Source organism: Amblyraja radiata, chromosome 43, assembly GCF_010909765.2.
Source record: "Amblyraja radiata isolate CabotCenter1 chromosome 43, sAmbRad1.1.pri, whole genome shotgun sequence".
Lineage (NCBI taxonomy): Eukaryota > Metazoa > Chordata > Chondrichthyes > Rajiformes > Rajidae > Amblyraja > Amblyraja radiata.
Genome location: NC_045998.1, coordinates 3,132,303 through 3,203,205, shown reverse-complemented (window position 1 = coordinate 3,203,205; position 70,903 = coordinate 3,132,303). Strand labels below are relative to the sequence as shown.

General features: G+C 48.2%; 2 protein-coding genes and 1 pseudogene across 2 annotated transcripts; all 3 read left to right on the top strand.

Moving 5' to 3' along the window:
• The first annotated feature begins 18,849 nt into the window (after window positions 1–18,849).
• On the top strand, window positions 18,850–22,828 carry LOC116968064 (trypsin-like). Its single transcript, XM_033014690.1, has 5 exons — window positions 18,850–18,963; window positions 19,419–19,575; window positions 19,680–19,947; window positions 20,832–20,951; window positions 22,593–22,828. The coding sequence occupies exons 1-5, from the start codon at window positions 18,924–18,926 to the stop codon at window positions 22,740–22,742; spliced, it is 735 nt and encodes a 244-aa protein (XP_032870581.1). The 5' UTR covers window positions 18,850–18,923; the 3' UTR covers window positions 22,743–22,828.
• A 3,649-nt stretch (window positions 22,829–26,477) lies between these two features.
• On the top strand, window positions 26,478–32,314 carry LOC116968001 (trypsin-like). Its single transcript, XM_033014636.1, has 5 exons — window positions 26,478–26,578; window positions 27,029–27,185; window positions 27,281–27,531; window positions 28,745–28,851; window positions 32,109–32,314. The coding sequence occupies exons 1-5, from the start codon at window positions 26,539–26,541 to the stop codon at window positions 32,256–32,258; spliced, it is 705 nt and encodes a 234-aa protein (XP_032870527.1). The 5' UTR covers window positions 26,478–26,538; the 3' UTR covers window positions 32,259–32,314.
• Window positions 32,315–34,977: 2,663 nt separating this feature from the next.
• LOC116968063 lies at window positions 34,978–43,375 on the top strand (annotated as a pseudogene).
• Window positions 43,376–70,903: the final 27,528 nt, after the last annotated feature.

Below are 70,903 nucleotides of genomic sequence, written 5' to 3'. Positions count from 1 at the left end.
AGTTGGGGAAAGGCACGGTGTCATGCGTGCGGTTGTTATGGACATCTCCGTAGGGAATGTCCTAATCACGGGGTCGCTGCCAGAACTTCTAGCGCAGCGGCCCAGGAATGCACTGCTGGCCCATCAGCGGTGGCTCGTCATGCCTCCGAGGGGCGGGGTGGAATCGCTGACCTGGCTGGGGCTGCTGGCTCTGCCTCGGTGATCCGGGGCAGCGGGGATAGCCCTTCTGGGTCTGCAGTTTCCACCTTGGGGACCCGGGGCAGCGAGGGGACCTCACGGCTTGCGGACTCAAAATGCAGCACCGTGGATCAGGAGGCCATTCAAGAGGGGGGAGTTAGAAGAAATGCCGTAGTGATAGGGGATAGTATTATTCGGGGGGTAGATAAGGTTCTCTGCGGCCAGCAGAACATGTCCCGAAGGCTGTGTTGCCTACCCGGTGCTAGGGTTAAGGATATCTCTGCGATGCTGGAGAGAAATTTGCAGAGGGAGGGGGAGGATCCAGTGGTCGTGGTCCATGTGGGGACCAATGACATAGGAAGGACGAGGAAGGAGGATCTGCTGAAGGAGTTTGAGCAGTTAGGGAATAAATTAAAAAGCAGAACCTCGAGGGTACTGATCTCCGGATTGCTACCTGAGCCACGGGCCAAATCGGCGAGGGTACGTAAAATTAAAAGCTAAATGCGTGGCTCAAAGACTGGTGTGGGAATAATGGGTTTGGTTTCTTGGGCCACTGGCACCAGTACTGGGACAGGGGGGATCTGTTCTGTAAGGACGGACTTCACCTGAACGGTGCTGGGACTGGGGTCCTGGCAAATCATATAACTAGGGCAGTAGAGAGGTCTTTAAACTAAGTAGCGGGGGGGAGGTATCAAGGGGGGTAATAACGGCAGGGGTAGAGGAAATAGAGCAGGGTATCAGTGGGGAAGAGGAAATTCAAAATGTGACAGGAGACAGAATTTGTGAAGATAAAGATCTAGATGTAAAAGGGGCAAAAACGGAAAGGAAGGGTAGTAAAAATCATCTGAAAGTGCTTTATCTAAATGCACGGAGTATTCGTAATAAGATAAATGAATTAACGGTGCAATTAAGTATATATAGTTATGATATCGTGGCCATTACGGAGACATGGCTGCAAGGAGATCAGGACTGGGAGTTAAATATAGAGGGGTACTCGACAATTAGGAAAGATAGACAGGAAAGAAAGGGAGGAGGGGTGGCCCTTTTAATAAGGGAGGGAATAACGGCAATAGAGAGGAAGGATATTGCGTTGAAGGATCAGGATAGTGAAACAGCTTGGGTACAGATAGAGAATAATAAGGGGAAAAAAACACTAGTGGGTGTAATTTATAGACCTCCAAATAGCTGTGACGCTGTTAGTCAGAACATAAATCTGCAAATAGTTGACGCATGTAAAAAGGGAACTGCTGCAATTTTCATATTAATTGGGCAAACCAAACTGGGCAGGGTAGACTAGAGGAAGAGTTTATAGAATGTATTAGAGACGGGTTCCTAGAACAGTATGTCACCGAACCGACAAGGGGGGAGGCAATCTTGGATCTGGTCCTGTGTAATGAAGCAGGATTAATTAAAAATGTCATAGTTAGGGACTCGTTGGGAACAAGTGACCACAATATGGTCGAATTCCATATTCAAATAGAAGGGGAGCAGGTTGAAACTCAGGCTAGGGTGCTTAGTCTAAATAAGGGGGATTATGAAGGTATGAGGACTGAGCTGATCAAAGTTGACTGGGATAGCAGACTCAAGAATAAGACGGTACATGAGCAGTGGTGTACGTTTAAGGGTATACTGTATAACCTTCAAGAAAAATTTATTCCTATGAAGAAAAAAAGGGGTAAGGGTAAGAACAGTCAGCCATGGCTCAGTAAAACTATAAAGGATAGTATTCGGCTGAAGGCAAGGGCATATAAGGTAGCCAGAGATAGTGGGAGGGTAGAGGATTGGGAAGCATTTAAAGGTCAGCAAAAAATAACTAAGAGATTAATTAAGACGGGGAAAATAGACTATGAAAGGAATTTAGCGAACAACATAAAAACTAATAGTAAGAGTTTTTATAGCTATATAAAAAGAAAAAGGGTGGCTAAGGTGAACGTTGGTCCATTGGAGGGTGAGACTGGAGAGTTGTTGGTGGGGGAACATGGAAATGGCAAAGGCATTAAACGAGTATTTTGTATCAGTCTTCACCATAGAAGACACAAAAAATATTCCAACGCTGGATAAACAGGGGGCGGTAGGAATGGAGGAGCTAAATACTATTAAGATCACCAAGGAGGTGGTATTAGGGAAATTAATGAGACTGAAGGAGGATAAATCCCCTGGGCCTGATGGATTACATCCAAGGGTCTTGAGGGAGATAGCGGTGGGGATTGTGGATGCATTGGTGATAATTTTCCAAAACTCCCTGGAGGCAGGAACGGTCCCAGTGGATTGGAAAATGGCCAATGTAACACCTATATTTAAAAAAGGAAGTAAACAGAAGGCGGGTAACTATAGACCGGTTAGTCTAACATCGGTGGTGGGTAAAATGTTAGAGACAATTATTAAAGAAACACTAACGGGGCACTTGGATAAACATGACTTCATCGGACAGAACCAGCATGGTTTTGTGAAGGGGAAGTCCTGTTTAACGAATCTGCTCGAATTCTTTGAGGAAGTAACAACCCGTGTGGATAAAGGGGAACCGGTGGATGTGGTATACTTGGACTTCCAAAAGGCTTTTGACAAGGTGCCACATAAGAGACTATTGCTAAAAATAAAAAATTATGGGATTGGGGGTAATATATTAGCATGGGTAGAGGATTGGCTAACAAATAGGAAGCAGAGAGTGGGGATAAATGGTTCATACTCGGGATGGCAACCGGTAACTAGCGGGGTTCCGCAAGGGTCGGTGCTGGGACCCCAGTTGTTCACAATTTATATAAATGATTTGGAGGAGGGAACCAAGTGTAATATATCAAAATTTGCGGACGATACAAAAATGGGAGGAAAAGTAGGGGATGAGGAGGATAGGAAGAGTCTGCAAAAGGATATAGATAAGCTAGGTGAGTGGGCAACAACTTGGCAGATGAAATTTAATACTAATAAATGTGAAGTCATTCACTTTGGGAAAAAAAATGATAGGGCAAGTTATTTTCTAAATGAGGAGGAGCTGCGTTGTAATGCAACGCAAAGGGATCTAGGGGTATTAGTACATGAATCACTAAAAGTTAGTATGCAGGTGCAGCAAGCAATCAGGAAGGCCAATGGAGTTTTGGCCTTTATTGCTAGGGGGATTGAGTATAAAAACACGGAGGTCTTGCTGCAGCTGTACACAGTATTAGTGAGACCACATTTGGAATACTGTGTACAGTTCTGGGGTCCATACTTAAGAAAGGATGTACTAGCCCTGGAGGCAGTGCAGCGAAGGTTTACAAGATTAATTCCTGCAATGAGGGGATTGACATATGAGGAAAGGTTAAGTAGGCTGGAACTCTACTCTTTGGAGTTTAGAAGAATGAGAGGCGATCTCATTGAAACATATAAGATCGTGAGGGGCCTTGATCGGGTGGATGCACCGAGGATGTTCCCAATGATCGGGGAAACTAGAACTAGGGGACATAGTTGCAGAATAAGGGGGGGCTCTTTTAAAACTGAGATGAGGAAGAACTTCTTCACCCAGAGGGTGGTTAATTTATGGAATTCACTGCCCCAGGGAGCAGTGGAAGCAGAAACTTTAAATATATTTAAGACTAAAATAGATGGTTTTTTAGCTGCCAAGGGGATAAGGGGCTACGGGGAGAGGGCAGGGATATGGACCTAGGTATGGTTAGTATAGTAAGACCTGAGTGCTCTCCTGGACAAGTGTCGATCGCCTGGATTGGGGTCGGAGAGGAATTTCCCGGATTTTTTTCCCGAATTGGACCTGGGTTTTTATCCGGTTTTTTGCCTCCCCCAGGAGATCGCGAGGTTCTTGGGGTGGAGAGGGGTGATAGCGGTATAAAGGGGAGGGTAGTGTCTTGTGTTCTGTGTCTTGTGTCTACTGTTTGTGGGTAAGTGTGTCTGTTTAGTGTTCAGCCATGAGCGAATGGCGGTGCGGGCTCGACGGACCTGGTGGTCTACTCTCGCACCTACTTTCTATGTTTCTATGTTTCTATGACTCACTGTTCATTCAGCCACGGCTTGTGCACTGACAGTTCAGTCACTCACGGCTTGTGAACTCACAGTTCACACAGCCACGGCTTGTGGACTCAAACGTCAATCACGCACGGCTTGTAGACTTACAGTGTACCCACATACGGGTTGTGGACTCACAGTTCAGTCACTCACGGCTTGCGGCCTCAGAGTTCAGTCACTAACGGCTTGTGGACTCACAGTTCAGTCACTCACGGCTTGTGGGCTCACAGGTACGTCATTCACGGCTTGTGGGCTCACAGTTCAGTCACTCACGGCTTGTGGACTTACAGTTCAGTCACTCACGGCTTGCGGCGTCAGTCACTCACGGCTTTCCCGCTTATTCCCCTCTCCCCTTCTCGCCCCCTCTACCCCCACTCTCTCCTACTCTCTCCCCCCTCTCTCCCCCTCTCTCCCCCCTCTCTCTGACTCTCTCCTCCTCCCCCCGTCTATTCACCCCTATCCGTGCCCCTCCCTCTCTCTCTCTGCCCCTCTCTCAATCTCTGTCTTTGCCCCTATCTCTGCCCCTCTCTCCCTGTCTCTGCCACCTCTCTCTGTCTCTGCCCCATCGCGTTCTGTCCTCTCTCTCTCTCTACGCCCCCTCCCTCTCCCGCTCTAGACGCGTCTGCGAGTTGGGGGCTATGCGTGAGTGGATAGGGCGGGGATTGGGTAAAAGGAGCGAATGAATAATATTAATATAATATTTAGGGGGTGGTTAGTATGTATGTGTGTCTGTGTGTGTGGGGGGGGGGGGTCGTCAGTGTGTGTGTGTCTGGGGGGGGGGGAGGTTAGTGTGTGTGTGACACCGCCGCCCGCCCCAGCCCGCAACCGGGCGTTGAGTGGACGGGACCCAACGGGTCCCACTTGGTCGAGTACCTATTAAAAGTCAGATCTTGGATATGTATTTATCTGTATGCTTGTGTGTAATCACATCTTCGCAAAAAAACGACGCGGTAACGGTAAAATCTTTATATATTCCGGTAGAGATTTTTCCCGTGGAGTCCAAAATCTACTATGAAAATCTTAGGTTTTATTTCTCGACTTACTACTGAAATTGTTTAAAAACTACCTTGAATTTAAAATGTTTTTTACTTTAAAACCATTCCTCACAGCTTCCAACACACTTTGATACAAATTTGCAAGACAGAAACATTGGCAGCAACACTCTGAACTTTTCAGCTGGGGAGGCTCTCGAGCTAAGATCTTTGCTGAGTAGTGCGCGAAACTTACTTTCGGCAAAGGGTTGAGTTGGAGGACCGTTGGAGGGGCTACGGGTAGGGGACGGGTGCTTTGGGGGAGCAGATCCAACGGGTCTGCACTTGGTCTGGTGACTATTAAAAGCCTTATCTTGGATGTGTATTTATGTGTGTGTGTGTGTGTGTGTGTGTGTTTGTGTGTGTTTGTGTGTTTGTGTGTAATGTCATCTTCCCGAAAAAATGACGCGGTAACGGATTTTTTTTAACATATTCCGATAGACATTTTCCTGTAAATTCCAGAACGCCTTGTCTGAAAATGTCATGCTTTTTTCTCTAGTTATTACAGAAAATGTTCACAAATCTGACAAAAGTTTGAAAAAGTCTTTCGCTGATGACGTCACAGTGGGTCTGCGTGCTGTTCTACCTCGCGCTGCGATTGACGTCACCCCCCCCCCCCCCCCCGAACACTCCCACCCCCTTCCCGTTATTCAAAAGACGAAGAAAAAACGAGTAAGTCGTTTGAACGCCGCTGCCGGCGATGATGTAGCGCCCTGCACTGAAGCCGTGTCCCTCTCTGTGCCTCTCTGACCCTATATGTGCCTCTGTGTCGTTCTCTGTGCCTCTCTGACCCTCTCTGTTCCTCTGTGTCCCTCTCTGTGCCCCTGTGTCCCTCTCTGTTCCTCTGTGTCCCTCTCTGTGCCTCTGTGTCCCCCTCTGTGCCTCTGTGTCCCTCTCTGTGCCTCTGTGTCCACCTCTGTGCCTCTGTGTCCCTCTCTGTGTCTTTGTGCCTCTGTGTCCCGCTCTGTGCCTCTGCCCTCTACCCCTTCCTCTCCAGCCGCGCCTGCGAGTTGGGGGCTATGCGAGAGTGGATAGGGCGGGGATGGGGTAAAATGAGCGAATGAATAATATTAATATGATATCAAGGAGGGTGTTTAGTGTGTGTCTGTGTGACGTCGCAGGCCGCCCCCTCCCCGCAACCGCGCGTTGAAGGGACGGGAGCCAAACTGGCCCCACTTGGTCTAGTATCCACTATACGAAATTAATCTCTAAACTCAAACTACAGACTCGAACTTCAAACTCTAAACTCTAAACTCAGAAGCTAAACTGAACTCTAATCTACAAAGGCAAAAGCAGGAATTGGGGATGATTGGGGATGATCAGCCATGATCACATTGAATGGCGGTGCTGGCACGAAAGGCCGAATGGCCTACTCCTGCACCTGTTTTCTAAATTTCTAAGTAACTATGTTTCAAACTATAAACTCAAACTCTAAACGTTCAACTCTAAACTCTAACTACTAAACTCAAACCATAAATTCAAATTACAAATTCTAAACTCAAAGCATGAACTAAATGTGAAACTAAGCGCGCAGTGATCTCCGGCAGGTTGGAGCCCGGGGGGTGCGGAACCGGAGCGGACACAAACAGAAACCATTCTTCATTGCAACCATTTTATTGATAGTTTCCCAGTTGTAAAGAGAGTGAGAGGCGGGGACTTGGCGCGGCCGCCGGGGGTCACGGACCTACTTGATGCCACGAGTACATACGACCAGCACCTCGACCTGCTACGACCTACATACGCCCTCATACTCGGCAGACGTCGTGAATTAGGTCGTGAAAATGGGACAGGAGAGGATATTCAGCGTGTCGGGGAGAGAGGGGAAGGGTGAGCAGATGGGATGGAGAGGGCACGGATTCCTAAACTCCGCGGCGCTGAGTGCATTTTACAATCAAGAAACGGGCGATATCATCACTTCTTTGAACTGCTGCCTGATCTTAGTCTGGGTGAGGGCGTAAAGAGCCGTGTTTGTGCAGCAGCTCACTATCTGCGGCATGTAGCCTAGTTCGCCGATGGAGAATTCTGGATAGTTCCAGCTGGGAATTAATGCAGTCAGTCTGAACCACACGACATGTATCGGATTGACCGCCCACAATAGGTTGAAATTCCCCGAGATGACCAGCAGTAAAATGAGGGATTTCCTGCGGCTCTCCATCTCCGGGTCTCTGCCACACTCCCCAATGCTGGGACACCGGAGTCTACTGCGGGTTCTGCTCACCACTAACACGTATCTGATGGTCGAAGTGTTAAACACTACAATTAGGACAAATGGGATCACGCGGGTGATGAGATACTGGAGAAACTCCCTGATTCCCCAGACAGACCAGTGACTGTCGAACACCGGGTCTTATCCAACAAAACCAGGGGGAATTAGATAGAAAGTAGTTACCGCTCAACATAAAATACCAGAACATGTTCTTTAAACAGCTCAGCACGGACACTGTCCCCAGAACCACAGCCGCCGTTCTCTCGGTGCAATAGTTTGTTTTCAGCTTCTGGCAACAAATGGCCACAAATCGATCAAAGGTGAAGGTGACGGTGAACCAGACAGAACAGACCGTGCCGGCGTAAACCAAGAAGACGTGGATATTACACACTGGGGCATGAAACAGGAACCTAAATGATATCCAGTAAGCAATTGGAATCTGCCTCAGTATCAGATCGATAATAATGACCGGCCGTTGCCATGGCGATCAGGTAGCGAGTGACACCTGTGGAGAGACCGCACTTTTCCCGGGACAGGACCACAATCGTCAGCGTGTTCACTGTGAGGAGGGAAGTAAACAGAGACATGACAGCGGACAAAGCAAACTCGGCAGATTCATCGAGGGAGGGGCAAATCAAATGCACAATCCTGTTCTGGAATTGTAGAAGATTGTCTAACGAGGCTGTCTACTAGTAACTACTCAAGGAAATAAATTATTAATGGTAAAATAACTGCATCTGCTCGATTAATTAACAGGTGAGAAGCAATAGTTACGACGGTTCGGATAAAGATTCAGATCGGATTCTGACCATTGCTCACTCCGCCATGGGAATTTAGCTCTTTGCTTCACTGTGAATCTGGTTCAATGTGGGCTGGAGAACAGACACTCGTCCTGCTCTTCAATCGCACCTGGGAAGAGGAGGGAAGGCTACATATGTATCGCCAAGCACAGCAGGAGGGTGAATTACAAGAACGGGAATGGAACTTTAACGATTGTTTACCGCATAAATAACATGAGCTGTGGACATTGTAGCAATGTAAAAATAACCGGCACAAAGTGTAAGCAACGCGGTGATAAACAGCGTGAAACCTCTGATCCACACAAACAGGCAGCATCAACACATTACCCATTACTCTGTCGAAGATTGCTTAAAGGGACACCTGAGCTGAAGACCGCCGATAAAAACATCGCGGAGCAGCGGTCTGCGGAGCGGGCAGCTGCGGGCGGCGGCGCTGACTTCAACATCTGGAGCCTGGGATCTCTCGATGAGATCGCCAGTGGTGGAGCTCCAACCGTCGCGGCCTTGTCGGCTTCGGAAACCGCGGTCTCCGGTAAGGAAGCGGCCGTTCCAGGGTTCCCAGGCCGCTGAGAGGACTCTCCCGACGCCGGAGCACCATCTCCCGGCGTGAACGGCCTGGAACATCGGGCCTCCGTAGAGGCAACTGTGGAGGCCTCAATTGGCCCGACTATGGGTGAACTGGGGATGGGGACTGGACATTGTGCCTTCCCCCATAATTGTAACCATTGTGGGGGGATGTTTCTATGTTAAAGATCCTTATTGTTCCGTTTCCAAGATGGCTGCCGGAAGGGAGAGTGAACGCTGGCGCGATTAGCTGCCGCTGCTCTCTCTTTGAATTGTGTCTTTGAATTGTGTATTGTTGATGTCTTTACTATTTATTTATTTTTGTCGTTATTTTTTGTTTTGTTTCATTCCGCTTACATGTTTTGTATTCTTTTTTTTTTTTTATATTTTATTTTATTAGAAGTAAGTACAGTCATATGGCACCAAAGTGCCTAATATATATTTTCATAATACATTTTATGTACAACTTCTTTTTTTTTTTTTTTGTTACACTGAAAAAAGATTAGAATAAGAAAAAGAAGTTAGATAGTAAAGGATAGTAAGATGTGAAATATATAGTGTGTGAAAAAAGAAAACGAGTAAATGAAGAAAGTTGAGAGAGAGAATAGAGAGAAGAAAAGAAAAAAAGAGGAGATCATTATTTATAGTCTTGACCAACCCTCGTCCAGTCCTGAAACAGTTATTTTTTACAATTGTGTTGCACCATATGATTCCAAAAAAACGACGAATGGAGACCAACTCGTTATGAATTGGTCTGATTTATCCATTAGGAGGAATCGCATTTCCTCAAGATGAGCGGTGTCCAACATACTTGCAATCCACATTTTAAGCGTTGGTATTGATGTACCCTTCCAAAATTTAAGAATTAATTTTTTTGCTATTATTAAACCATAGTTAAGGAATAGATTTTGAGATGTGTTCAATTTATTCCCATCTTCCATTACGCCAAATATAATCATTTCAGTATTAGGTTCCATTCTTGTCTTGAATAATTTTGTAAATATTTCAAAAATATCATTCCAAAATCTATAAAGTTTTATGCAGGAGACTAAGGAGTGTGTTATAGTTGCCTTTTGGGCTAGACATTTATCACAAGTGGCGGATATATTTGGATAAAATTTGTTCAATCTTGTTTTTGAGTAATATAATCTATGTACAATTTTAAATTGAATTAAATTATGTCTTACATTAATTGAACATTTGTGAATATATATCAGGTATTTTTCCCATTTAACCTTCGTAATTTTTATCATTAGTTCCCGTTCCCACTCTTCTCTAAGTACCTCTGTCGATGGTAGGTCTATATTTAGAATACTATTATATAAATATGATATTAATTTTTGTGAGTCAGCTTCAATATTCATTGCCTCTTCCAATAAGTCAGGAGTTACTTTTTGATATCCTTGTATATATTTTTTCACGAAATCGCAAATCTGAAGATATTTAAAATATTGGTTGTTTTTCAATTTAAATTTTAATTGTTATTGTTGGAATGATAGTAAGTTTCCCATTTCATACATATCCCCGATCCTTCTAATTCCGAGACTTTCCCATTGGTTATATGTCTTATCAATAAGAGATGGTTTAAATAAAGGGTTATTCGCTATTGGCATTAACAGTGATAGATTTCTTAATTTTAAAGATAATTTTATTTGTTTCCAAATTCTTATTGTACCATATATAATTGGGTTCTTCTTATATATTGTGTTATTCAGTTTTTTTGGGGAGAAGAGGATCGTTCCTATATTACTAGGATGGCAATCCTCCTTCTCCATTTTTATCCATTCTGTCTGTTGGGTAGGACTATCCAACCAATAAATCATATTCTTAATATGCACTGCCCAGTAATAATACATAAAATTCGGAAGTGAAAGTCCCCCGACCTCTTTTGGTTTACATAAGTGTTTTTTTTGTGATTCTATGTGATCTATAGTCCCAAATATAATTAGTAATATTAGAGTCTAATTTTTTTTAAAAGTATTTTGGTATATATACCGGTATAGATTGAAATAGGTATAGTAATTGTGGTAGGAAGATCATTTTTATTGCATTTATTCTACCTAATAATGATAAGGGAAGTGTTTTCCAAAATTTAATCAACGTATTAAGTTTATTTAATAAAGGCATGAAATTAGCATTGAATAATGCTTTATATTTTCTAGTAATCTGAATACCCAAATATTTAAATTTTTCTGTTGCGATTTTAAAGGGGAACTTCAGTAAGTGTGTAGGTTCTTGAGGTTTTAATGTCATGATTTCACTTTTATTCCAGTTTATTCTATATCCAGAAAAAGACCCAAATTCCTCTATTAAGTTTAATAAATTTGGTATGCTCGTTTGTGACTTTGTAATATATAAAAGTCTATCGTCTGCATATAATGAGATTTTATTCTTTGAGTCTCTGGTATTATAGCCCTGAATATTCGGATGAATTCTTATACTTTCAGCCAGGGGTTCTATCATAAGGGCAAATAGCAGGGGTGATAGTGCACATCCCTGCCTATTACCCCTTGATAGTTGAAATTTTTGAGATAACATGTTATTAGTTAAAATTCTTGCCATCGGTTTATCATATAATAATTTTACCCATCTTATAAAATTCTCTCCCATATTAAATGTTTGTAGTACTTTATATAAGTATTGCCACTCTACCTGATCAAATGCTTTCTCTGCATCCAAAGAAATAATTGATATATCTTCTTCCTCTACTTTATGCGAGTACATTATATTAAACAGACGTCTCAGATTATTAAATGAGTATCTTTTAGGTATAAACCCCGTTTGATCAGGGTTTATCAATTTACTAATATATTTGCTTAATCTTCTTGATAAAATCTTTGCTAAAATTTTCTGATCTGTATTTAAAAGTGATATAGCTCTGTACGAGCCCGGATCTTCTAAATCTTTATCTTTTTTTGGAATAAGTGTAATAGTTGATTCTGTTAGTGTTTCAGGTAGTTTGTTTTCTTTAAAAGCATGGGAGTATAAATTAAATAAATAAGGGGTTGTTATCTCCTGAAATTTTTTATAAAATTCATTATTAAAACCATCTGGTCCCGGTGTCTTACTATTTTTCAGCGATTTTATTGTTTCACCTATTTCTTTGATTGTAATTTGAGCTCCTAATTCCTCTTGTTCCAAAAGGTCCAGTATTGGAAGATTACAATTATCTAGGAATTTTTTTATTTTACTATCTTCTCTTTTAATTTTAGATGTATATAAGTTTTGATAAAATTGGGCAAATCTATTATTAATATCTTTAGGTAGTATTAGTAATTCACCTTTCTCTGATTTAATTTTGGTTATAGTATTTTCCTTTTCTTGTTTTTTCAATTGGCGAGCTAAAAGCTTATGTGGTTTGTCACCAAACTCAAAATGTTCCTGTTTTGTCATTTGGAATAGTCTTATTACCCTTGCCGATAAAATTCGATTAAGTTTAAATTTCAGTAATATTATCTTATTGTGTTTATCTGTCGTGGAATCTTTGGCATTATCCATCTCTAACTGTCTGATTTCTTGTTCTAACAACAATTGTTCTGTCTTATTCTTTTTATTTTGAAAACTTTGATATGAAATTATAATTCCTCTCATAAATGCCTTAAAAGTTTCCCATAATAAAGAAGGCAAAGTACCTGGTATATCATTTGTATCGAAAAAAAGTTCAATTTGTTGTTTTAAATATTGATAGCCTTGCACGTCATTTAAAATATGTGTATTAAACCTCCAAAAAATTTTTTTGCCCGGCATTCCCTCAAATTTTACTGAAAATGTCAACGGGGAGTGATCTGAGATACTACTAATGTGGTATGTTGGGTTGTTTGTATATGGCATTAATTTCATATCCACTAAAAAATAATCAATTCTTGAATAAGTTTTATGCACCGAAGAGTAAAACGAGTATTCCCTTCCAACTGGATTAGCAGATCTCCATACATCTATTATATTCGTATTTTTTATATATGTATTTAGAAGTTCGCTAGTTTTAGATTTTAAATTACTCTTCTTTTGTTTTGCTGATTTATCTAGATATGAATCTAAAACACAGTTAAAGTCCCCCCCTATTATCACATTTTGGTAATTAAACTCTGATATTATGTCAATAATTTTATCAAAAAAGTGGGGGTTATCAAAATTCGGAGCATAAATATTTATCAAAGTTAGTGGGGTTGCATAAATTTCACCCGAAACTATAATATATCTTCCCTCTTTATCTGATATGGTATTCTTTAATTTAAAAGGAATACCTTTCCTAATAAGAATAGCTGTACCCCTAGATTTAGAAGTAAATGAGGAGTAGTATGTTTGGCCTATCCAATTCGCCTTTAATCTTATTTGTGTTTGTTGTTTCATGTGTGTCTCCTGCAAAAACATTATGTCGCTTTTCAACGATTTTAGTTGGGCAAAAATTTTACCCCTCTTAATTGGTTCGTTGGCACCCCGTATATTCCAACTACAAAATGTAATTCCTCCATTCTTTATTTGTCTATCGTCTTGCATTGTAAATCAGGGTAATATTCCTGAATCATATGGTGCAAACAAATACCTCAGAATTTTAGGACTTGGGTGGTCATCCCGGTTTATTAGATTTATATTGCATCTCCTTCTTGTAAAGTGCCTTAGAAAAAGAAAAAAAGAATGTGATACACAATTACTTTCAAAAAAATTAAACAGATAAAAATCTTGCTTGTGCTTTAAAAAAAAAGGTGCTATTAAGGTATCTAAGGGAAGATACCTTAAGGACGAATAGCCATCAACGATGGCAAAAAATGTATAGACCTCCGTGATGTTGTTATACATTGAGCTCCTCCCCCTTGGCGAATCCTCATAAAAAGTTACATATCGTTTCATATTGTGTTTTTTCTTATATGAGTTTATCAAATCAGTGCTAGTGACAGCCGAGAGAAAAAAGAGACATAAGGAATAAAAAAACAAAACAAATATAGAACAAACATATACACGATTATATAAGTATATATGTCCCTCTAATTTATCCAATCTTAATCTAATCTAAACTTTCCCATATATATCCACCCTGTATTCTTACATAATATCCCATTCTATAACTACCATACATCATACAAGCTGGTACCAAAGGGTTAACTACCGTACAAGCAGGTGCCAAGGGGTTAAACTTTGAGCTTTGCATCCAAGGTTGAATATAACCAAGCTCTCTGAATAACACATTCCAACGAGATAAGCTTTATAATTGTCTGGGTAGCTCGGCCATTTTAATCAGTTCAAAACTTTGTAAAAAGTTCAAATTTCTTCATTGTCGGCAGCTTGACCCGATGTTTTCTTAACGATATCCTCTGCATACTTTAAAGCTTTTCCGGGAGCTGCAAATGAGCGTTCAACGCCGTTATAAGTTATCTTCATTTTTCCGGGAAAGAAAATTCCATATCTTACTCCCGGGACTTCCCTCAAAGTGTGTCTTGCCGGTGTAAACAATCTCATTTTCTGGACTACCTCAGGAGAGTAATCGCGAAATATTCGCACATTATCCCCACGGTATGTCAGCTTCTTCCCATGAGTGATCTTTTTCAATATAAATTCCACTGAAGAGATGTCACGGAATTTCACAATTATCTGTCTTGAATCATTTGTTCCTCTTCCAGCTCGTTTAGCGACGTCTGTTCTTGGTTCTTCCGACAATTCCAAGACATCTTTGAGTAAGTCAGTAACGAAAGTACATGTTTGAGATTCATGTCCCTCTCTTCCTTCCTTTACTCCGAGAATCCTCAGGTTATATCTCCGAGTTCTTGATTCCAGGTCCAGACATTTATCAGTCATTCTTCCAAGTTTTTCCTCTTCAGTTTTCTGTGATTGTTTCAAACTCTTTATTTCCGAGACAATCTCTTTTAATTCATTCTCCATCTCTTCCATTATCTCATCCAGCTTTCCGATATCATCCTTTACACCTTTAAATTTCTTGTTGTAATCATTTTCAATTCTGACACACTCTGATTTTAATCTCTTATCAAATTCCTTATACTGCTTTGTATTCTGTTCACTAAATTATGTAAGGTGTCCTCGAGAGTCTTGAAAGGCGCCCATAAATAAAATGTATTATTATTATTATTATCTGTAAAGACAGCGCACACAGATAACGCAAAGTACAAAAGAAAGTTCAATAAGCTAAAATAAATGATTGCTGGTTGCCATTTCATGACACTGCCCCTTGTAGATTCATTAGATGTTGGATAGTTCAGATGATGGATAGGACAGGTCGATGGCCACCACGTGTTTTAATCTCCTACATTCCTGGGCTTTCGAAGTGCCGAACCCAGGTCCTGTGGCAATCATTCAATATGGTCTCTATCTTAGACCTGTAGACAGGGCTGGATTTAGATGAAGAGAGGCCCTAAGCTGTTCCACTTGTGAGCCCCCCCCCCCCCCCCCACGACTAGAGGAAGTTGGTAGACCAGATTGACATCGATTTGCAGCCGAGCGTGGCCAATGAGAAAAGAGGCTGGAAAGCTGAGCTTCATTTAATTATTTATTTATTGCCACTGCCAGTGTCGAGTTATTGGCTTAAAACACTATTATTCTGAAATGGAGGGCAAGGAAAATGACTGAAGGGTTGCTTAGAGACTACAGTGCGTTGTGACAGCATATGTAAGAAAGGCCTATGACAGTGTCAAAAAATTATACACCTTGCAGGGCTCTCACTTAATTCTTTTTCTCTGTTGTCAGCCAGGCAACCTTGGCAGCTTTTTAAGTTGCCAAATGACAGTTTAGGTAGCAGGCTGTAGAAGATCGAGAGAACATTCGTCACCACACCGATGTCCTTTCTAGTCTAACAAAGTAATTTCGATGGACTTCCTTTATGATTCCATGAAACTGCTGGGTCCACGACAGAACTTCAGGGATATGCACGGCCAGGAACATAACGGTGTTGACTCTCTCCACCATCGAACCGTCGATGATGACAGGTTAATCGATCCTCGGACTTCCTCGTCTAAAGTCAGGAATATACCACATCGCAGCCACTTGCCCGCGGGAAAGAATTGACGAAGAGCGTGTGAGGTGTCTTGGATTGGACCAGGGGGAAAGGATGGAGTCCAGGTATGTGGAAATTAATCCAGTGGGGGGCAAGAACTCGCTGACACAATGGGTCTACCAGGACAGTCAGAAGTAGCATGTACGGACTGGGCGGCAAACGCTGGGCCTCTTTTCAAGAAGGTCTGCAGGGAAAATGCGGGGAACGATAGGCCGGTAAGCTTAACATCTGTAGTTGGTACGTTGCTGGAGAGTATTCGGAGGGATACGATACGAATGAATGAATGAATGAATGAATGAATGAATGAATGAATGAATGAATGAATGAATGAATGATTGAATGAATGAATGAATGAATGAATGAATGAATGAATGAATGAATGAATGAATGAATGAATGAATGAATGAATGAATGAGTTAATTGGCCAAGTAATCACATACAAGGAATTTGCCTTGGTGAATTTACAGGCATTTGGATGGGCAAGGGCTAATTAGGGAGAGTCTGCATGGTTGTGTACGTGGGAGATCGTGTCTCACAAATCTGATTGATTTTTTAAAGAAGTGAGCAAAAAGGTCGATGAAGGCAGAGCTGTGGATGTCGTGTACATGGACTTTAGTAAAGGGTTAGACAAGGTGCCGCATGGTATGCTGCTCTGTCAGGTTAGATCGCATGGGATCCATGGAGAGATAGCAGAATGAATAGCAAATTGGTTCCATGGGAGGAAGCAGGTGATGGTGGAAGGTTGCTTCTCGGAATGGAGGCCTGTGACTAGCGGTGTGCCTCAGGGTTCGGTGCTGGGCCCGTTACTGTTTGCCATCTACATCAATGATTTGTATGAGCACATACAGAGCAAAATTAACAAGTTGTACTCCAAGATCACCCTCCTCTACAAGGGCGGTGGAGTTAGTTGTACTCCAAGATCACCCTGCCTCAGAGGGCGGTGGAGGTTCTCTGGATGCTTTCAAGAGAGAGCTAGATAGTGATCTTAAAAATAGCGGAGTCAGGGGATATGGGGAGAAGGCAGGAACGGGGTAATGATTGTGGATGATCAGCCATGATCACATTGAATGGCGGTGCTGGCTCGAAGGGCCAAATGACTTACTCCTGCACCTATTGTCTCTTGTCTATTGTCAATACCCTGACTTAAGTAGGCCAGGAGTGCCAAAAGCCTTTTTCACCACCTTATCTACCTGCGACTCGACCTTCATCCAACAATGCATCTGTACTCCTTGATCCCACTGCTCTACAACACCACCAAGAGGCATTAGGTTAGGTCCTGCCCTTGTTCGACATCCCAAAAGGCATCACCTCACGCTTCATAGAAACATAGAAAATAGGTGCAGGAGTAGGCCATCCGGCCCTTCGAGCCTGCACCTCCATTCAATATGATCATGGCTGATCATCCAACTCAGTATCCTGTACCTGCCTTCTCTCCATACCCCCTGATCCCTTTAGCCACAAGGGACACATCGAACTCCCTCTTAAATATAGCCAACTGTGGCACCAACTACGTTCTGTGGCAGTGAATTCCACAGGTTCACCACTCTCTGTGTGAAAAAAAGTTTGTTTCATCTCGGTCCTAAAGGAATTCCCCTTTATCCTTAAACTGTGACCGCTTGTTCTGGACTTCCCCAACATCGGGAATAATCTTCCTGCATCTAGGCTGTCCAGCCCCTTGAGAATTTTTAAAGTTTCTATAAGATTCCCCCCTCAATCTTCAAAATTCTAGCGAGTACAAGCCGAGTCTATCCAGTCTTTCTTCATATGAAAGTCCTGACATCCCAGGAATCAGTCTGGTGAACCATCTCTGGACTCCCTCTATGGCAATAATGTATTTCCTCCAATTTGGGTGGAGTATTCGATATTAAATTCCATCAACCATTCCTCTGCCCACCGAGCCAATCGATGCAGATCCTGCTGCAATCGTTCACAACCATCTTCACTATCTGCAAAACCACTAACTTTTGTATCATCAGCAAACTTGCTAATTTTGCCCTGTAGGTTTTCATCCAAATCATTGATGTAGATGGCAAACAGTAACGGGCCCAGCACCGTACCCTGGGGCACACCACTAGTCACAGGCCTTCATGCTGAGAAGCAACCTTCCACCATCACCCACTACTTCCTTCCATGGAGCCAATTTGAATAAAGTACTGGAGTAACTCAGCGGGTCAGGCAGCATCGCTGTAGAGAACGGGGACAGGTACAAATTGCTGGAGTAACTCAGCGGGTCAGGCAGCATCTCTGTGGAGAACGGGGACAGATACATAGTGCTGGAGTAACTCGGCGGGTCAGGCAGCATCACTGTGGAGAACGTGGACAGGTACAAAGTGCTGGAGTAACTCAGCTGGTCAGGCTGCATGTCTGGAGAAAAGGAATAGGTGGCGATTCGGGTCGAGACCCTTCTTCATACTGAGAGTCGGGGAAAATGTAAAGAAAGATATCTACGGTGATGTGGAGAGACACCGAAATTAATAGTAAAATATATGCAAAAAAGTGAGGATGATCTGGGAAACGGGCCAATGTTGGCTGCGGTCGAGGTGACGAGTGTTTTGGAAACCGATACATCAGGTGGGTCCAGCTGGACTGAGCGAAGGTGTTCTGATAGTTTTAGCTCACGGGTTGAGTTTAGTTTCCATTTAGTTTCAATTACTTATACTTTAGTTTGAGTTTCACTCGAGTTTTTTTCTCTGCAAAATCTTTCCCCTCCCGCCCCCTCCACCCCCTCCCTTTCCTCTCCTTATCCTCTCACGCTCCTCTCGCCCTCCGTCCCTCCGTCCCTCCCTCCCTCCGTACCTCCCTCCGTCCCTCCCTCCCTCCGTCCGTCCCTCCCTCCCTCCGTCAGTCCCTCCCTCCCTCCGTCAGTCCCTCCCTCCCTCCCTCCCTCCCTCCCTCCCTCCCTCCCTCCCTCCCTCCCTCCCTCCCTCCCTCCCTCCCTCCCTCCCTCCCTCCCTCCCTCCCTCCCTCCCTCCCTCCCTCCCTCCCTCCCTCCCTCCCTCCCTCCCTCCCTCCCTCCCTCCCTCCCTCCCTCCCTCTCTCCCTCCCTCTCCTCCCTCTCTCCCTCCCCTACCTCGCCCAGCGCCATACACGGGCGTGGAAGAGCACAGGTGCGGCCGCTCACCAAAGGCATCAGCGCCCCGACCCCACACAACATGAAGACCCTTCTGCTTCTCGTCTTCCTCGGACTCGCCGGTAAGTGTATACACCCCCGGATCCAAGCTACCTGTACTCTCCCCCTTCTCTTTCCCCCTCCTCTCCCTCGCATTCTTTCCCTTCACTTCTCTCCCCCTTCTTTCTCTCCCTTCATACTTACCCCACTATCTCCCCCTCTCTCTCTCCCCTTCGCACTCTCACCACTTCTCTTTCTCCCCATCTCCCTCTCCTCATCTGTCCGCCCCTCTTTCTCCCTCTCCCCCTTCTTTCTCTCCCTCCCCACTCCCTGTCTTTCCACCTCCTGTATCAACCCCTCCACTCACTTCCCCTCCTCTCTCTCCCCCTCCTCTCCCCTCGGCTCCTCCTCCTTCTTTCCCCTTCTCTCTCTACCTCTCCTCTCACTCATTTCCCTTGTGTATCTCTCCGCCCCGCTGGCAGTGACCGTGTTCTCTCTCTCTCTCTCTTCCCCCCCCCCCCCCCCCACACACCCACAGTCGCGGCGCCCACAGTCGATGTCAATATCGTGGGCGGTTACGAGTGCCGTAAACACGCCGTTCCCTGGATCGTGTCGCTCAATGTCGGCTATCATCTGTGCGGCGGTTCCCTGATCAACTCGCGCTGGGTGGTGGCCGCAGCTCATTGTTACCGCTCGTAAGTACATGTGTCTACACCCCCCCTCTCCCCGTCTCTGTAACTCCTCCCCTCCGGTCGCGGTTGGTTTTAAGGCGCGGTCTGATTTTACCGTCTGTTGGTAGGGACATACATGTTCGTCTGGGCGAACATGATATCACGGCTACGGAGGGGACGGAACAGTTCATCAACTCGGAGATGGTGATCAGACATCCCAAATACGATTACTACAGCCAGGACAACGACATCATGTTGATCAAATTGTCCCAGCCCGCCGCCATGAACCGCAATGTGGTCGCCATTCCCCTGCCGGTCCATTGCGCCCAGACCGACGACATGTGTCTCATCTCCGGCTGGGGTAACACCATGGACACGGGTGAGACTCTGGGACTGGTGGGGGAGAGAGAGAGGGGGGAGGGGGAGGAAATTGCTATCATAACATGGGGGTGGACTTTTCTTTAGCGGCCGCGCGCACACACACTCACACTCTTTCGAGAAACAGCAGCTTCGCCCACCCCGGAACGTGGGGCTTGAATCGGCCAGTTCGCGGGGCCTTTCATCGCCCGTCGCCTCGAAGGGGTGATGGAAGATCCCGCGGCCGATTTTAAGCCGCGATGGGCAGCGCGATGAAAGGCCGCGCGAACGTGCCGACTCAAGCTCCACTCTATGATCTTTACAAGGACGTCTCCTTCCTCCAATCACTGCGCTCTATCCTCAGTCCCAACGGGTACATCCGCCTCTGATCGACACCTCTCTCCTCCAATCATCCGCTGAATCATCATGACCCCCCCACCCTTCCACCGCGGGCTGACCAACGTCTCTCTCGTACAGTCGGCGCCCACGATCATCAGACCCCCCCTGTCCCACCCCGGATTTCCGCCCATTTGAGATGTGGGCGAGACGAGGAGAGAGAAAGAGTGAGCGTGAGGTGAGGATGAGATGGAGCGTGAGGGAGGGGCGAGGGGGGGGGGGAGGGAAGGGAAGAGAGTCGTTGAGAACGATGGAGAATGGGAAGGGGAGGTGACAAAAATTGGGGAGAGGGTGACAGAGACGGGGAGAGGGGGGTAGGGGTCGGTGGGAAGGGGTGACAGAGACGGGGAGAGGGAGGTAGGGGGCGGTGGGCAGGGGTGACAGAGACGGGGAGAGGGGGTAGGGGTCGTTGGGGAGGGGTGACAGAGACGGGGAGAGGGGGGTAGGGGCCGGTGGGGAGGGGTGACAGAGACGGGGATGGGGTTTAATTTCTCACCTATCCCCCACTATTGGTTAGCGACGACCAGCTTCAGTGTTTGGACGCCCCGGTTCTGAGTGACGCGGACTGTTCCGGTTCCTACCCGGGAATGATCACTGACAACATGATGTGTCTCGGCTACTTGGAGGGAGGCCGCGACACCTGCCAGGTACAGACCATTTCCCCCTCTGCCCGTATCTCCCCCTCTCCTCTATATCTTTCTCCCCGCTCGCTCCCCCCGACAGCGCGGAAACAGGTCCCACGGCCAACCGAAGATGTTGCCAGGACCAGAGCGTATGAGCTACAGGGAGAGGTAGGGGGCAGAGCTGGGACTCTACCTGCAGTCCGCCTGTTTTTTTTTGGGTTTTTTTTCTTTCGTTTTGTTCCTTGTCATGTTTTAGTTAATTTTGTTTTATTAAGTTGTGTATGTGTGTGGGTGGGGTGGGAGAACATGCTTTGGTCTCTTCCTTCGGGGGATGCGACTTTTTCTTCGGTCGTATTCCCCGTCTCCGTCTGCGCCGAGGCCTAATGGCGGAGCTGGCGGCATCGGAGCTGTAGCAGCGGCAGCAGCGGCGCAGACCCAACTCGGCACCGAAGCTGTGGCGGCGGCGGCAGCAGCGGAGACCCGACTCGGCCCTGGAGCTGTGGCGACGGCAGCAGCAGCGGAGACCCGACTCGGTCCTGGAGCTGTGGCGGCGGCAGCGGCAGCAGCAGCGGTAGCGGAGACCCGACTCGGCCCCGAAGCTGTGGCGGAGGCGGCGGAGACCTGACTCGGCCCCGAAGCTGTGGCGGAGGCAGCGGCAACGGAGACCCGACTCGGCCCTGGAGCTGTGGCGGCGGCAGCGGCTGCAGCAGCGGCAGCAGCGGTAGCGGAGACCCGACTCGGTCCCGAAGCTGTGGCGGAGGTAGCGGCAGCGGAGACCCGACTCGGCCTCGGAGCTGTAGCGGAGGCAGCGACCACCCGCGGAGTTTGAACCGTCGCCTCGGCGCAGAGGGAGAACAAAGAGGGAAGAGACAGAGACTTTAAGATTTTGCCTTCCACCACAGTGAGGAGGTGTTTGGTGAACTCACTGTGGTGGATGTTAAATTTGTGTTGATTGTGTGTTTTTGTCATTTTTTAAATTATATGTATGACTGCAGGGAAACAAAATTTCGTTCAGACCTAAAGGTCTGAATGACAATAAAACGAATCTAATCTAATCTAATCTAAATTCCATGGAGCGCAGGAGGATGAGGGGCGATCTTATAGAGGTGTACAAAATCACCAGGGGAATAGATCGGGTAGACGCACAGAGTCTCTTGCACAGAGTAGGGGAATCGAGGACCAGAGGACATAGGTTTAAGGTGAGGGGGAAAAGATTTAACAGGAATCCGAGCGGCACCTTTTCCACACAGTGGGTGTATGGAACGAGCTGCCGGAGGAGGTAGTTGAGGCTTGGACTATTGCAACGTTTAAGAAACACTTGGACAGGTACATGGATAGGATAGGTTTGGAGGGATATGGGCCAAACGCGGGCAAGTGGGACCAAGGATACCACAGCAAGAGCCAAATGGTCCAGTCGGCAAAAAAGCTGTAGTAGGCATAGGGAATTTTTTCAGCGCCATCTTGGGAATCGGCTTCCTTCATGGCGTCCACATCTACAAGTGGAGCGTGCTATTCTGCTATAAATTGCTCGAATAGTCTTTGGGTGGACCTAGTGTAGATGGGGCTTGTTGGTCGGTGTGGGCGCGTAGGGCCGAAGGGCCTGTTTCCCCGCTGTATCGCTCTATGATTCCAACTAACCTCCTCTCACGTGTGCTTTTGTGACAGGGTGATTCTGGCGGGCCGGTGGTGTGTGACGGAGTGCTCCAGGGAGTGGTGTCGTGGGGTTACGGCTGTGCTGACAGGGACCATCCCGGCGTGTACACTCGCGTCTGCCACTACGTCTCCTGGATCAACAACACCATCGCGGCAAACTGAGCCCGTGACCCCCGGCGACCTCACCTGGTCTCCGCCTCTCACTCTCTGTACAACTGGAAAACTATCAATAAAATGGTTGCAATGAAGAATGGTTTCTGTTTGTAGACAATAGGCAATGCACAATAGGAGTAGGCCATTCGGCCCTACGAGCCAGCATCGCCTTTCAATGTGATCATGGCTGATCATCCACAATCAGTACGCCATTCCTGCTATCTTTAAGAGCCTCCGCCGCTCTCTGGGGCAGAGAATTCCACAGACTCCCAACTCTCTGGGTGGAAAAGTGTTTCCTCGTCTCCGTTCCAAATTGCCTACTTCTAATTCTTAAACAGTGGCCCCTGGTTATGGACTCCCCCAACATCGGGAACATGTCTCCTGCCTTTAGCGTGTCCAAAGCCTTAACAATCTTATATATTTCAATAAGATACCTTCTCATCCTTCTAAACTCCAGAATGTGCATGCCCAGCCGCTCCATTCTCTCAGCATATGACACACCCGTCATCACAGGAATTAACTTTGTAAACATACGCCGCATTCCCTCAATAGCAAGAATGTCCTTCCGCAAATTACGGGACCAAAACTGCACACAATAGTCCAGGTGTGGTCTCACTCGGGCTCTGTACAACTGCAGAATGACCTATTTGCTCCTATACTCGATTCCTCGTGTTATAAAGGCCAACATGCCACTCGCTTTCTTCACTTCCTGCTGTACCTGCATGCTTACTTTCATAGACAGATGAACAAGGACCCCAAGATCCCGTTGTACTTCCCCTTTTCCCAACTTGACGCCATTTAGATAATAATCTGCCTTCCTGTTTTGATACCAAATTGGATAACCTCACATTTATCCGCATTAAACATCATCTGCCACATATCTGCCCACTCCCCCAAACTGTCCAAGTCACCCTGCATTCTCATTGCATCCTCCTCACAGTTCACACTGCCACGCAGCTTTGTGTAGGTATGTTGCAAAGCCTACCTGAAGCGTCTTTGAAAATCTGCCGTTGCAGGTGTGCGCGATTTTGGCGCCGTTTAGAGGGGGCGGGTTTAAAACGCGATTTTCTCTAGGCTGTTCCAATCGAAGATGTTCAGCCTAGTTAATTATTAACGAAAAATCGCTGGAAGACCCCGTCGCAAAGGCTATTATTAGGTTTAAAGGCCTCGTATAATAGTTATAGTAGTTTAAAAATCAATCTCTAAACCCGCGACCGTCAGCAACCGCAGGGTCTCATAAAGCAAATAGCAGAAGTTAGGTTGTATATTTTTACCTTAAAAAGGGCTTCTAAAGATCCCTTTATACAAAATTTAATATTGCGAGTAGCTCAATTTGGGCCCATTATATCGCGCAGTATTTTTCTGGGCATTTGGGGCACAAATCTACCGCAATGTGAACGTTCTAAACCAGCGCGTTCCACAGGGACCCACTAGAAAGCTGATTTAAATGGGCATTTATTTACAGCAATTGAACACTGAATTCCTTCCATTTGGTCTATAAATTAATGTAAATGAGATTTAAAAATCATGTTTTATTGTGAATTATTTGTGAATATTATTTGGACATTTAGGCTATTTAAAAATGTTAATAATTTATTAAGAAATGGATAGATGTTTAGATCTAGTAATTGAAGTCTGAAATTAGCTACAATTAGGTAACTAACTAATTATATGCTTTAATTTCAGGTCATCCAAGTAAGATTATTTTATATTTGTTTCAGAATGCTTCAATCTATGATAACTGAAAATTTCATTCAGTTCTCTTAATTTTTAAGAAAGTTATGGGCTTTTGACTGTTCACGATCACAACTTTTTTGTTATGTCCATAGAAAATCAATAGGGAACAAGATGCTCATTTCCGAGTATGAAAATGGCCATAACCTTTTAAATACTTGAGATATGAAAGTGAATTAGGTGTCAAATTAAACTTATTTTTATGCTTTATCTGATGGGATAAATTACAGACTTGATTTTTAAAATCTAAAAATTTTGTAACATTGCTACTTTGTGTCATCTGCAAATTTGCTAATGTTACTTTAAATCCTTTCATCCAAATCATTGATGGATATTGTAAATAGCTGCGGTCCCAGCACCGAGCCTTGCGGTACCCCACTAGGCATTGCCTGCCATTCTGAAAGAGACCCGTTAATCCCTACTCGTTTATACCTGTCTGTCAACCAATTTTCTATCCATGTCAGCACTCTACGCCCAATACCATGTGCTCAAATTTTGCCCACTAATCTCCTATGTGGGACCGTATCAAATGCATTCTGAAAGTCCAGGTACATTGCATCCACTGGCTCTCCCTTGTCCATTTTCTTAGTTACATCCTCAAAACATTCCAGAAGATTAGTCAAGCATGACTTTCCCTTCGTAAATCCATGCCGACTCGGACCGATCGTGTTACTGCTACCCAAATGTGCGGCTATTTCATCTTTTATAATTGATTCCAGCATCCCCCCCACCAATTTCAGGCCTGTAATTCCCTGTTTTCTCAGTCCCACTTTTTAAGATAACATTAGCTACCCTCCAATCCACAGGAACTGATCCGGAGTCTACAGAACACTGGAAAATTATCACCAATGCGTCCACGATTTCTAGAGCCAATTCCTTAAGTACCCTGGGATGCAGACCATCAGGCCCTGGGGATTTATCAGCCTTCAGTCCCATCAGTCTATCCAACACCATTTCCTGCCTAATGTGGATTTCCTTTAGTTCCTCCGTCACCCTAGATCCTCTGGCCACTACTATATTAGGCGCTCCGGTTCCTACACCCCCCCCCCCCCCCGGGCTGCAAGCTCCCGGAGATCACTGCGCGCTTAGTTTTACATTTAGTTCATGCTTTGAGTTTAGTTTGTTTTAATATTAGCATAGTTTCAGTTGACTTTGAGTTTGTTTAGAGTTAGAGTTATATATTAGAGAATAACATAGTGTTAATGAGAGTGACCACCCCCCCCCCCCCACCCCGCGGCCCCTACGCTCCCTCTCTCCGTCTCTGTGACCCCCCCCCCCCCCCCCCCCACCTACTCCAGAGATGCTATCTGACCCGGTATAAAGTGCTGGAGTAACTCAGCGGGTCAGGCAGCATCTCTGTGGAGAACGTGGACAGGTACAAAGTGCTGGAGTAACTCAGCGAGTTAGGCTGCATGTCTGGAGAGAAGGAATGGGTTTCGGGTCGAGACCCTTCTTCAGACTGACAGTCGGGGTAAATGAAACAAGAGATATCGACGGTGATGTGGAGAGACACAGAAATTAATAGTAAAATATATGCAAAAAAGTAAGGATGATCTGGGAAACAGGCCAAGGTTGGCTGCGGTCGAGGTGACGAGTGTTTGGAAACCGGTACATCAGGTGGGTCCAGCTGGACTGAGCGAAGGTGTTCTGATAGTTTTAGCTCACGGGTTGAGTTTAGTTTCAATTTAGTTTCAATTACTTTTACTTTACTTTGAGTTTCACTCAAGTTTTTTCTCTGTAAAATCCTTCCCCACCCGCCCCCTCCACCTCCTCCCTTTCCTCTCCTTATCCCCTCACGCCCCTCCCTCCCTCCCTCCCTCCCTCCCTCCCTCCCTCCCTCCCTCCCTCCCTCCCTCCCTCCCTCCCTCCCTCCCTCCCTCCCTCCCTCCCTCCTCCCTCCCTCCCTCCCTCCCTCCCTCCCTCCCTCCCTCCCTCCCTCCCTCCCTCCCTCCCTCCCGACCTCCCGACCTCCCTCCCTCCCTCCCCGACCTCGCCCAGCGTCATACACGGGCGTGGACGAGCACAGGTGCAGCCGTTCGCCAAAGGCATCCGCGCCCCGACCCCACACAACATGAAGACCCTTCTGCTTCTCGTCTTCCTCGGACTCGCCTGTAAGTGTATACAGCCCCGGACGCAAGCTACCTCTACTCTCCCCCTTCTCTTTCCCCTCCACTCCCTCGCATTATTCCCCTTCACTTCGCTCCCTCTTCTTTTTCTCCCCTTCAAACTTATCCCACTATCTCCCGCTCTCTCTCTCCCCTTCGCACTCTCTCCGCTTCTCTGTCTCTCCATTTCCGTCTCCTCATCTCTCTGCCCCTCTTTCTCCCTCTCCCCCTTCTTTCTCACCCCCGCCTGTGTCTCCACCTCCTGTATCAACCCCTCCGCTCACTCCCCCTCCTCTCTCTCTCCCTCCTCCCCCCTCGGCTCCCCCTCCTTCTTTCCCCTTCTCTCTCTACCTCTCCTCTCACCATCCTCCCCTGTCACTCTCTCCGCCCCGCTGGCAGTGCCCGTGTTCTCTCTCTCTCTCTCTCTCTCTCCCAACTCCACAGTCGCAGACGCAGCGGCCACCGGCGATGTCAGTATCGTGGGCGGTTACGAGTGCCGTAAACACGCCGTTCCCTGGATCGTGCCGCTCAACGTCGGTTACCATCTGTGCGGCCGTTCCCTGATCACCCCGCGCTGGGTTGTGTCCGCAACTCATTGTTACCGCTCGGGGAGGTGTCTACACTCCCCCTCTCCCCCTCTCTGTAACCCCCTCCCCTCCGTTCGCGGTTGGTTTGAAGGCGCGGTCTGATTTTACCGTCCGTTGGTAGGGACATACATGTTCGTCTGGGCGAACATGATATCACGGCTACGGAGGGGTCGGAACAGTTCATCAACTCGGAGATGGTGACCGGACATCCCAAATACGATTACTACACCCAGGACAACGACATCATGTTGATCAAACTGTCCCGGCCCGCTGCCATGGACAGCAATGTGGTCGCCCTTCCCCTGCCCGTCCATTGCGCCCAGACCGGCGACATGTGTCTCATCTCCGGCTGGGGTAACACCTTGGACACGGGTGAGACTCCGGGACTGGTGGGGGAGAGAGAGAGAGGGGAGGTGGAGAAAATGGGGGGGGCGAAAAATAGAAGGGAGATTGAGGGGGAGATAGAGAGTATGGGGGGGGGGTCGCTATCATAACAATGGGGGGGGGCATTTTTGGCGGCCGTGCACACACACGCACACTCACACTCACACTCACTCACACTCACACACACACTCACACACACACACACACACTCACACACACACACACACACACACAAACACTCACATACCCACACAGACACACTTACACACACATTCTCTCTCTCACACACGCGCACACACTCATACTCACACACACGTACACTCACTCACACACACACTCACACACACACACTCACACACACAGACACACTTACACACACACTTTCTCTCTGACACACACACACGCGCACACACACACTCACACACACTCAAACACTCACACAGTTACACACATACACACACACTCACACACACACACACACACACACACGAGTGCGCGTGGCTTCGGCCGTGGGCCCTGTGGACGGTAACATCGGGAAGTGACCTGGTTGGTGAACAACTCCGAACTCGAGAAACAGCAGCTTAGTCCACCCCGAAACATGGGGCTTGAATCGGCCCGTTCGCGGGGCCTTTCATCGCCCGGCGCCTCGACGGGGTGATGGAAGATCCCGCGGCCGATTTTAAGCCGCGCGGGGCAGTGCGATGAAAGGCCCCGCGAATGTGCCGACTCAAGCTCCACTCTATGATCTTTACAAGAACGTCTCCCTCCTCCAATCACCGCGCTCTATCCTCAGCCCCACCCCCTACTTCCGCCTCGGATGGACACCTCCCTCCTCCAATCATCCGCTGAATCATCATGCCCCCCCCCCCTTCCACCGCGTGCTGACCAACGTCTCTCTCGTCCAGTCGGCGCCCACGATCATAAGACCCCCCTGTCCCACCCGGGATTTCCGGGTGGGACATTTGGGGTGTGGGAAAGACGAGGAGAGAGAAAGAGAGAGCGTGAGTTGAGGAGGAGATGGAGTGTGAGGGAAGTGAAGAGAGTCGTTGAGAACGACGGAGAATGGGAAGAGGAGATGAGAAAGATTGGGGAGAGGGGGTGGGGAGGGGGTGGCAGAGACGGGGTAGGGGCGCACACACACTAGTTGGGAGGGGTGACAGAGACGGCGAGGGAATTTAATCTCTCACCTTTCCCCCACAAGCGGCAAGCGGCCACCAGCTTCAGTGTTTGGACGCCCCGGTTCTGAGTGACGCGGACTGTTACTACCCGGGAATGATCACTGACAACATGACAACAGGACCAGAGGGTGTGAGCTACAGGGAGAGGTTGGGAGCAGGCTGTGACTCTATTCCATTGAGCGCAGGAGGATGAGGGGCCATCTTATAGAGGTGTACAAAATCACAAGTGGAATAGATCGGGTAGACGCACAGAGTCTCTTGCCCAGAGTAGGGGAATCGAGGACCAGAGGACATGGGTTTAAGGTGAGGGGCAAAAAGATTTAATAGGAATCCGGTGGGCAACTTTTCCACACAGAGGGTGGTGGGTGTATGGAACGAGCTGCCGGAGGAGGTAGTTGAGGCTTGGACTATCGCAACGTTTAAGAAACACTTGGACAGGTACATGGATAGGATAGGTTTGGAGGGATATGGGCCAAACGCGGGCAAGTGGGACCAAGGATACCAGAGCAAGAGCAACATGGTGCAGTCGGCAAAAAAGCCGTAGTAGGTCATGGGAATTTTTTCAGCGCCATCTTGGGAATCGGCTTCATTCACGGCGTCCACATCTACAAATGTAATAATAATAATGATACATTTTATTTGTGTGCGCCTTTCAAGGACACCTTACAGAAATTAACAAGAGTAAAAAAACATATAATCCGAGTAAAATCTATATGACTAAAACTCTGTTCTTGACCGGTTTTGGCGATCTGTGCTGCGATTTCCGAGAGAACGCCGCCACCTACGGCCGTCATTTTTGGCCACCTCGCTCAGAAACCCCTCCGCCGCATGTGTGCCGAGGATTTTTCCCGTCGATGAAATATGACAGAGATATTAATGTTTTTACAACATTCCCCTTCTCTCTGCTGCCCCCGCTGGCAGCAGGGGGAGGGAGGGAATACAAAACCCGGAAGTGTCCTGCTTCAATCACTCTCTTCCGGACCACGAAGTGAAAAGGTCACGGCTCTCTGAGCTGCAGCCCTACTCCAAGGTGAGTCCCCTCCATATGCTTTTTCAGCCAAGTGATATGTATGTTGTTCACCATTCACCATGGTCTGAAGTTTCTTGGCATTTTGTTGGAAAGAGTTTGCAAATGTGTCTATCTATATTGTCTTTGAAATGTGTATTGAACATGAAATGCATTTGTAAATTTGTCTATCTATATTGCCTTTGAAATGTGTATTGAACATGTAAAAGCATTTGTAAATTTGTCTATCTACATTGTCTTTGAAATGTGTATTGAACATGAAATGCATTTGTAAATTTGTCTATCTATATTGTCTTTGAAATGTGTATTGAACATGAAATGCATTTGTAAATTTGTCTGTCTATATTGTCTTTGAAATGTGTATTGAACATGAAATGCATTTGTAAATTTGTCTACCTATATTGTCTTTGAAATGTGTATTGAAAATAAAAAGCATTTGTTATTGTTATAAAGCGTTTGCAAATTTGTTTCTCTTGGGTTTTAAAATGGTTGCAACCGTTTTCAGGTGACTAAAGCATGATGTCTGTATTGTCTTTGAAATGTTCATGGAAATTGAAATGGATTTGTTGCAACGTTTTCAGGCGGATAAAGCACGAATAAAGCCTTTTAATTGGACCAGAACTGTGTTTAAATTTAAAATTGGCGCTCATTTTGTGATTTTGGCGGTTGCAAGATGGCGGCGATGACGTCATTTCCGGTGATCGGTAAGCCGTCGACGATGACGTCATTTCCGGTCGGAGGCAAGATGGCGCTGCCCACAGAGTGCACGAGGTGCTGAAAAATTCTACAGAACTGGTAAGTGTTTGTTTGTTGCAATCACAGCGGCATTGTGTTTCAGCAAAAGCTGCAATTGTGTTTCAGCCAAAGCTGCAAATGTGTTTCAGCAAAAGCTGCCATTGTGTTTCAGCAACAGCCGTATTGTGTTTCAGCAAAAGCTGCATTGTGTTTCAGCAAAAGCTGTGTGTGTGTGTGTTTGTTGCATCATTGTGTTTCAGCAAAAGCTGTGTGTGTGTGTGTGTGTGTGTGTGTTTGTTGCAGCATTGTGTTTCAGCAGAAGCTGTGTGTATGTGTGTGTTTGTGTCTGTGTGTGTTTGTTGCAGCATTGTGTTTCAGCAAAAGCTGTGTGTATGTGTGTTTGTTGCAGCATTGTGTGGATTTGCAGGATTTGAAGTTTCAAATATTCGGCTGCTTTCTCTACGGTAAGTGTGTGTTTGTTGGACGTTATTTAAAAGCAGCATTTTGTTTCAGCAAAAGACTACAGCAGGATTTGAATATTCGTTTTAAACACTGTATTTTAGTGTTGTGTGTGAATATGTGTGTGTGTGTGTATATATATATGTGTGTGTGTGTGTGTGTATATGTGTGTGTGTGCGTGGATATATGTGTGCGTGAATATATATATGTGTGGATATATGTATGTGTGTGTGAATATATATGTATGTGTGCGTGTGTCTATATGTGTGTGCGTGGATATATGTGTGCGTGAATATATATATGTGTGGATCGACCACCCGCGGAGTTTGAACCGTCGCCTCGGCGCAGAGGGAGAACAAAGAGGGAAGAGACAGAGACTTTAAGATTTTGCCTTCCACCACAGTGAGGAGGTGTTTGGTGAACTCACTGTGGTGGATGTTAAATTTGTGTTGATTGTGTGTTTTTGTCATTTTTTAAATTATATGTATGACTGCAGGGAAACAAAATTTCGTTCAGACCTAAAGGTCTGAATGACAATAAAACGAATCTAATCTAATCTAATCTAAATTCCATGGAGCGCAGGAGGATGAGGGGCGATCTTATAGAGGTGTACAAAATCACCAGGGGAATAGATCGGGTAGACGCACAGAGTCTCTTGCCCAGAGTAGGGGAATCGAGGACCAGAGGACATAGGTTTAAGGTGAGGGGGAAAAGATTTAACAGGAATCCGAGCGGCACCTTTTCCACACAGTGGGTGTATGGAACGAGCTGCCGGAGGAGGTAGTTGAGGCTTGGACTATTGCAACGTTTAAGAAACACTTGGACAGGTACATGGATAGGATAGGTTTGGAGGGATATGGGCCAAACGCGGGCAAGTGGGACCAAGGATACCACAGCAAGAGCCAAATGGTCCAGTCGGCAAAAAAGCTGTAGTAGGCATAGGGAATTTTTTCAGCGCCATCTTGGGAATCGGCTTCCTTCATGGCGTCCACATCTACAAGTGGAGCGTGCTATTCTGCTATAAATTGCTCGAATAGTCTTTGGGTGGGACTAGTGTAGATGGGGCTTGTTGGTCGGTGTGGGCACGTAGGGCCGAAGGGCCTGTTTCCCCGCTGTATCGCTCTATGATTCCAACTAACCTCCTCTCACGTGTGCTTTTGTGACAGGGTGATTCTGGCGGGCCGGTGGTGTGTGACGGAGTGCTCCAGGGAGTGGTGTCGTGGGGTTACGGCTGTGCTGACAGGGACCATCCCGGCGTGTACACTCGCGTCTGCCACTACGTCTCCTGGATCAACAACACCATCGCGGCAAACTGAGCCCGTGACCCCCGGCGACCTCACCTGGTCTCCGCCTCTCACTCTCTGTACAACTGGAAAACTATCAAGAAAATGGTTGCAATGAAGAATGGTTTCTGTTTGTAGACAATAGACAATGCACAATAGGAGTAGGCCATTCGGCCCTACGAGCCAGCATCGCCTTTCAATGTGATCATGGCTGATCATCCACAATCAGTACGCCGTTCCTGCTATCTTTAAGAGCCTCCGCCGCTCTCTGGGGCAGAGAATTCCACAGACTCCCAACTCTCTGGGTGGAAAAGTGTTTCCTCGTCTCCGTTCTAAATTGCCTACTTCTAATTCTTAAACAGTGGCCCCTGGTTATGGACTCCCCCAACATCGGGAACATGTCTCCTGCCTTTAGCGTGTCCAAACCCTTAACAATCTTATATATTTCAATAAGATACCTTCTCATCCTTCTAAACTCCAGAATGTGCATGCCCAGCCGCTCCATTCTCTCAGCATATGACACACCCGTCATCACAGGAATTAACTTTGTAAACATACGCCGCATTCCCTCAATAGCAAGAATGTCCTTCCGCAAATTACAGGACCAAAACTGCACACAATAGTCCAGGTGTGGTCTCACTCGGGCTCTGTACAACTGCAGAATGACCTATTTGCTCCTATACTCGATTCCTCGTGTTATAAAGGCCAACATGCCACTCGCTTTCTTCACTTCCTGCTGTACCTGCATGCTTACTTTCATAGACAGATGAACAAGGACCCCAAGATCCCGTTGTACTTCCCCTTTTCCCAACTTGACGCCATTTAGATAATAATCTGCCTTCCTGTTTTGATACCAAATTGGATAACCTCACATTTATCCGCATTAAACATCATCTGCCACATATCTGCCCACTCCCCCAAACTGTCCAAGTCACCCTGCATTCTCATTGCATCCTCCTCACAGTTCACACTGCCACGCAGCTTTGTGTCATCTGCAAATTTGCTAATGTTACTTTAAATCCTTTCATCCAAATCATTGATGGATATTGTAAATAGCTGCGGTCCCAGCACCGAGCCTTGCGGTACCCCACTAGGCATTGCCTGCCATTCTGAAAGAGACCCGTTAATCCCTACTCGTTTATACCTGTCTGTTAACCAATTTTCTATCCATGTCAGCACTCTACGCCCAATACCATGTGCTCAAATTTTGCCCACTAATCTCCTATGTGGGACCGTATCAAATGCATTCTGAAAGTCCAGGTACATTGCATCCACTGGCTCTCCTTTGTCCATTTTCTTAGTTACATCCTCAAAACATTCCAGAAGATTAGTCAAGCATGACTTTCCCTTCGTAAATCCATGCCGACTCGGACCGATCGTGTTACTGCTACCCAAATGTGCGGCTATTTCATCTTTTATAATTGATTCCAGCATCCCCCCCACCAATTTCAGGCCTGTAATTCCCTGTTTTCTCAGTCCCACTTTTTAAGATAACATTAGCTACCCTCCAATCCACAGGAACTGATCCGGAGTCTACAGAACACTGGAAAATTATCACCAATGCGTCCACGATTTCTAGAGCCAATTCCTTAAGTACCCTGGGATGCAGACCATCAGGCCCTGGGGATTTATCAGCCTTCAGTCCCATCAGTCTATCCAACACCATTTCCTGCCTAATGTGGATTTCCTTTAGTTCCTCCGTCACCCTAGATCCTCTGGCCACTACTATATTAGGCGCTCCGGTTCCTACCCCCCCCCCCCCGGGCTGCAAGCTCCCGGAGATCACTGCGCGCTTAGTTTTACATTTAGTTCATGCTTTGAGTTTAGTTTGTTTTAATATTAGCATAGTTTCAGTTGACTTTGAGTTTGTTTAGAGTTAGAGTTATATATTAGAGAATAACATAGTGTTAATGAGAGTGACGACCCCCCCCCCCCCCCACCCCGCGGCCCCTACGCTCCCTATCCCCGTCTCTGTGACCCCCCCCCCCCCCTTTCCCCCACATACTCCAGAGATGCTGTGTGAGCCGGTATAAAATGCTGGAGTAACTGAGCGGGTCAGGCAGCATCTCTGTGGAGAACATGGACAGGGACAAAATGCGGGAGTAGCTCAGCGGGTCAGGCTGCATGTCTGGAGAGAAGGAATGGGTTTCGGGTCGAGACCCTTCTTCAGACTGACAGTCGGGGTAAATGAAACAAGAGATATCGACGGTGATGTGGAGAGACACAGAAATTAATAGTAAAATATATGCAAAAAAGTAAGGATGATCTGGGAAACAGGCCAAGGTTGGCTGCGGTCGAGGTGACGAGTGTTTGGAAACCGGTACATCAGGTGGGTCCAGCTGGACTGAGCGAAGGTGTTCTGATAATTTTAGCTCACGGGTTGAGTTTAGTTTCAATTTAGTTTCAATTACTTTTACTTTACTTTGAGTTTCACTCAAGTTTTTTCTCTGTAAGATCCTTCCCCTCCCGCCCCCTCCACCTCCTCCCTTTCCTCTCCTTATCCCCTCACGCCCCTCTCGCCCTCCATCCCTCCCTCCCTCCCTCCCTCCCTCCCTCCCTCCCTCCCTCCCTCCCTCCCTCCCTCCCTCCCTCCCTCCCTCCCTCCCTCCCTCCCTCCCTCCCTCCCTCCCTCCCTCCCGACCTCCCTCCCTCCCTCCCCGACCTCCCTCCCCGACCTCGCCCAGCGTCATACACGGGCGTGGACGAGCACAGGTGCAGCCGTTCGCCAAAGGCATCCGCGCCCCGACCCCACACAACATGAAGACCCTTCTGCTTCTCGTCTTCCTCGGACTCGCCTGTAAGTGTATACAGCCCCGGACGCAAGCTACCTCTACTCTCCCCCTTCTCTTTCCCCTCCACTCCCTCGCATTATTCCCCTTCACTTCGCTCCCTCTTCTTTCTCTCCCCTTCAAACTTATCCCACTATCTCCCGCTCTCTCTCTCCCGTTCGCACTCTCTCCGCTTCTCTGTCTCTCCATTTCCGTCTCCTCATCTCTCTGCCCCTCTTTCTCCCTCTCCCCCTTCTTTCTCACCCCCGCCTGTGTCTCCACCTCCTGTATCAACCCCTCCGCTCACTCCCCCTCCTCTCTCTCTCCCTCCTCCCCCCTCGGCTCCCCCTCCTTCTTTCCCCTTCTCTCTCTACCTCTCCTCTCACCATCCTCCCCTGTCACTCTCTCCGCCCCGCTGGCAGTGCCCGTGTTCTCTCTCTCTCTCTCTCTCTCTCTCTCTCTCTCTCTCTCCCAGCTCCACAGTCGCAGACGCAGCGGCCACCGGCGATGTCAGTATCGTGGGCGGTTACGAGTGCCGTAAACACGCCGTTCCCTGGATCGTGCCGCTCAACGTCGGTTACCATCTGTGCGGCCGTTCCCTGATCACCCCGCGCTGGGTTGTGTCCGCAACTCATTGTTACCGCTCGGGGAGGTGTCTACACTCCCCCTCTCCCCGTCTCTGTAACCCCCTCCCCTCCGTTCGCGGTTGGTTTGAAGGCGCGGTCTGATTTTACCGTCCGTTGGTAGGGACATACATGTTCGTCTGGGCGAACATGATATCATGGCTACGGAGGGGTCGGAACAGTTCATCAACTCGGAGATGGTGACCGAACATCCCAAATACGATTACTACACCCAGGACAACGACATCATGTTGATCAAACTGTCCCGGCCCGCCGCCATGGACAGCAATGTGGTCGCCCTTCCCCTGCCCGTCCATTGCGCCCAGACCGGCGACATGTGTCTCATCTCCGCTGGGGTAACACCTTGGACACGGGTGAGACTCCGGGACTGGTGGGGGAGAGAGAGAGAGGGGAGGTGGAGAAAATGGGGGGGGGCGAAAAATGGAAGGGAGATTGAGGGGGAGATAGAGAGTATGGGGGGGGGTCGCTATCATAACAATGGGGGGGGGACATTTTTGGCGGCCGTGCACACACACGCACACTCACACTCACACTCACTCACACCCACACACACACTCACACACACACACACACACACTCACACACACACACACACACAAACACTCACATACCCACACAGACACACTTACACACACATTCTCTCTCTCACACACGCGCACACACTCATACTCACACACACGTACACACACTCACACACACACTCACACACACACACACACTCACACACACACACTCACACACACAGACACACTTACACACACACTCTCTCTCTGACACACACACACGCGCACACACACACTCACACACACTCAAACACTCACACAGTTACACACATACACACACACTCACACGAGTGCGCGTGGCTTCGGCCGTGGGCCCTGTGGACGGTAACATCGGGAAGTGACCTGGTTGGTGAACAACTCCGAACTCGAGAAACAGCAGCTTAGTCCACCCCGAAACATGGGGCTTGAATCGGCCCGTTCGCGGGGCCTTTCATCGCCCGGCGCCTCGACGGGGTGATGGAAGATCCCGCGGCCGATTTTAAGCCGCGCGGGGCAGTGCGATGAAAGGCCCCGCGAATGTGCCGACTCAAGCTCCACTCTATGATCTTTACAAGAACGTCTCCCTCCTCCAATCACCGCGCTCTATCCTCAGCCCCACCCCCTACTTCCGCCTCGGATGGACACCTCCCTCCTCCAATCATCCGCTGAATCATCATGCCCCCCCCCCTTCCACCGCGTGCTGACCAACGTCTCTCTCGTCCAGTCGGCGCCCACGATCATAAGACCCCCCTGTCCCACCCGGGATTTCCGGGTGGGACATTTGGGGTGTGGGAAAGACGAGGAGAGAGAAAGAGAGAGCGTGAGTTGAGGAGGAGATGGAGTGTGAGGGAAGTGAAGAGAGTCGTTGAGAACGACGGAGAATGGGAAGAGGAGATGAGAAAGATTGGGGAGAGGGGGTGGGGAGGGGGTGGCAGAGACGGGGTAGGGGCGCACACACACTAGTTGGGAGGGGTGACAGAGACGGCGAGGGAGTTTAATCTCTCACCTTTCCCCCACAAGCGGCAAGCGGCCACCAGCTTCAGTGTTTGGACGCCCCGGTTCTGAGTGACGCGGACTGTTACTACCCGGGAATGATCACTGACAACATGACAACAGGACCAGAGGGTGTGAGCTACAGGGAGAGGTTGGGAGCAGGCTGTGACTCTATTCCATTGAGCGCAGGAGGATGAGGGGCCATCTTATAGAGGTGTACAAAATCACAAGTGGAATAGATCGGGTAGACGCACAGAGTCTCTTGCCCAGAGTAGGGGAATCGAGGACCAGAGGACATGGGTTTAAGGTGAGGGGCAAAAAGATTTAATAGGAATCCGGTGGGCAACTTTTCCACACAGAGGGTGGTGGGTGTATGGAACGAGCTGCCGGAGGAGGTAGTTGAGGCTTGGACTATCGCAACGTTTAAGAAACACTTGGACAGGTACATGGATAGGATAGGTTTGGAGGGATATGGGCCAAACGCGGGCAAGTGGGACCAAGGATACCAGAGCAAGAGCAACATGGTGCAGTCGGCAAAAAAGCCGTAGTAGGTCATGGGAATTTTTTCAGCGCCATCTTGGGAATCGGCTTCATTCACGGCGTCCACATCTACAAATGTAATAATAATAATGATACATTTTATTTGTGTGCGCCTTTCAAGGACACCTTACAGAAATTAACAAGAGTAAAAAAACATATAATCCGAGTAAAATCTATATGACTAAAACTCTGTTCTTGACCGGTTTTGGCGATCTGTGCTGCGATTTCCGAGAGAACGCCGCCACCTACGGCCGTCATTTTTGGCCACCTCGCTCAGAAACCCCTCCGCCGCATGTGTGCCGAGGATTTTTCCCGTCGATGAAATATGACAGAGATATTAATGTTTTTACAACATTCCCCTTCTCTCTGCTGCCCCCGCTGGCAGCAGGGGGAGGGAGGGAATACAAAACCCGGAAGTGTCCTGCTTCAATCACTCTCTTCCGGACCACGAAGTGAAAAGGTCACGGCTCTCTGAGCTGCAGCCCTACTCCAAGGTGAGTCCCCTCCATATGCTTTTTCAGCCAAGTGATATGTATGTTGTTCACCATTCACCATGGTCTGAAGTTTCTTGGCATTTTGTTGGAAAGAGTTTGCAAATGTGTCTATCTATATTGTCTTTGAAATGTGTATTGAACATGAAATGCATTTGTAAATTTGTCTATCTATATTGCCTTTGAAATGTGTATTGAACATGTAAAAGCATTTGTAAATTTGTCTATCTACATTGTCTTTGAAATGTGTATTGAACATGAAATGCATTTGTAAATTTGTCTATCTATATTGTCTTTGAAATGTGTATTGAACATGAAATGCATTTGTAAATTTGTCTGTCTATATTGTCTTTGAAATGTGTATTGAACATGAAATGCATTTGTAAATTTGTCTACCTATATTGTCTTTGAAATGTGTATTGAAAATAAAAAGCATTTGTTATTGTTATAAAGCGTTTGCAAATTTGTTTCTCTTGGGTTTTAAAATGGTTGCAACCGTTTTCAGGTGACTAAAGCATGATGTCTGTATTGTCTTTGAAATGTTCATGGAAATTGAAATGGATTTGTTGCAACGTTTTCAGGCGGATAAAGCACGAATAAAGCCTTTTAATTGGACCAGAACTGTGTTTAAATTTAAAATTGGCGCTCATTTTGTGATTTTGGCGGTTGCAAGATGGCGGCGATGACGTCATTTCCGGTGATCGGTAAGCCGTCGACGATGACGTCATTTCCGGTCGGAGGCAAGATGGCGCTGCCCACAGAGTGCACGAGGTGCTGAAAAATTCTACAGAACTGGTAAGTGTTTGTTTGTTGCAATCACAGCGGCATTGTGTTTCAGCAAAAGCTGCAATTGTGTTTCAGCCAAAGCTGCAAATGTGTTTCAGCAAAAGCTGCCATTGTGTTTCAGCAACAGCCGTATTGTGTTTCAGCAAAAGCTGCATTGTGTTTCAGCAAAAGCTGTGTGTGTGTGTGTTTGTTGCATCATTGTGTTTCAGCAAAAGCTGTGTGTGTGTGTGTTTGTTGCAGCATTGTGTTTCAGCAGAAGCTGTGTGTATGTGTGTGTTTGTGTCTGTGTGTGTTTGTTGCAGCATTGTGTTTCAGCAAAGGCTGTGTGTATGTGTGTTTGTTGCAGCATTGTGTGGATTTGCAGGATTTGAAGTTTCAAATATTCGGCTGCTTTCTCTATGGTAAGTGTGTGTTTGTTGGACGTTATTTAAAAGCAGCATTTTGTTTCAGCAAAAGACTACAGCAGGATTTGAATATTCGTTTTAAACACTGTATTTTAGTGTTTGTGTGTGAATATGTGTGTGTGTGTGTATATATATATGTGTGTGTGTGTGTGTATATGTGTGTGTGTGCGTGGATATATGTGTGCGTGAATATATATATGTGTGGATATATGTATGTGTGTGTGAATATATATGTATGTGTGCGTGTGTCTATATGTGTGTGCGTGGATATATGTGTGCGTGAATATATATATGTGTGGATATATGTATGTGTGTGAATATATATGAATGTGTGTGTGAATATATATGTATGTGTGCGTGTGTCTATGTGTGTGAATATATATATGTGTGTGTGTGTGAGTATATATATATATATATATATGTGTGTGTGTGTGTGATTGAGTCTGTGTGTGCGTGTGCGTGTGTGAGTGAGTCCGTGTGTGTGTGTATGAGTTTATGTGTGTGTGTGGGTCTTTGTGTGAATGTGTGTCATTGAGTTTGTGTGTGCGTGAATGAGTCTGTGTGTGTGAATATCTGTATGAGAATGTGTGTGCGTGTGAATACGTGTGTGTATGTGTGAATATGTGTGTGTGTGAATATGTGTGCGTGTGTATGTGTGTGTGTGAATATGTGCGTGTGTATATGTGTATGTGCGCGTGTGTGTGTGTGTGTGTGTGTGTGTGTGTGTGTGTGTGTGTGTGTGTGTGTGTGTGTGTGTGTACGTGTGCATGTTTATATATGGGTGTGTGTGTGAATATGAGTGTGTGTGTGTGTGTGTGAGTGTGTGTGCATATGTGTGTGAGTGCATGTGAATATATGTGTGCGTGTGTGTGTGAAATAATATAGTATTTCGTAGTTCAGAGCTTATTTGTTATGTTTAATAGCGTGATGGCTATCAGGAAGAAGCTGTTCCTCAATGTAGATGTTACCGTTTTCAGTTTACAAAAATCGGACGTGACTCCAGAAGTCGGGCATCAGTCAGTCCACAAGCCGTGAGATTCAGTCAGTCTAAAGGACATGAGTTAATCCCAAGGCAGTTATTGAGTCTACAGGTCATGAGCAAATCGCTCACTGCCCCCTCTCCTCCACTGACATCCCCCACCTCAAGATGCTGCCCTCCGCCTGGCTATAGGATGCACACCCTACTGAAGCCGCCCTCGTCCCCTGCATGAGCACCCCTCCCTTCTCATCAGCTCACGAGAACCCTTGCCTGAAGCTGTGCCCCTCCCTTGGCTGCACCATGCTTACCACCCCCACCCCACCCTGACATACCCCACCTCAAAAAAATGTTTTGCACAAAATCTTCAGTGTTCATTAACAACTGAAATTGTCTTTAGGCTGCTTTTTCAACATCATGTCAGGAAATGTTAGAGGTCAAGGTGATGTGGCTATTGCTGTAGTATCCTCTGGGATAGCAGCTACATTTCTGCCTGGTGGAAGAACTACACATTCTCGATTCAAGATTCCCATCCAAGTGGCCGAGGATACATTGTGCAACATCGAGAAGAACTCTAAGACGGCACATTTCACGAAGCAAGTGAAAGCCATTGTTTGGGATGAATGTCCAATGATTAGGAGAGAATGCTTTGAAGTTGTGAACAGAACTCTTCCCGATGTCTTAAGCATTTTGGTGCCCCCCCCCCCCCCCCTGCCAGTACAGGCCTCAGTGACTGAGCTGCCAGCCTTCAGTGACTGAGCTGCCAGCCCAATAATCCATTCCGCCCACAAACTCCATATTAGCCCTCTGGAAACCAGTACCTTCGGCCCAACATACTAGCTCAACAGAAATATGAAGGGAAATGTCAAAGGTTTCCTGACGGAAGGAACATCGCCCGAAAATGTTGTCATTAATAGTGTGCTTCGTTGAATGATGACTTCTGAGATAAATTCTCAGATTTTCCTTCTTATAATTTGACCGCTGACTTTCTCTATATTAAAATTGTCTCTTTTTATCAAAAGGAAATAGTCATCAAGAGGCAGTGAACAGCAGAACTCAACAAGACGCAACAAGACACAACAAGTAAAAACTTAATAAATCTCATCTTTAAAATTTTAATTGTTCTTATATTTTAAGAGTCATTCACATTTTAAACTTTAATAAAACCTTTTTGCACTTTTAATGCTGTGTGTTCTTCATCACAATAGAACCTAATAGGCAGGAATGGCTGCTCTGTGGGGAAGCCACTAAGAGTGCATGGGGGGAGGTTGTTTGGAGATACACTGAAATGTGTGGGTGGGAGGGGAATGGCAAGGAGCAGAGTGGGGGGGGGGGTGAAGGTAGGTGGGGTGACTGAGTTAACTGCCAGCGTACCAGGCGTGAGTGACTGCACTGACAGCCCACGAGCCGTGAGTTAGTGAACTGCCAGCCCACGAGCCGTGAGTTAGTGAACTGCCAGCCCACGAGCCGTAAGTGACTGAACTGCCAGCCCAATAATCTTTTCAGTCCACCCTCTTCCCCCAGTCTGTCACCTGTTTTGGGAAGAATTTCTGGCAGTTTCTCAGCCGCCAGCCTGCCAGGTCCGAGTGATTGTACTTCCAGGCCTCAGTGACTGAGCTGCCAGCCCTCAGTGACTGTGCTGCCAGCCCAAAAATCCATTTGGCCCACAAACTCCATACTAGCCCTCTGGAAACCAGTACATTCGGCCCACAACACTCATACTAGCGCAACAGAATGTCCCCCCACTGGCCAGCAATATTGGAATTGCTGCAGAAGTGGAATATTGTGTAGGGTGTCCAGCCCTCCCGCGTGATGCTGGGACCCAACGGGTCCCACTTAGTCTAGTAAATAATAAAGACATCACCAATACACAAATTAAAGACAGAATTCGATCCAAAGACAAAAAATCAAAAACACAATGTGAAGAGAGAGCAGCGGCAGCTAAACTCTCCCTTCCGACAGCCATCTTGGACACAAACTAAAATATTCACTTACACACAAAAAATCATCCCCCCACAATGGTTACCACTGTGGGGGAAGGCACAATGTCCAGTCCCCATCCCCAGTTGTCCCAAAGTCAGGCCTATTGAGGCCTCCGCTTTTGCCTCTACGGAGGCCCGATGTTCCTGGCCGTTCTGGCCGGGTGCTGTTGCCCCGGCGTCGGGAGAGTCCTCTCAGCGACTGTGCCACCTGGAACGGCCGCTTCCTTACCGGAGACCGCGGCTTCCGAAGCCGACAAGTCCGCGCCGGTTTGGAGCTCCCAGGCTCCCGATGTTGAGGTCGGCGCCGCCCGCTCCGCTCCGCAAACCCGCAGCCCGGAGGTGATGAACTCGGCGGTCACAGCACACCGGAGCTCCAGCGTCGATCCAGCGCGGCCACCCAGGCAAGGCATCGCCCGCTCCAGCGCTGTGCCGCCACCGAAGCCGAGGTGCTGGGCGGTCCACGCCAGGAAACGGCGCTCCACGCCCGCTGGTAGGCCACGAGGACGGGTCGACGGGGTAGCCCGGAGAAAAAGCTGCCTCACCGACCAGGTAGGGACCTAGAAATATTGTTACCCCCTACCCCCCACATTAAAAAGTCTATCTCTCCCACAAACAAAGCACAGGACTCACTAAAACTACAAAAAAAAAGTGAATTAAACGGACGGCTGCTGGTTAGCAGCCGTTCCCCAAGATGTCTCCTCCTACTCCTTTAGCGTGCTGTTCTGCTATAAATTGTTCGAATGATCTTTGGGTGGGACTAGTGTAGATTGGGGCATGTTGGTCGGTGTGGGCACGTAGGGCCGAAGGGCCTGTTTCCCCGCTGTATCGCTCTGTGATTCCAACTAACCTCCTCTCACGTGTACTCTTGTGACAGGGTGATTCTGGTGGGCCGGTGGTGTGTAACGGAGTGCTCCAGGGAGTGGTGTCGTGGGGGTACGGCTGTGCGGACAGGGACCATCCCGGTGTGTACACTCGCGTCTGCCAGTACGTCTCCTGGATCCACAATACCATCGCGGCAAACTGAGCCCGTGGCCCCAGCCCCCGCGCCAGGTCTCCGCCTCTCACTCTCTGTACAACTGGAAAACTATCAATAAAATAGTTGCAATGAAGAATGGTTTCTGATTGTAGACAATAGACAATACACAATAGGTGCAGGAGTAGGCCATACGGCCCTTCGAGCCAGCACCGCCTTTCAGTGTGATAATGGCTGATCATCCACAATCAGTGCGCCGTTCCTGCTATCTTTAAGAGCTCTATCTAGCTGTCTCTTGAAAGCCTCCAGAGAACCGGCCTCCACCGCTCTCTGAGGCAGAGAATTCCACAGCTTCACAACTCTTTGGGTGGAAAAGTGTTTCCTCGTCTCCGTTCTAAATTGCTTACTGCTAATTCTTAAACTGTGGCCTCTGGTTCTGGACTCCCCGAACATCGGGAACATGTTTCCTGCCTTTAGCTTGTCCAACCCCTTGACAATCTTATATGTTTCAATAAGATCCCCTCTCATACTTCTTAACTCCAGAGTGTGCAAGCCCAGCCGCTCCATTCTCTCAGCATATGACAGTCCCGCCGTCCCGGGAATTAACCTTGTAAACCTACGCCGCACTCCCTCAATAGTAAGAATGACCTTCCGCAAATTACGGGACCAAAACTGCACACAATACTCCAGGTGTGGTCTCACTAGGGTCCTGTACAACTGCAGGAGGACCTCTTTGCTCCTATACTCGATTCCTCGTGTTATAAAGGCCAATATGCCACTCGCGTTTTTCACTGCCTGCTGTACCTGCATGCTTACTTTCATGGACTGATGAACAACGACCCCCCAGGTCCCGTTGTACTTCCCCTTTTCCCAACTTGACGCCATTTAGATAATAATCTGCCTTCCTGTTTTGATACCAAATTGGATAACCTCACAACCTACAAGTCTGTACTCACGTACTGCATACATACGTGATACTCCACCTGCAACTGCTCGGACAGGAAGGCTCTGCAGAGGGTAGTGAGGGGAGCAGAGAGGATCATTGGCGTCTCCCTACCCTCGGTACAAGAACTGTTCCAGAGCCGCTGTCTGAAAAAAAGCTCAGAGAATTGCTAAGGACAAACTGCACCCCCTCCACACACACCTGGATCTCCTGCCATCAGGCAAGAGATATCGCAGCATCAAAGCCCGGACTACAAGACTGCTAAACAGCTTCCTGCCACAGACTGTGAGGCTGCTAAACAGTCACTCTGCACTCACAGTCACCTGATTCTGCGGCTTGGCACGGACACTTTAATAACTGGCACTGGCCACTTTAATAACTGGCACTGGCCACTTTAATAACTGGCACTGGCCACTCAAATCAGCTGCCCCGGACATTGTTATGATTGGTTTTACTGTATTTTAACGTTGTTGTTTTACCTGCTTTTAACTATTTATACTGTTCCATCAGGGACTGGATTGTTTTTAGTGTTATTATGTGTGAAATGTTTTAAATTTCATGTGCGATGCTCCGGTATTCCCTGGGAAACGTCTTTTCATTTTGCACTGTACAACTGTTGCTTGCAAGATGACAATAAAGGTTGATTGATTGATTGATTGATTGATTGATTGATTTATCCGCATTAAACTTCATCTGCCATGCACCTGCCCACTCCCCCAACCTATCCAAGTCACCTTACATTCTTATTGCATCCTCCTCACAGTTCACACTGCCACCCAGCTTTGTGTCATCTGTAAATTTGCTAATGTTACTTTAAATCCCTTCATCCAAATCATTGATGTATATTGTAAATAGCTGCAGTCCCAGCACCGAGCCTTGCGGTACTCCACTAGTTACTGCCTGCCTATCTGAAAGGGAGCCGTTAATCCCTACTCTTTGTTTCCTGTCAGCCAACGATGTTTCTATCCATGTCAGCACTCTACTGCCAGTACCATATGCCCTAATTTAGCACACTAATCTCCTGTGTGGGACCTTATCAAATGCTTTCTGAAAGTCCAGGTACACTACATCCACTGGCTCTCCCTTGCCCATTTTCGTAGTTACATTCTCAAAGAATTCCAGAAGATTGGTCAAGCATGATCTCCCCTTCGTGAATCCATGCCGACTCTGAACAGCCCTGTACTGCCATCCAAATGTGCGGCTATTTCATCTTTTATAATTGACTCCAGCATTTCCCCACCGATGTCAGGCTAACTGATCTACAATTCCCCGTTTTCTCTCTCCCGCTTTTCTTAAAAAGTGGGGTAACATTAGCTACCCTCCAATCCACAGGAACTGCACCTGAGTCTATAGAACATTGGAAAATTATCACCAATGCATCCACAATGTCCAAGCCACTTCCTTAAGTACCCTAGGATGCAGACCATCGGGCCCTGGGGATTTATCAGCCTTCAGTCCCATCGGTCTACCCAACACCATTTCCTGCCTAATGTGGTTTCCTTCAGTTCCTCCGTCACCCCAGATCCTCTGGCCACTACTATATCAGCCGCTCCGGTTCCTCTCTCCCCTGAGAGTCGTGGGGAAATTAAACGAGAGATATAGACGGTCATGTGGAGAGACACAGAAAATGATAGTAAAATCGAGGTGACAAGTGTTTGACAACCGGTACATCAGGTGGGACCAGCTGGACTGGGCGAAGGTGTTCTGAGAGTTTTAGCTCAAGTGTTGAGTTTAGAGTTTGAGTTTAGTTTAAATTAGTTTTTTCTCTGAAAATCACTCCCCTCTCTACTCCCCCTCCCTTTCCACTCCACCTTCCCTCCCTCTCCTCACCCCCTGTCGCTCCTCCCTCCCTCTTTCCCTCCTTCCATTCCCCGTCCCTCTCCCTCCCTCCCTCCCTCCCCGACCTCGCCCAGCGCCAGACACGGGCTTGGAAGAGCGCAGGTGCGGTCGCTCGCCAAAGGCATCCGCGCCCCGAACCTCACACAATTGGTATAATTAGCATATGTAATTAGTACATGTGATGTCTTGTGCAAGTACGCATGTGCGAGGGAGACTCAAGTTGGCGTCCTGGAATAAAGAAGCTTGTTAGATTACTCCCGTGTCCGAGTCTTATTAAAGTCTGTTTCAAGCATCCAAATACACAACAATTTGCGACGAACGAAGAAGATAAGAACAAGGACAGCCAAGAAAAATCGAGAAGAAGTTAAAAATAGAAGTGGTATTTAGAAACAAAGTGGAACAGCACCAAGCCAAAAGATTTGGCGCCAAATGGTTTTGAATTGGCGCCAAAAAGAAAAAAAAGTCGGACGGGAAGCAATTGCTCAGAGAAGAGCGCAGGGAAGACGAGCAGGGCAGTAAGGGTCACCGAGCGCAGCTGAAAGCTAGGAGCGACGGTGTCAACTTACCTGGAACGTTTTCCAGGGCTGTGCAGCCCACAGCCAGGCCCAAGCAGCAGCCACAGACGTCGGGTGGGGGCCTAGTACCATGGGGGCCACGGACAGGTCCGGAAAAGCCACCGATAAAAGAGGACCGTGTAGCCCACGGCCAGCCCCAGTGGCAGCCACAGACGTCGGGTCAGGACCAGTTACCGTGTAGGCCACGGATAGGTCCAGAGAAGCACCGACAATAGCCGAGTCTTCAGCCCGGCCGGGAACAGTCAGCCCGGTGGGGGCGGGCGGGGGGAGAAGAGAAAGCCCGGTCGGGAGCAGAGCCAGTCCGACCGTGAGCGGAAAAGCGGACAGGCCCGCGTGAGAAGCGGAGAGAAGCCGAGAACGCCCGGTCGCAAGAGACGGCGAGAGCGGGCAAAGCCCGGACGTGAGAGGAAGTCCGGCCCCGAGCGAAGAGTGGGTCCGCGCGAGAGAAGCAGGACACAACACTCAAGCACTTCAGCCCGGTCGGGAGCAGAGTTAGCCCGGTCGCGGGAAAAATATGAGAAAGCACGGTCGCGGGAGACGGCCGAGAGTGGAGAAAGTTGACCACGGGAGAGGAAGGCCGCGCGAGAGAAGCGGGACACAGTGCGGTTCCAGCCCCCGACGGCGGGGCACCATCCCGACGCTTGGAGCAACGAGGACCAGCTGCAGAAACTAGCAGCGACTCACCTTCCGCAGGATGTCCAAGGGAGTCAGCGACGAGCCAAGCAGCAGCCCTCCAGTAGCAACCGGGAGGGCTGCGGAGCAGCGGGAGTCTACTTGGCAGCGAGCCAGCGGAGGCAACAGCAACGGCTGAGCCAGCAGCAGCATCGGAGGTCCGGAGTGGCCGGCCGTGTTGGAAGGTAACGGTGAGGCGGGGGGGGGGGGGGGCGGCTAAAGCCGCAGGGGGGGGCCGGTGAGGCCATCAGCAGAAGTACCGGTGGGGGACAGCTCGAGAGGTCGAGGATGCACCAGAGTCCACAGGCCGACAAGCTGGATCGGTGGAATACTTCACATTAAAATGTATTTTATATTGCTGTTGAAATGCTACCTGTATGAAATAGGCTTCTCCCAGAAGCATTACAGTTAGTTAGTCAGTCAGCCGATCAGCCAGCCGATCAGCCAGCCAGCCAGCCAGCCAGCCAGCCAGCCAGCCAGCCAGCCAGCCAGCCAGCCAGCCAGCCAGCCAGCCAGCCAGCCAGCCAGCCAGCCAGCCAGCCAGCCAGCCAGCCAGCCAGCCAGCCAGCCAGCCAGCCAGCCAGCCAGCCAGCCAGCCAGCCAGCCAGCCAGCCAGCCAGCCAGCCAGCCAGCCAGCCAGCCAGCCAGCCAGCCAGCCAGCCAGCCAGCCAGCCAGCCAGCCAGCCAGCCAGCCAGCCAGCCAGCCAGCCAGCCAGCCAGCCAGCCAGCCAGCCAGCCAGCCAGCCAGCCAGCCAGCCAGCCAGCCAGCCAGCCAGCCAGCCAGCCAGCCAGCCAGCCAGCCAGCCAGCCAGCCAGCCAGCCAGCCAGCCAGCCAGCCAGCCAGCCAGCCAGCCAGCCAGCCAGCCAGCCAGCCAGCCAGCCAGCCAGCCAGCCAGCCAGCCAGCCAGCCAGCCAGCCAGCCAGCCAGCCAGCCAGCCAGCCAGCCAGCCAGCCAGCCAGCCAGCCAGCCAGCCAGCCAGCCAGCCAGCCAGCAGCCAGCCAGCCAGCCAGCCAGCCAGCCAGCCAGCCAGCCAGCCAGCCAGCCAGCCAGCCAGCCAGCCAGCCAGCCAGCCAGCCAGCCAGCCAGCCAGCCAGCCAGCCAGCCAGCCAGCCAGCCAGCCAGCCAGCCAGCCAGCCAGCCAGCCAGCCAGCCAGCCAGCCAGCCAGCCAGCCAGCCAGCCAGCCAGCCAGCCAGCCAGCCAGCCAGCCAGCCAGCCAGCCAGCCAGCCAGCCAGCCAGCCAGCCAGCCAGCCAGCCAGCCAGCCAGCCAGCCAGCCAGCCAGCCAGCCAGCCAGCCAGCCAGCCAGCCAGCCAGCCAGCCAGCCAGCCAGCCAGCCAGCCAGCCAGCCAGCCAGCCAGCCAGCCAGCCAGCCAGCCAGCCAGCCAGCCAGCCAGCCAGCCAGCCAGCCAGCCAGCCAGCCAGCCAGCCAGCCAGCCAGCCAGCCAGCCAGCCAGCCAGCCAGCCAGCCAGCCAGCCAGCCAGCCAGCCAGCCAGCCAGCCAGCCAGCCAGCCAGCCAGCCAGCCAGCCAGCCAGCCAGCCAGCCAGCCAGCCAGCCAGCCAGCCAGCCAGCCAGCCAGCCAGCCAGCCAGCCAGCCAGCCAGCCAGCCAGCCAGCCAGCTTTGATGAAGAGAGGGATGCTGTTTTACTGTCTAGGTGCTGCAACCGCAAAAAGCGCGGTCGCCCCTGAGCTTAAACCTGGACCGCGGGGTAGTCAGTAGACCCAAGTGGGCCGACCGGAGGGACCCGGAGGTAGAATGGTTGGTTAGAAGATTTTTGAGCCCGTTAAGGAGGAGCGTGAATTTCCTGTTTCAGTTGAAGGTCCACTGTTTCAAACGCTGCGCTGAGATCGAGAAGGAGCAGGATTGCACAGTCGCCGGAGTCGATGGTGTGAATAATATATGTAGGAGGAGCTTGAAGTTGATTCTGTACCGTACTGCGATCCAGTGGAGACAGGCCAGAGTCGGGGGTGATGTGATCCCTTTTACATGTGCCCGTCAGAAGTCTCGCCGCGGCTTTTGGACTACTTGCGATCGAGACAGAGATGACTGGCTGATGCCAGCGTGTCGGGAGTTGCAGTAATCAAGGCGGGAGGAGATGAATGCATGGATGATTTTTTCAAGGTCGTCAAATTGGAGGAATGGTTTGATTTAGCTGCCGTGCGAAGCTGGAAGAAGAGCTTTTACCACAGCATTGACTTGTTTGTCAAACTTTAATGCGGAGGCAAATATCACGTCCAGGTTTTTGACGTGCGGTTTGAGTAAGGAGGTTAGGCTTCCAAGGCTGTTTATTACCGTTTTGACGGAGTCCGAGGGGCCGAGTAGGATGCCCTCAGACTTTCTCTCGTTTAGTTGGAGAAAGTTCTGCGCCATCCAACACTTTATATTCTCGAGGCAGTGCATGAGGCTGAGTAGAATTGGTCGGTTGTTGGGTTTCAGGGGGAGATAGAGTTGTGTATCGTCTGCATAGCAGTGGAACGAAACGCCATGGCTTTGAATTACTTAGCCGAGGGGGGCATATACAGAGAGAAGAGAATGGGGCCTATGATGGAGCCTTGTGGAACGCTGCAGCAAAGGCTAGCTGGGGAAGAGAAAGAGTTGCCTATTTTGGTGGAGAAACTCCTATCTTTGAGGTAGGAGACGAACCAGCTCAGGGCAGTGCCATCAACACCGGCCCCGTACCAGAGACAGTCAATTGGTGTGGTCCACTGCATCAAACGCTGCGCTGAGATCGAGAAGGAACAGGATTGCACAGTCGCCGGAGTCGATGGTGATAAGCAGGTCATTGTGAACCTTCAACAAGGCAGACGCTGTGCTGTGGTGGGCCCTGAAACCAGATTGGAAACTATCCAGGATGGTATTTTGGTGTAGGTAAGACATTAGTTGATTTAGAATTACCTTTTCAAGGACTTTTGAAAGGAAAGTCAGTTTGGAAATTGGTCTGTAGTTACTAGGCAAGGTGGGGACTGGGTTAGGTTTTTTTCAGGAGGGGCTGGACCACCGCGTGCTTGGAACAGGTTGGAACAGTACCATTGGCCAGAGAACTGTTGATGATAGAGAGGATGCTGGGACCGGTTATTGCAATGACATCCTTCAGAAGGGCAGTGGGGACAACGTCAAAGGGGCAGATTGCAGTCTTCATAATGGAGACAAGCTTTACAAGGGAGGGTAGAGTAACGGGTTGGAAACAGTCTGATTTAGAAGAGCAGACACATGAGAATGCTAGGTCACGGATAGGAGGGGAAATATTAATTCTAATGTTCTTAACTTTGCTGGTGAAAAATGTAATAAATTCTTCGCATTTAGCTAAGCTGGTACTGGGGGCAGGACATATGACAGAGGTAATGGTACTAAATAAGACCTTGGAATTATGGCCGTTTTTGTAAATAAGGTTGGAAAAGTATTGTGTTGTGTTGACTTTACTGCTTCCTGGTATTTGAGAAGGTTGTTTCTCAGAAGTTCGAAGGAAATTTGAAGCTTATCAGATTTATACTTCCGTTCTGATTTTCTGCACACTCTTCTTAGGGCTCTGGCGATGTCATTGAGCTAGGTCCAGCCTTTAGTCTTAGGATTTTTAGACAAATGTCCTGCTTCTAGCTTGCCCAGTCCTTTCCTCGTATGACAGTCCCGCCATCCCAGGGATCAATCTCGTGAACCTACGCTGCACTGCCTCAATCACAAGGATGTCCTTCCTCAAATTAGGAGACCAAAATTGTACACGCTTCAGCTGTAATGGTTTTGAGTAAATCGATGTCGAACCAACCCGAATAAGAGTCAACAAGAACCAGATAGTTTTCCCACGCCATTCGAATATATTACTGGCTTACGTGGACCACGGGAGAGGAGGTACCGGGATGCGGCAGTAAAGGCTGCTTCTGCTAATGTGGTGTCAGGGTTTTACATACAGCGCTTTTGTCACGTATGTACTTGGTCATACCAGGCCAGTAAAACATGCTTTGTGCCCGTTGTCCCACTTCTGACACCATGTAATGAGTGAAGTCAAACACATATCAAAATACAACACATGTTTATTAAATCTACTTATAGCATCGATCTACAGGACATTATATTTCTGAGCAGCTACTCATACTGAATGGCGTAGGCATGCTCTTGTTAATTTTTAAACACATGTTAGGCGGAGCCACTCCTAATAAGCACTATAATTAGCTAGCAGGAAATAACCAATCTACATATGCTTTCGGCGTCATGCCCGTTATGTCTCGTATCCTTTCGGCATCGTGTCCGTTCGGTACCCTAGCTTCCATTTATAAGCTTCGGCTTCTCGTCGTTCGATGTCCCATCCGCACAGGAGTACTCACGGAGAGACAAATTGTGGGGTAGTACTAATGGAGTGACACACTGTGAAGTAGTGCTGATGGAGTGACATAATATGAGGTCATACTGATGGAGTGGCGTAGTACTAAGAAAGCGAAACACTGTGATATGGTACCAATCAAGTGACACACGGTGGAGTGCAAGCGATGGAGTGACAAAGTGGGAATGCCTGCTGGAGTTACACACTGTCGAGTATTAATGGATGTACACACTATGTAGTAGTACTGATGCGGTGACACACTGTGGGGAATTCTGTTTGAGTGACACTGTTAGTAGTACTGATGTATAGACACACTATGGGGCATTACAGATGGAATGAAACACTATGGGGTGTACAGCGGAACGAGACACTGTGGGGCAGTACTGATCGATTATCGCATTCTGGGCTTGATAGAATGGAACATCGTGTGACAGTACTGACAGAGTGACACACAGTGCGGTTTTACTGAATGATTGACACACTATGGGGTATTAGTGATGGATTGACGCACTGTGAGACGTCATGCCCGTTCTAATAATAATAATAATGTATTTTATTGTCATTGCACATTAGTACAACGAGATTTAGTATGCAGCTTCCAACCGATGTCAAAAAAATAAATACAAATAAACTGTGCGACGTGCCCATCCGAGGGAGACAGTCCAGGAGGTTGTGGGGGAAGAGGGGGGGGGGGTCACTCAGCAGGGCCGGTTCAGAGCCGCTATAACTCTGGGAATGAAGCTGTTTCTGAGTCTGGAGGTTCGGGCGTAGAAGGCCTTGTAACGTCTGCTGGAGGGAAGTAGTTCGAACAGTCCGTTACAAGGGTGTGAGGAGTCTTTATGGATGCTGACGGCCTTCCTGAGGCACCATGTGTGGTAGATGCCCTCCAAGGCTGGTAGCTGTGTCCCAATAATCCTCTGCGCTCTGTGGACGACGCGCTGAAGAGCTCTCCTCTCCCCCTCCGTGCAGTTGAGACACCACACAGAGATGCCATACGTTAATATGCTCTCAGTGGAGCAGCGGTAGAAGGTTGTCAGCCGCTGTTGGGGCAGACCAGCCTGTTTTAATGCCCTCAGGAAGAACAGTCGTTGCTGTGCCTTCTTGACCAGTGCAGCGGTGTTGGTGGACCATGTGAGGTTCTCTGAAATGTGTGTGCCCAGAAACTTAAAGCTGGACACTCGCTCCACGCTGTCCTTGTAGATGGAGATTGGGGCGTATTCTCCATTGTGGGACCTCCTGAAGTCAATAATCAGCTCCTTGGTCTTGGAGGTGTTTAGTGACAAGTTGTTACGTGCGCACCAGTCCGCCAGGTTCTGCACCTCCGCTCTGTATTTTGTTTCATCACCGTTGGTGATCAGCCCGATCACTGTTGTGTCGTCTGCAAACTTGACGATGGTGTTGGTGTCGAATGCAGGAATACAATCGCGAGTGAAGAGGGAGTAGAGCATGGGGCTTAGTACACAGCCCTGTGGTGTGCCGGTGCTCAGGGTGATAGTGGAGGACAGGTGCGGGCCCAGTCTCACTGCCTGCGGTCCCTCCGTCAGAAGGTTCAGGATCCAATCGCATATCGGCGAGCTGAGGCCTAGCTGGTGGAGTTAGGTGGTGAGCTTGGTGGGGATCACCGTACTGAATGCAGAGCTATAGTCAATGAAGAGCATCCTCACGTACGTGTCCTGTCTGTCCAGGTGAGCCAGGACAGTGTGAAGAGCCAGAGAGATGGCATCCTCTGTCGATCTATTTGCCCTGTATGCAAATTAATGAGAGTCCAGTGAGGCAGGGATGCTGTATTTGATGTGGGAGAGGACCAGCCTTTCGAAGCTGTTTCGTATCCTTTCGGCATAGAAATAAATTAGAATAGAAATAACTTAATTGCCACACAACCAAGGTCGGTGGTATTTGGGTTGCCAGCAGCGGTACAATATTAAAGAACACAACCACAATAAAAATTTTACACAGCATTCATCACTGTGGTGGAAGGCACAGAGCTTGGCCAGTCCTCCTCCATTTTCCCCCGTGGTCGGGACCACCACCCTCCACAGCCGTTGCTGCGGGCGTCCAGATGGTAAGGGACAAAGTCAAAGTCAAGGTGAGTCCAGGATCGGCTCTTCCCAACCAGAGACCGCGGCTTCAGGCTGGTGTAGGCCGCAGGCCGGCGGTCAAAGTTTTAAAGTACCTGCCGTGCCGCAGCCGGAAGCACCGCAGTCTGCAGGGCCGGCGGTCGAAGCTCCCCTCCAGGGGAGATTGTAAGTCCATACCGCGCCCGCGGTAGAAGATGGCCGCGGGCCGGCAGTGAAAGCTTCTTCTTCCCCCCGGGTCCTCCACGAGGGTCCCGGGCTGTAGACGCCGCACCAGCTGGAGTTCTGCAGACCGCGGCTTCAGGCTGCCGGCTGCCGCGGGCCAGCGTAACGGAGCGCTCCCCTCCAGCGAGGTCTCACCCGCTCCGCGCCGAGAGTCCACGCTGCGCCCGCCGCTGAAGCTCCGGGCGCGTCTCCGGGAAAGTCGGCGCCGATCCATGCTGTTAGGCCACGGGGGAGGCGACCTGAAAACGTCGCCTCTCCATGGAAGAGGCGGCCGAAACGGTTTCCCCCTTACCCCCCCCCCCCCCCCCCCACACCACCCCCCACACATAACACACAAAGAAACATTAAAAACAGACTTTTAAACATACTAAAAAAATAAAAAAGTTGAAAAAAGACGGACACGCTGCCGACAGGCTGCTGCCAATGCAGCGCCCTCTACCGAAATTCCGCATCGTGTCCGTCCGGTACCCTAGCTTCCATTTATTGGCTTCGGCTTCTCATCCTTCGATATCCCGTCCGCACAGGAGTAGTCACGGAGAGACAAATTGTGATGTAGTACTAATTGACTGACACATTGTTGTGCAGTACTGATGGAGTGATCCACAATGGGGTAGGACTGATGGCATGACGCACGATGGGATATTATTGATGGAATGACACACTCTTCACCCCTGTGCATGAGGGCGGCGGGTGGTTCTCCACTGTCAGCCCACAGCATCACTGACTGACAGACTCGATAACAATGTGAAAGGTCATCAGGTAAAATTAACGGAAACCAGAGTGACTCGGCATCAAATTCAATGGGCGGGTTTGAGTTGCCTTGAAGAAGGTTCGGCCCAAAACAATCCATGGACCAGGATCTCAACAACTCAGAATTTCTGTGGATTCGGACAGAACCGTTTCCGTCAGTTGCTTCGTGGATTGCCATGCAACAACTTTTTGACCACAGGTTTAATGTGAACTTGACCAAGTGCAGACCCGTTGGGTTCGCGACCCCAACGTCAGATTCCACCACTCACACGTTCCCCCAACGCAATATTACACCACTCTCGCATCGCCCACAACAGCGCAGGCACGGCTCATTTCTCCTCACCCCCCAGCACCCCCTCCTCTCTTCACCCTCCCTCTTCAATCGATGAAGTGGGGGGGGGGGGGGGGGTTGGCTAGAGAGGAAGGTTGATAAAGAGGTAGGGTTTAGAGAGGGAGGAGCTAGAGATGGAGGGGGTAGAGAGGGATGGAGGTAGAGAGGGAGGGGGATAGGGAGGGATGGGTGTAGAGAGGGAGGGGCTAGAGATGGAGGGGTTAGAGATGGAGGGGGTAGAGAGGGAGGGGGTGGAGACGGAGGGGAAGGGGGAGGGGTAGCAAAAGAGGATAGCTAGGGAGGTGTACGTAGTGATGGGGTAGATAGGGAGGGAGTAGAGGGGGGACTGAGGGTAGTGAGGGAGGGGTGAAAAAGGGAGCGTAGACGTGGCAACTATCCTCCCTACCCCCTACTCTCCCTCAAACCCACCACACTCCCTCCTCACCCCCCCCCCCCCCAGGATCTTTCCCATATACCACCCCACTCCCCGCCCCACCCCCCTTCTCCTCATTTACCTCATCCTCCTCACCTCACTTCCATCCCCTGCCCCATCACCTACCCAGGTCATAGAGGTGTGCCAGGGTCTGGAACTCGGCCTGGTTCTCCAACGGCCAGGCCCTGGCTGTATTCATTACTGAGGTGAAGCTCAGTCTGCTTTCAGTTGTCAGACTGGGAAATGTAGGTCCATGCGCAGACTTTCCCGCGGCATCATCTGCCTTCTTGAGCACATTCCAGTTAAAGACCAAACGTAAATATGGACCCCTGTCCCACTTAGGAAACCTGCACGGAAACCTCTGGAGACTTTGCGCCCCACCCAATGTTTCCGTGCGGCTCCCGGAGGTTTTTGTCAGTCTCCCTACCTGCTTCCACTACCTGCAAACTCCGGCAACCACCTGCAACCTCCGGGAACCGCACGGAAACCTTGGGTGGGGCGCAAAGTCTCCAGAGGTTTCCGTTCAGGTTTCCGTTCAGGTTTCCTAAGTGGGACAGGGGCATTATAAAAATCTACCACACAAATAGATGCAGAGGATGGGATGCCGATGCGAGAGAGGGGGAGAGAGACAGGAACCCCATCACTTGTAACGAACATTGAAATGTGCAGTTGAAGATGGGTCACCCGTAGGGGCCATGGACACAGATCTGGAAGGTCGATTCTGGTGGATTCATATTTTGAACCATTGCACACCGATGTCCAAATGGTCTCGTTCGTTGCTCTTCATGTTCCTTGATTCTAATATTCCGCCACTCGACCTCTACAGGAGAACAGCACTTGCAATGTTTTCCTTGTCGTATCTCCCACCATGTTTTGACGGCTCATCATCACTGTGCCTGCTGGCGGTGGGCGATCCCCCTCTCAGTAAACCATCAACGTCACTGAGTGACACGTTCGGTAACAATGTCAAAGGCCACCAGGTAATGTTGAAGCACACACGAGTAATTCAGTCTAAATCCCATTGTGTGGGAATGAGCTGCTTTGGAAAAGGTTCGGCCCAACACAATACATACACGGGAATCTCGACATGTCAGAGTTTTTGAGGATTCGGACACGGTACCGTTCCGTTCACTTACCTGCTAGTTTGCCGGAAACAAAATAATTGGATTGAATTTATGGAGAATCCATCTCAGGGCCTAAACTGCTTTCAGCCCACCATTTCGTGGCCTGATACAATGGGGTTTCGGCCGAGTGATGTCGCCATTCTGCAGTAATCTGCTAGTTTGTTGTGTACAACATACATGGCATGGGGTTAATGTGAAACAAATCTCAGGGCCCGAGCTGCTTTCTGTCCACCATTGGTCTGTTGCATCTCCATTTCCATCTTGTCATGTCGGCATCATTGGCACATGTTTGAACGTTATCATCTCATCTGGCGTCATCTGATGAGTTACATAGAAACATAGAAAATATGTTTCACATCTGCAGTGGTTAGTTTAGTTTAACATCTGTAGTGGAGTTTAACATCTGTAGCGGTTAGAAGCTGGAGAATATTCAGAGGGATATGTTATACATACATTTGGATGGGCAAGGGGTGATTAGGGATAGTCAGCATGGTTTTGCACGTGGGAGGTCGTATCTCACAAATGTGATAGTTTTTTCTGAAGACTTGACCAAAAAGGTTGATTAGGGCAGAGCTGGAGATGTTGTGTACATGGACTTCAGTCAGCCGTTCGACAAGGTTCCGCATGGTAGGCTGCTCTGGAAGGTTAGATTGCATGGGATCCAAGTAGAGATAGCTGAACGGATAGCACATTGCACTATGGAGGGAGGCAGGTGGTGGAACGTTACTACTCAGACTGTAGGCCTGTGACTGGTGGTGTGCCTCAGGATTCGGTGCTGGGCCCGTTTCTGTTTGTCATCTACATCAACGATTTGGACGAGAACATACAGGGTAAGATTAGCAAGTTTTCTGAAGATACAAAGGGTAGTGGTTTTGCAGATAGTACATTGGGTGTGCAAAATTACAGCAGGATCTTGATCGATCGGCCAGGTTGGTGGAGGAATGGTTGATGGAATTTAAAACAGAAAAGTGTGAGATGGTGCATTTTGGGACGTCGAACAAAGGCAGGACCTACACAGTGAATGGTAGGTCTCTTGATAGTGTTCTAGAGCTGAGAGATCTAGGAGTATAGGCGCATGGTTCCCCGAAGGTCGAGTCGCAGGTAGATAAGGTGGTCAAAAAAGCTTTTGGCACTTTGGCCTTCCTCAGTCAGTATATTGAATTTGGAGTTTGGGAGGTCATGTTACAGTTGTATAAGACGTTGGTGAGATCGCATTAAGAATATTGTGTTCAGTTCTGGGCACCATGTTATAGGAAATATGTTGTCAAGCTTGAAAGGGTGGAGAAAAAAATTAAGAGGATGTTGGCAGGATTATAGGGTGTGAGCTGCAGGGAGACATTGAGTAGGCTGGGTCTCTATTCCACGGAGCGCAGGAAGATGAGAGACCTTATAGAAATATACAAGATCATGAGAGGAATAGATCGAGTACATGCGCAGAGTATTTTACCCAGAGTAGGCGAATCGAGGACCAGAGGACATAGGTTCAAGGTGAAGGAGAAAAGATTTAATAACTAATCGGAGGGTTAACTTTTTCACACAGAGAGTAGTGGGTGTATGGAAGAAGCTGACAGAGGATGTAGTTGAGGCAGGGACTATCCCATCGTTTAAAAATATGTTGGGCAGTTACATGAATAGTACAGGTTTGGAGGGTTAAGGCATGTGGGACTTGGATAGCTGGGACATTGTTGGCCTGTGTGGGTGTTGCGTCGAGGGGCATGTTTGCACACTGTAATACAATACAATACAATACAATACAATACCCTTTATTGTCATTTGAACCTCACATGAGGTTCAAACGAAATTTGGTTTCTGCAGCCATACATAAAAAACCAAGACACACACCAACACAATTCAATTCACATAAACATCCATCACAGTGAGTCCTCCTCACTGTGATGGAAGGCAACACTTAAACATATCTCTCCCCTGCACTCCCCTCTCCCCCCATGTCAGAGTCAAAGTCAGAGACAAAGCCCCCGGCGGGCGATGTTAAATGTCCCGCAGCCATTAAAGCCACTCCGGGTGATGCAAGGCCACGCACCGGGTCTTGGTGTTGGAGCCCCGGCGGGCTCTTGGTGTTGGAGCCCCGGCGGGCGCTCACAAAGTCCCGCCCATTCCAAGCCGCGCGGGGCGGTGATGTAGGCCCCGCTCCAGGTACTCTACAACCCCGCAACCCGGGCGGGAGAAGTCGCCGTTGCGGTAGCCCCGAAAAGCGGTCTCCCACCAGGGACCCGCGGGCTCCCGGTATTACTGTCCACAGACCTGCGGTAGGAGCCTCCGAAACTCCGGGTGTCGGGTCACAGCAGCGCTCCACCACAGCTCCACCCGCTCCGGACTCGGCCAGCTCCGTGATGGTGAGTAAGTCCGCAGCTCCGCGACTGGAGCCCCAGGTCATTCCTGGTGGAGGCCGCTCCACATTGCAGCCCCAATGACAACGGAGACCCGACAAAGAAAAGGTCGGGTCTCCCGTGCAAGGGAAAGACCTTAAAGTTCCCCCACCCCACCCCACCCCCACACACATACCCCGACAAAAAAAACAATAACAACTACATAGAACAAGACAGAAAACAATAAAAAGACAGACGGACTGCAGAGGCCGCTGCTGACAAGAGTCGCGCCGCCCAATTTTCTATGACTCGATTAGATGCACAAAGTACCTTGCCCAGAGTAGGTGAATGAAGGGGAAGCGATTTAATGTAAATCTAAGGGGTACCTTTTCACACAAAGCTTGACTGCATTGGACAAGCTGCACGAGGAGGCAGTTGAGGCGGGCACTACGTTTAACAAACATTTAGAAAGATACGAGAACAGGACAGATTTAGGACAGATGGGACCAGTGTAGCGTGGACATGTTGGCCGCTGTAGGTAAGTTGGTCCGAAGGGCCTGTTTTATCATTCTCTGACTATGACTGTTTGCCACTGCTGGCTGGGACAATGGAATATTCTCCTGGATACACAAAAATGCTGGAGAAACTCAGCGGGTGAGGCAGCATCTAGGGAGAGAAGGAATATAGAAACATCGAAACAAGGTGCAGCAGTAGGCCATTCGGCCCTTCGAGCCTGCACCGCCATTCAATATGATCATGGCTGGTCATCCAACTCAGTATCCTGCACCTGCCTTCTCTCCATACCCCCTGATCCCTTTAGCCACAAGGGCCACATCTAACTCCCTCTTAAATATAGCCAATGAACTGGCCTCAACTGTGGCAGAGAATTCCAGAGATTCACCGCTCTCTGTGTGAAAATTATTTTTCTCATCTTGGTCCAAAAAGATTTCACCCTTATCCTTAAACTGTGACCCCTTGTTCTGGACTTCCCCAACATCGGGAACAATCTTCCTGCATCTAGCCTGTCCAACCACTTAAGAATGTTGTAAGTTTCTATAAGATCCCCCCTCAATCTTCAAAATTCTAGCGAGTACAAACCGAGTCTATCCAGTCTTTCTTCATATGAAAGTCCTGACATCCCAGGAATCAGTCTGGTGAACCTTCTCTGTACTCCCTCTATGGCAAGAATGTCTTTCTATGGCAAGAATGTCAAGAATATGCGAGGTTTCGGGACGAGACCCTTCTTCGATACCCTTCTTTACGTGGCCTATTCCTTCTCTCCCCAGATGCTGCCTCACCCGCTGAGTTCTCCAGCATTTTTGTCTACCTTCATATTTTTCCAGCATCTGTAGTTCTTTCATAAACGAATAAACTCGTGAGTCAGTCAGTGTTATAAATTATTTCAAAAATGGATGGAGATCACGTTTAACTATTACAATATAGTCCGACCAAGTATATGAATCTCGGTATAGGATTGGCCAATTTTGAGTTAAGACAAATCAGTGACTGGGCATTTAAAGAACCGCTGATGATGGAATCGTGAGCGTCTGTGTGCAGAAAAAATCACCACGAACGCATTCTTGAATGCGCCGCATATCATTAATGTGGGTAGTTTTTCATGTTAAAAAAATAGATGGCGAAAGCAAACATGCAACAAAAATAGGGCTCGTGTCGCAACTTTCCGTGTAGATATTGAGGTGTTGATTTAACTTTGACAGGGAAAGTTCCATCGACTGGGCGTGGGAGGTGAGTGGTTTGCAGAATCGCGATGAGGGAGAATACATATGCGGTCGATATTTGTTTTATCCGACGTGCCCGAACAATTGTAAAGCGTTGTGTAGCTTAACCTGAATAACCACGTGGTTCTTTCTTCACAATATTATGCAACATTCTGTGAACAACAGGCTTGCTCTGAGACTGTGATCAACATGGAGCTAATGACACACAAAGGTCCCGCAGGGATATTCCCGTTCCTTCAAATAAGGGAACCTTTCCAATGAGCCATTCCACAATCAAATAAGGAATTAACCTAAATGCCATTGGAGGATAAACGGTGTCAAGGAAATGAACGAAATAGGGATTGTTAGACTCATATATGCGATCCAAAAGATATACTACCCCATCCTGGCTATTCTCGGTGTGCCCGGTAAGTAAGAAGAATTGTCGGTTGTGCTTGAATATTTGACAAACTGGCTGTATGTCTCTCGAAACTCCCTATATTCATTTCCAGTTCAGTGATCGCCCTCTGCTGACGGATTATTAAGGCGCGAGTAATTCTTACCGTGACGGCCATGTTCACCAGTGCATTTTTACGGGATGAAACGAAGAGAGATCGGCAACTTCCCGGTGTTTGCATTGTTCGATATCGTGTACAGTGACGCTGTAGTGGGTTCCTTGTTGCAGCTAAATTGGTGGAACACTTAAGGTCACAGTGGATAGTAGAAATGTAAAATGTTAAAGGAGTAAGTGCGGCGGCAACTGGCCTGGCCAGTGTTTCAAATTAGTGCCCTTGCACTGGGTGGGTTCCGGCATCACATTATCCCAGCAGGTGCAGGAGTATTGCGGAGTGGGTATAGAATGATTAAGCATCTCGAACCTAATCATGTTTTTGTCAAAATTACCCCCGTCTCCTCTTTGCGTCAACTGAACATCTCTGTGGTTACCGTGGAATTAAAACCTGCGCTCCAGATACAATATCATTTTGCCGTTTAGTTAAATTGACTGATTTCCAAATCTTTAATTGAAGTAAGTAAGTAAGTTTATTGGCCAATTATTCACATACAAGGAATTTGCCTTGGTGCTCCGCCCACAAGTACCAACATGACATACAGTGACAGTTACGATTGGCCGATTAGGAAAAGTGGAGATGCAACGAGGCCTGGGTGTCATGGTACACCGGTCATTGAAATTAGGCATGCAGGTGCAGCAGGCAGTGAAGAAAGCGAACGGTATGTTAGCATTCATAGCAAAATGATTTGAGTATAGGATCAGGGAGGTTCTACTGCAGTTGTACAGGGTCTTGGTGAGACCACAACTGGAGTATTGCGTACAGTTTTGGTCTCCAAATCTGAGGAAAGATTCTTGCCATAGAGGGAGTACAGAGAAGGTTCACCAGACTGCTTCCTGGGATGTCAGGACTTTCATATGAAGAAAGACTGGATAGACTCGGCTTGTATTCGCTAGAATTTAGAAGTTTGAGGGGGGATCTTATAGAAACGTACAAAATTCTTAAGGGGGTGGACAGGCTAGATGCAGGAAGATTGTTCCCGATGTTGGGGAAGTCCAGAACAAGGGGTCACAGTTTAAGGATAAGGGGGAAGTCTTTTAGGACCGAGATGAGAAAAACATTTTTCACACAGAGAGTGGTGAATCTGTGGAATTCTCTGCCACAGACGGTAGTTGAGGCCAGTTCATTGGCTATATTTAAGAGGGAGGTAGAGGTGGCCCTTGTGGCTAAAGGGATCAGGGGGTATGGAGAGAAGGCAGGTACAGGATACTTAGTTGGATGATCAGTCATGATCATATTGAATGGCGGTGCAGGCTCGAAGGGCCGAATGGCCTACTCCTGCACCTATTTTCATCACATCGAGGTACTGCGGGGTGAACTTCGGGCTTTGTTCCCTGTCTATATGATCTCTGTGTGACTTGACATGTGTGCGATCATTTGTCGTTGCTACGGATGTTTATATTGAGCAGTGTACAGGGCCGGATTTAGATGAAGAGAGGCCCTAAGCTATTTCACTTGTGAGCACCCCCCCCCCCCCAATCTCCCACCCCATGACCAGTGGACCATGACTGCCCGACAGTGACAATGTGACACTTTTAGATCCTACTGTATGTTGTCTTTAAACAGTTGCTTTTAAAATACATATTGGTTTCACCGCGGAGCTGGCAATGCCTTACCTGGAAGGGTGGTGGGTGGTCAGGGGGTAGGAGGGTATGAGGACTGTAGTGTGGGTGGGAAAGAGCTAGGTTCACATGGTTTGAGGGGAATGGGGAAGACCCAGTTGAACAGCCACTGAGATTACCAGGGTTGGGGTACAAGCACTGGGACCCAGCGCAGTCAAACCCGGGGAAGTGGGAGTCTCCAGCGTGAAAGCTTCAGGCCCGGTCCTGAGTCCAGGCTGCAGGTAAGGCGACGGCTGCTGGAGGGTGGTGGAGTGGCCAGGGTCATCGGGGAAGGTGTAGGATGTCCCGGTGGGCGGATGGTCGGTGGGGTGGCGAGGTTCGACGGGTAGCGAGGTGTGTAGGCCCCCCTAGATCTCGAGGCCCTAAGCTTCGGCTTGTCTAGCTTATACGTAAATCCGGCCCAGGCAGTGTATTACCCATATGGTATTATTAATCCTTATTCGTTGAGACCCATAACACTGATCTTTGTTTTCAGAATCAATGGTGGAATTCCTGCTGAACCTTATCCAAGTAGTGTGCGCTTAACTCATGTGAACCACACAGTGCGCTGGTAATATGTTCATTTTTTGCATCACAGTGAACCTGGTGACAATTGTGATCCTGTGTCGAGGAAAGTGTGGTCTTTCCAACTGTGTGGCTCACTACCTGGTTGCCATGGCAGCGGCGGATCTACTGGTCGTTATCTTTGACCTGATATTTAGACAGATTCCGATTGCTCACCAAATAACATTTGTTAAATCCATCCCCCTGTGTAATATCCACGCAGTCCTGCTTTACGCAGCGACCGACTGTTCTGTCTGGTTCACAGTCTCCTTCACCTTTGACCGATTTGTTGCCATCTGCTGCCAAAAGCTGAAGCATAGATATTGCACCGAGAAAACAGCGGCTGTGGTTCTGGGCACGGTGAGTGTACTGAGCAGTGTAAAGAATGTTTACTGGTATTTTATGTACACATCTTGGTACAGATTGGCGAATACTCCCTGGTTTTGTTTCATGGATGTCCGCGTTATGGTTTCACCTACCTGGGCAACGATTGCGTTTCTTCATTATATTCTCACCCCATGTGTCCCTTTTGTATTGATTCTGCTCCTCAATACTTTGACGGTCAGACATATTTTGGTGGTCAGCAGAGCCCGCAGGAGACTCCGAGATCAGAAAAGTGCGAAGAGCTCCAGTGATCCCGAAATGGAGAATCGAAGGAAATCTGTGATATTGTTGTTCATTATTTCCGGGAATTTCATTTTGTTATGGGCGGTATTTACATTCTATTTAATATGGCGACGAATATATCATTTGAGAAAATTAGATGTTTTCCTTCCTACCTTCGTATCGGAAATGGGATTTATGCTGCAGCTGCTTAGTTGTTGCACAAACACGTGCATCTATGCAGTAACACAGACAAAGTTTAGAGAGCAGTATTTGACTGTGTTAATATATCCGTTTACTCGACTGATAAGATTGATTAAACACTGAAGAATGATAAAGGCGGGGACAATTAAAGTGTTATACTCAATAGTTAGAATCGTACATTTATAGAGAAATGCAGCACGCAAACAGCATCTGCAATCATCGAGACCGCGCCGAGCATCAACCCGCTACTTACACCAATCTGACATCTGTTGCATTCTCCATATATGCTATTATCCCCATATCCCACCACCCCCTGGATTCAAAATTCAGCAGGCTAGTCGTGGAAATGCGCTCCACCTCATCATTGAAATACGTTGGTTGCCGGAAACCTACGTGGTCAGCGTGCGAAAGTGCAAATTCTGCAATCAACAGGCCGAGAGGAACAAGTATAAGATTAACTCGGGAACCTTCTGCTGACTGATTGTGGGGTGGACTGCGCTGAAAGCATGCAAAGCCCAGGACAAACCAGCGCCAGTAACAGGTTACCTCAATCAGGGTGTTTCTTTGAAAGGCCAAGGCAGGGCCGGATTTAGATGAAGAGAGGCCCTAAGCTGTTCCACTTGTGAGGCCCCTCCTAATCCCACACCCCCACGACTGGAGGAATATTGGCCGCCAAGGCTAGTGACTGTGTGACCCCAAGAGGAACACATCGTTGTGAGCTGCGAATTGGTTAACCGACTTTTAATGGAGGAGGGGGAATGTTTTACGGGTGGTTTGTGTTCAAACGAAATATGAGGTGCTGTTGCCGGCACTTGCGTGTGGCCTCACTCTGTTAATTGAGGAGTCCCATGACAGAAATGTATGGTATGGTAATGGGAAGAGGAGTTAAAATGGTTCGTCACTGGAAGATCGAGTAAGCCTTGACAGGTCGAACGTATGAGCCCTCCAACAATGTGGTTCCTAATTGGATGATTATATTTAATCTTACTGTCCAAGGTCAGAGTCGGTCCAATAGTCTTTCAATTCTTCCAAATGCTTCAGTATGAGAGTCACCCACAGGTGAAAACCGGTTACCATGAAGTACAAGATGGAGTACTCCACCCAGGAAGAGGTGAAACATGATCCCTACATGGGAGTGGAACATAGCAGTGATTTGAAATGGTCTATTCACATCGACCAAAGAATCACCAAGGCGAACAGAATGCTGGGATTGCAGAAGAAAAATATTTATTGTTGCAATAACAGAACCAGTGTATAACCTGCAAGATTCTGATGAGACCCAAACGTTGAGTATTGCCCTGGTCTGGGATCCACAAAACAAAACAGATGGGGACAAGTTAGAAATAATTCAAAATAGAGCTGCAAGGGTTATCGTTGATGATTACAGCAGAGAGTCCAGTATCACTAAAATCCTTGCTGATCTAGAGTGGGAAACTCCTCAAGACTGTAGGATCAAATTAAATCTGACGACCATCTATAATGAAACGCACGGGTTTATTCCAAGCAACATCAAGAATCATCAACGATCGACAAATTCATCCAGTCAACCAAAGACCTGGCAATCGGGGGTTATCAAATAAAACATCATCCCGAAAAATAAAGACTGTTATAGGTATTCACTGCACCCGAAGACAATTCACAAATGGAATCATCTCCACCATGACATTCGCACTGCACCCGACGTCAAGACTTTCAAGACCAGGCTGGAAACAATCAATATTAAGATGCTGACTTCCAAGGCCCACTTTAATATTTAATTGCGACTTTGCACATGACCCACCTAATGCATGCGACAACCTGTGACGTCAAAATACAGATACAGAAACAGACTGCATCTCCTGACTGGGATAAACTGCCCCCACTGGGATATTCTGACTGTGTGGGATCGGTCCTGTTGTGATGCAGACTGGTTGTCGCACTCAGTTCATCAACACGACGATTGATAAATCAACCTTTTTTGATGCCGCAAGTCTGGAGTGACCCAAGGAGACCGTCATCCCTGCCATCACTGCACTGTTGCATTTACCACGGCAGTGTTCCTCACACGGCATTTAAGAAGGCATCCTAAAGCCCCCAGACCAATGTCAGCTGGATAACCCAGATTCACAATGTAAACGTGGGTAGAGGCCGTTCACACCATCTGAAGGAAGGAGTAGAATTGGAAAATCTGGTGATCAACAAGAACGACAAAGGGGAGATGGCATGAATGTATCGAATGTGGGAAGTGTTTCACGTGGGCAGGGAGCCTTCACCGACACCTGTCGATCCAAACCGGAGAGAGGCCATACAAATGTTGTGACTGTGGGAAGAGCTTCACATAATCAGGGGTCCTCCAGAAATACCATTGGATACACACTAGTTCTCATAGTGCAGCAATACTCATAAATCTGGTGCACTTGGGAATTTGTTGCTGAATGGCAGATTTTCCAGGCTATTGCATATTATATTAGTTCACCTGCATTGTTTAGTTTAGTTTAGAGATACAGCGCGGAAACAGGCTGTCGGCCTACCGAGTCCGCTGCGACCAATAATTCCCGTACATTAACACTATCCTACACACCCTAGGGACAATTTACAGTTATACCAAGCCAATTAAGCTACAAACCTATACGTCTGTGGTGTGTGGGAGGAAACCAAAGATCTCGGAGAAAATCAATGCAGGTCACGGGGAGAACGTACAAGCTCCGTACAGATATAACCAGTAGTCAGGATCAAACCGGGTGTCTGGCGCTGTAAGGCAACAACTCTACCTCTGCGCCACCGTGCCGCCCCAAATGTAACCATTCTCATTGCTCCAACAAAGCCGACAAAATCTTGCAGAACAGAACCACGTCTGGGTGTGGTGCAATCCTTGAGGTCGTCATTAATATGGGCAATTTCAGATAACCAGCCTTTCCAGTTTGTATCAGAACTGGCCACATCATGTGACTGCATCCAGTTCTGATGAAGGTCATTGATCTGAAAATACATTTTCCCGAAGACATTTGTACATGGATAAGAAAGGTCAGAGGGCTATGGGTGAAATATGGGCAAATGGGATCAGATTAGATGAGGCATTAGAGGAGATACGTTTTTGCCTTCCATCACAGCGAGGAGGAGGTGCGCTGTGATGGATGTTTGTGTAAATTGTGTTGTGTCTTGGTTCTTTTTTGTGTGTATGACTGCAGAAACAAAATTTCGTTTGAACCCCTTGGGGTTCAAATGACAAATAAAATGGTATTGTATTGTATTGTATTGTATCTTGATCAGCATGGACAAGTTGGGCCGAAGGGTCTGTTTCTACATGACCGTGAAACATCAACTGTTTCTTTCTGGAAGTCCAGAACAAGGGTTCCCAGTTCAAGGATAAAGGGGAAATCCTTTAGGACTGAGATGAGAAAAACATTTTTCACACGGAGAATGGTGAATCTCTGGAATTCTCTGCCACAGAATGTAGTTGAGGCCAGTTCATTAGCTACATTTAAGAGGGAGTTAGATGTGGCCCTTCTGGCTAAAGGGGTCAGGGGGTATGGAAAGAAGGCAGGTACAGGATACCGTGTTGGATGATAATCCATGATCATATTGAATGGCGGTGCAGGCTCGATGGGCCGAATGGCCTACTCCTGCACCTATTTTCTATGTTTCTCCACAAGATGCTGCCCGACTGGATGAGTATTTCAATCATTTTCTGACATTATTTCTTTGTTGTCTTCTCCTTAATCGTTGATCAGACACGATTTGACTTGTTTGAGGGGTAGGTCAACCCCAGCTTAACGACACATTAAAGTACAGCCCGTACACATGAGCGAGTGTCTGGGAGATGTGGGATGGATGTACCGGCTGCTGCGGGGCTGCAGGCATCGCCTGCCGTGTGGGAACTCTATTCACAGCCGCATGTTCCGCTAGGAATGGAACCCTGCCGTAACCGGGGAGAATGTCCTGCACCATCTCCATAGCAACTCCTTGATGCATCTAATGCAAGTGTTCTGTCCCAGGCCATCTGTGTGCTTCCAACACAACACCACGCCTCACAGTCACAACTGGTGCTCTGACTTCCAGTCTGCAAGTTTTAAACATCACAGTTTCAGCACAATCTCACCGTATACCCAAATAACACATGTTGTAGGTAGGAAGGAACTGCAGATGCTGGTTTAAACCGAAGATAGACACAAAAAGCTGGAGTAACTCAGCAGGTCAGACAGCATCTCTGGAGACAAGGAATAGGTGACGTTTCGGGTCGAGTCAGGGAATTGGCACGAGAGATATAGATGGTTGTATGATACGATACAATAGAACTTTATTTATCCCAGGAGGGAAATTGAATATATAGAGAGATATAGAATAAATGAATGAAAGAAATTTAGCCAAATGTAACGATGATAAAGGAAATAGGACATTGTTAGCTGTGGGCTTGGTGAAAACGAGTTACAGACAATGAGACACAACAAGACAACTTTGAAACTAGTACAATGACATGGGTAGGGAAGGGAAGGGAGGGAGAGAGAGGGGGTGAAAGGGTTACTTGAAGTTAGATGAATCAGTATTCTTCACGAAGATAGACACAAAATGCTGGAGTAACTCAGCGAGACATGCAGCATCTCTGGAGAGAGGTAATGGTGATGTTTCAGCTCGGATGTTGGTGATTCTGTGGAATTATCTGCCACAGAAGGTATATGCAGGCCAAGCCAATGGACAATTGGGGTTATGGGGAGAAGGCAGGAGAATGGGGTTGGGAGGGAGCAATCAGCCATGATTAAATGGCGGAGTAGACTTGATGGGCCGAATGGCCTAATTCTGCTCCAATCACTTATGACCAGCGTGGGTTTTCGACAAGATCTTCAGTTTCCCCCCACAGTCCAAAGACGTAAAGATTTGAAGAATAATTGGTTTGTTATAAGTGTAATTTGTCCCTCGAGTGTATAGGATAGTGGTAGCGTGCGGGGATCGCTGATCGGCTTGGACTCGGTGGGACGGAGGGCCTGTTTCCGTGCTGTATCTCTAAACGAAACATAAATGGAGTCTCGTCCCGGGGAGGTAGAACGTTCCCATTGAAACACTTACTAATTACTTGAATCCCAGTAGATTACGACCACGCATCTGATTTCCTTTGATCCATTGTTGGCAGGTCACAAAAATTAAATATGTAAAACAAAGAATCGCAGATGCTGAAAATCTGAAATAAAAATAGAATGTTTTAAAAATCAGCAGGTTAGACAGCAGTTCTGTAGAAAGAAACAGTTCAGTTTCGGATCAGAGACCCTTCAACAGAATAGAAAAGAGCAAAAACAAGTTATTTTTCAGTTGTAGAGAGGGGTTGGGGTGGATTGGTGGAACAAAGGGGACATCATTGATGGGGCAAGTACAGATGAAGACACTTAGTATTTGGAGTCAGCAATTAGAATAAGATAATGGTACAAGGAACTGCAGACCAGACTATACTAACAGAACAATAAAACGAACGTGTATGAGATTAAACTCTCCCAGAGGGCGGTTGCAATATGGGGCACGCTGCCTGAGGAGATGGTGGAGGCTGAAACATTCCCTGCTGCTGCAGGAGATGCTCCACTGGAGAAGCTTCACCACACTGCAACAGCAGCAGCTCCACTGTAATAGCAACTCCATTGCAGGGAACTGCTCCACTGCAGGGCGGCTGCATTACTGCAGGAGTTGCTCCACTGCAGGCCGGCTGCATTACTGCAGTAGTTGCTCCACTGCAGCATCTGCCGCTCGAGACCCTGACGTGGACACCTCGAGCCCTCAGCCCACTGTCCGAGACAACGGGGGGTGGAGGAGGAGGCGCGCACGCGCGCTGACGTTGACGGAGAGCCCCGCCCTCCTCCCGCGGCGGCGGTAAAGCGAGGATGGCGGGAGACTCGCGACGACTTTTGGCGCCTTTTCCCGCCGAGGGCTCGAGCTGCCCACGTGACCCGCGCTCTGGTTGGTGCCGCTCAGCTCACGTGAGGCGTCGCCAACGGCCGGGGGTGGGAAGGGGGCGGGGCTGTAAATGTATAGTGAGCAGGAAGAGGGGGGGGAGAGGGGAGGAGGAGTGGAGAGGGGGGAGGAGAGGGGGGAGGAGAGGGGGGGAGAAGGTGGGGAGGGGGGGAAGAGGGAGAGGTTTAGTCAATGCGAAGTTTAGTTGAAGCTAGGGGTTTAATCGAAGCAAGATTTAGTGAGGTGTGAAATGTAGCTGATGTGAGGTTTAGCTGATGTGAGGTTTAGTTGAGGTGACGTTTGGTCGAGGTGGTTGAGGGGTTTAGATCTTCTTAAGCCCTTTGCTCCTCTAGGGAGTATCGGCCATTGACAAATATCCTCCACCTCACTCGGTTATTGGTAGTTATTTCGAGATCTCCCCAGTTGAGCCCACTCTCAGACATTTGTCTGTTCCTGAGGCGACCTCTTTTCCTTTTTCCTTGGGGGTTCCATTTCAGGGCTTCCCGGGTGATGTTTGTGGCAGATTTCTTGAAAGTGTGTCCCATCCTACTCCATTTTCTCCTTTGATGCTTCACTCCCTACTCTTCCTGTCCAGAGTAGATAAGGTAGCGATGTTACAAAACCTACCTTCAGCACCACTGCAGGTCTGCCACTGGCTGTGCGCGACTTTGGCGCCTTTGGGGGCGGGATTAAAAAGCAGGTTTGTATTACTTGTCGGAGAGGGATTTCCTCGGGCTGCTAGTCGATGAAGAAAAATCGATCAGACTTCCTGTTTTTTTAAAAAGTTGGATTAAAGTAAAAAG

Excerpts from the sequence above, each read along its gene's own strand:
- LOC116968001 (XM_033014636.1), top strand. The coding sequence starts at position 26,539 with ATGAAGACCCTTCTGCTTCTCGTCTTCCTCGGACTCGCCT. Across the intron at positions 27,532-28,744 it reads GGGTAACACCTTGGACACGG|CGGCAAGCGGCCACCAGCTT; the intron begins GTGAGACTCCGG and ends TTCCCCCACAAG. Across the intron at positions 28,852-32,108 it reads TGACAACAGGACCAGAGGGT|GGTGATTCTGGCGGGCCGGT; the intron begins GTGAGCTACAGG and ends CTTTTGTGACAG.
- LOC116968064 (XM_033014690.1), top strand. The coding sequence starts at position 18,924 with ATGAAGACCCTTCTGCTTCTCGTCTTCCTCGGACTCGCCG. Across the intron at positions 18,964-19,418 it reads CGTCTTCCTCGGACTCGCCG|TCGCGGCGCCCACAGTCGAT; the intron begins GTAAGTGTATAC and ends ACACACCCACAG. Across the intron at positions 20,952-22,592 it reads GAGGCCGCGACACCTGCCAG|GGTGATTCTGGCGGGCCGGT; the intron begins GTACAGACCATT and ends CTTTTGTGACAG.